Source organism: Camelus ferus, chromosome 5 (genome assembly GCF_009834535.1).
Source record: "Camelus ferus isolate YT-003-E chromosome 5, BCGSAC_Cfer_1.0, whole genome shotgun sequence".
Classification (NCBI taxonomy): Eukaryota; Metazoa; Chordata; class Mammalia; order Artiodactyla; family Camelidae; genus Camelus; species Camelus ferus.
In genome coordinates, this window is record NC_045700.1 from 90277207 (window position 1) to 90347607 (window position 70401).

A 70401-nucleotide genomic window follows, 5' to 3' on the forward strand; every position below is an offset into this window, starting at 1 on the left:
GTTCCTGACTATCACTTAAGAGAGGTCCCAGGGAGTCCAGTCTTTAGCTCAACTTCAAGCTCCAGCCAGAAGCTTGGCATCTGACCGTTCCCCTCAACCACGCCCCTTCCCCCGACGCCACCTCAAGGCCTCCTGGGAGCTCATTTCCGAGGTGTCACTGGGCACTCATAACTCTGCATAGACTCTTTTCACAAGCTCCTTTCACAAATCCCCCATTCATCTTGTATATAGTGGTTTCCTCCAGAGAGTAAGCCACAATAGTTTTTAATTTTTTCTTTTCCTGACTTAATCCTTTAGTTAAAAAAAAACTATAGTAAAATACACATAAAATTTACCATCTTAACTATGTAAGTGTACAATTCAGTATTGTTCAAGTATGCTTACCCTGTTTTGCAACCAATCTCCAGGACTTTTTCATCTTGGAAAACTGATCTGTACCCATTAAACAACTCTCCATTCCCCCTCCCCTCCTCCCCCAGCAAGGGTGGTTTTTAATTATTTTAAATTGTTTTGACTTTTGCTCATCTGTACTTTCCAATTTTTCTAAAATGAATATTTATTATTTTTACAATTGAATTGCAAAAACTCCAGAACATTACACGCAACCCTGTACAATTTCCTCCACTTTTCAGGCAGGGAACCTGAGACCTGAGCAGGGGAGAGTCTGCAGGGAGGACTCGGCCCGCAGGCCCCATAGCACCCTGGGTACCCCGCAGCTCCCCTCCAGGGAGGCCAGGGTTCCTTGTACTGCAGTCTCCTCTCGGGAGGAGGACGGCATCCAGGGACTGCAGCAAGACAAGTTCCGGCCATTAACTGAGTCCTGACTGAGCACCAAGTCGCCCACGGGGACTGGGGATGGGGCTTTGTTTCAGGACATACTTGTCCAGTCTCTCTTTTCACCTCACTGAGCCCCAAGCAGTCCTCACAGGGTCACTCTTTGCCCTTGGTTTGCCCATGTCTCTTGCCCCCAGAGAGTCTCTGGCCAGTCAGTCCCAATGCTCTGCTCACCTCAGACCCCCAAGCCAGCCTGTGAGGAGATGAGTCCAGAGGCAAGCAGGGACCTCTGCTCACATGCAGTCCCTCTGCCCTAGGACAAGTGGCTCTCGAGGGGGTGGGGTGGGGAGCATGCGGGTGTCAGGGAGGGAGTAAGGGTTGGGGGTTGATGAGGACCTAAAGATTTCCTAAAATTTCTACCTTGTTAATCTGAGGGTATCTCTTTTGTTACAAGCAGTGACTTCTGCACACACACACAGAAAACCACAGCTAAGGTGTCAAAGCAAGACACTGTAGAATGTCAGGGCCCCTTTCATTTTGCAAACAAGGGACCAAGGCTTATAAGGTGAGGTGACTTCCTTGATGCCACAGGGCACGGTGCTGGCAGCAGGGCTGAGATTGGAACCAGGTCCCCTGGATCCCTGCTATACCTGCCACCTAGTGCCTCTACCAGATGGAGATCCCAGAGCAGAACGAGCCGACTGGGAGCCAGGGAAGAGTCAGGGCAGAGGAGGGTCCCAGGTGCAGGCCAAGAGCTAGAGAGGCACTGAATGGGCCGGAACCTGCAGAAGCTTAGGGAGAAATGGCAAGGAAAGGTTGGGCCACGTGGAAACACTTCAGAAACTGTAGTGGGAGGGGAGTCCCCAGATGGAGTCACTGTGCCCAGTTAACCAACTCTGACGTCCCTACAGGGGTGGGCCTGTAACTGGGGGCCTGGGGATCTGGAGGGCAGACCCTTAAAGACCTTAAATTCCTTCTGATACATGGGTGGGGCAGGGGTCACTGAGGTGATGGCCCAAGTTTCTAGGCTGAAATGGGACAAGGTACAAAGGGGACAGGCCATGAAGACATCCCTGCAGAGGAGGCACATGTGGCCCCCAAAGCTGGGCATGGCGCTCCGGCACCCTGGGGTGAAGCTGCCTCGAGGTTCCTCTCAGAAGGGGTCAGTCTCTTGCTGCCCCCCCGGGCCACCATTCTCAGCCAGAGGGTGGGCTCTGTTGCCCAGGGAGCCCGTGTCACACAGGGTGCTGCCTGTGGTCACCCTGCTGAGGCTGTGGGAGCTGTGGCAGGGTCTGTGGCGGTGGTAGCAGGCCCCCAGGCGCAGGGCTTCCCAGAAGGTGTCGCGGAAGCGGCTGGACATGAGGCTGTAGAGCACGGGATTGGCGGCCGAGCCAAGGTAGAAGAAGATGCCGGAGACGACGTGCACATACTGGAAGGCCAGGTGCAGGCCCTCGGTCCAGCGGGACACGAAGCTCCACATGAGGCGGTCGATGTGGAACGGGGCCCAGCAGATCCCAAACACCACGACCAGCACAACTGCGGGCAGAGAAAGAGACTTGAATACCCACCAGAGCCCTCTCAGTGGCTTGCCCTGGGCTTCAATTTGGTCCGCCCAGTCTCACCTCCTCTCCTCTCCCACAGGCCACCCTTGCCCACCATCCATCTGGAAGTTTCTGGAAGTTTGCCTGCCCTGACCGCGCCCCTTTTAGAGAGACTACTCTCACCACTGTCACTGACTGGGCAGTGGGTGTGTGCCCTGGACCAGGCGTGGACACCCGAGCCCAGCTGGCCTGGTCTGATTCTGTCCCCGTGGAACTGGAACTGAGTGACTCAGCTGGGATGCTGAGCCCCAGCATGACACAGACTGCCGGGCTAAGCCCACTCTGGGTGACATCTCGGGGCCATGCTTGCTGATGTAAGCAGGAGAATGGGGCCCATGGCCAGATGGTAGTAGACAGGGAGCTTATGGGGCCAGAGAGAGCGAGGCAGACACACATACCCTACACTTGCCTGCTTTAGCCCTAGAAGCCTTCCCAGCCCCCAGCTCTCCCAGGCCCCGCTGAATATCCTGCCCTGCATTAACTCCCCCTTCCTTGACAACCCCCCACCCCAACCACCAGCAAAAAGCAGGACAGGCCAGCTGAGCCCTCACTCTTTCTCCCAAGCTTCCCTCCAGCTCTGGTCTTAACCACGCCCTTCCTTGGGTTTCTGCCTTCAGGTTTGCCTTGAGTTTTGTTTCTTGTTCCTCATGTTTGCTTCTCCAATTTACAATCTTTCCCCTGCAATGTCTTCCACCTCACACCCCGGCATGGTTTTCCTCACAACCCCAGATATCAATCGGGACGTTGGTTACAACATCCCCAGCACACAGCCTGTACACAGTAGTCCCTCGGGAAGCAAAGATGGAGGAAGGAGAGGAAAAGCCAGAGCCCCGGGCCAGCAAGCAAGGCAGCCTTAAGGAAACACCCCACCTTCACAGGACAAGAGCTGTCCCAGATGAGCAGACTCAGCCCCTGTGGTCGGGGGAGCAGGAGGCAGTGGAGACAGCCAAGGGGCAGGTGGTCTTGTGCAGGAGGCAGGCACAGAGTGTCAAGGTCACTCCCATCTTAGGGGACTGCACAAGTGACCCTGGCCTCCTGGGCACTGTCCTGGGGGGTGAGAGGAGTGGGTCTCTCTGGGAATGCGGCAGTCCCCAGTTAGCTGGCTATAATCCCATGGCTTTGATCAAGGTCTCACCAGCCCTGTCCTGCCCTGGCTCACCCCACCTACCTGATTCAGGTCCTGTGTGATAGGATGAGATAGGGAGGGAATCAATGATTGGCTGAGCATCAGTTTGGCTTCCCCAGGGCCCCTGTCATTGAAGAAGCACCAGGCTTAGGCCACAGAAAGATCCAGAGCCTCAAGGCAGCTGAGTGTTCCCCCGGCTGGCCCCCATCCACACTTCTGCCCTGATTCTCCTGGGCTCTGCACACCGACCCTCACAGACATGCCTCCTGATGACCTCTTTTAGATCATGGTCACTCCTGTGGTCCCCAGGGAACCACAGACATACTGTAGAGAAAATTCATCATCTTGCCTTTCCAGCACCCTGCTCCCCATCTTTTCAAACTTTACTTCCCCCAGATCCCACCATGTGAGTCTGTGGGGGCTGCTCACCTCAGCATCCTGCCACTCTGGCCAAATGGCAGGCCATGACCTAAGCCCATTAATCAGAATCCTTCCCTGGGATTTTCAGTAGCCACTAAGAGAAGAGAACAGTTCCTCAGGAAAGGGGAGCTCCATGCCCCCTACCCTGGCTGGTTAGGGAAGGACAGAGCCTAGAAATATATATTTAGGAGTAAAGGTGAGAGACCTGCCTGGAGGGCCCAGATCCCATGAACAGCCAAGCCACATGCCTCCGGACTGCCTGTGGTTGGTTCCATGAGTCAGGGCTGGCTGCATGGGTGCCACCTGTGCATTTGCACAGGGCCCGCACCTCAGAAGGGTCAAGAGAGCAGCTCTGCTATTGCTGTTTTGTCATTCTTACTGAGTTTTTTAAACAGGGGACCACAAATTTTCATTTTGCATTGGGTCCCACAAGTTATGTAGCTGATCTTGCCGTGAACCATTAGCATTTATCTTTGGTGTCGGTTTCTCACAAGGTAATCTAAAAAAGTATACACCTGCAGTGTGAGAGTGTGCCCATGCGCGCGCACACAGTGGGTGGGAGTGGTGTTACTCCATACCTCACATTCGGCCTCCATCATAAACCCAGACACTCAGCCCCTTCCCCAGGGCCCCTGGAAGCCCCAGCTTCATACCCAGTGCCTGGCTCAGCCCCTCTTGCCAGCAGCAAAACTTACACAGCATCTTGGTCACCTGTGTCCGACCCCTATTCGGCAGCCGCTGGAGCCTGCGGCTGTCCCTGGTTCTGGCTCTGCCCTTGGACTCCTGCCTGAGCAGCAGCAGCCTCTCACGCCGCAACCGCAGCCCGATGAGCAGGTAGAGCACGCTGATGGTGGCCATGGGCAGGCAGAAGAAGAGCAGCGCGGTGGTCTGCACGACCAGATTGTAGACGGCTCTTGGGCGGACCAAAGTGCACACGGCCGAGCCAGGCACTGTGCCCCGGCAGGGGATATTCAGCTGCTGGATGCCATGCAGGCTGGTGTTGGGCAGAGAGCAGAGCACCGCGAGGCTCCAGATGGTCCCGAGCACGCGGCGCACGTGGGAGTGCGTCACCACGGACCTGGCCTGCAGCGGGTGCACTACGGCCACGTAGCGCTCCACGCTCAGGGCAGTGACGTTGAGCACCGAGGCCAGGCAGACCGTCTCGAAGAGCAGCGTGCGGAAGTAGCAGCCGCCGGTTCCCAGCAGGAAGGGGTAGTTGCGCCACATCTCGTAGAGCTCCAGCGGCAGGCCCACGAGCAGCACCAGCAGGTCCGACACGGCCAGGCTGAAGAGGTAGTAGTTGGTGGGCGTGCGCATGGCCCTGTGGCGCAGGATGACAGTGCAGGTCAGCCCGTTGCCCACAGCACCCACCACGAAGATCAACAGGTATGTGACACAGATGGGTAGGAACAGCTCCATCTGCTGGGGCCCCAGGTACTTGAACTTGAGCTCCTCATCAGTCAGGTTTAAGTCCTCAGGGTCAAAGGACTCCAAGGCTCTGCTGCCATTGCAGGGCACCAGGCTCTTTGCACCCAGGGACCTGTTTCCAGGGAGGATGGAGCAGTTGAGGCAAAGAGGAGCCTGTGGAACAAAAAAAAGAGTGACACCAGAAAAAGCCACTCAGGGAACCTGGCTCTGTCATAATTTATCAAACGAAAAATGCCATCAATAGATACTAAGGAGGCCGTTATTTTATATAACACAGAGAAGGACAAACTCTGCCATACATTTTAAAATGGCATTACAATTTCAGAGATATAAATATATACATCTTAAAAATAGTAAAAAGCGGGACTTCAATTTTAAATTTCAAGATCTAGTAAAGCCTTTGAATAGTGATGCAGCCTGATCTCAAGCATGGGCTTTGTTATCAGCAGCCTCTCCTTGGTTCTCTCCCATTTCAAGCCATTGACTTTGGGAGAGACGCTCAGCTTGGACATCTGTAAAATGGGCACAATACATAGTATCATATGGTTTTAAGAGCAAGGGCTCTGGAAACAGCTGCCTTGATTCAAATCCAGCCTCTCAAATTCCGGGCTGTGGGGCCATTTTCATGGTAACCTCTCTGCAGTTGTTTCCATATTATAAAGATAAAGAAATTTAGCCCATGAAAGGCATTAACGCAGGGCCCTGCCTGACACACAGAAGGGCCTGATTACGTCACCTCACTGTGAGGACTGATTCACTGTGGGCATCAAGCAAAGGCATGAACAGTCCAAAAGCTATAATGCAGATCCGAAAGTTCGTTCTTGTTTCTGTTTTCTATCACCTGAACTGTTTGGAGTTGAAATATTTGCCAGACCTTGACACTGCCAGTTCTGAGGTTCCCTCTCCTCTCTCAGGCTCCTCTCTTTGCTAGTCCACCAGATATTGTAGTTAAGGACCCAAGCCATGAAGCTAATGGCCTGCAGTCAAATGCTAGCTCTGCCACCCTCTTCTGTGACAGGCCCTCACTGTGCCTTGGTCTCCTCATCTATAAAATGGGTAAGTCGATAGAGCCTTCCTCATAATTTCTTGGAAGATTAAATGAGAGAGTAAGTTCTCAGGAGTGTGCCTGACATTTTAGGTGCTCAACTTCAGTGCGTAGTAACATGATCCTTCCTTCCCACAGGCAAAGGAAGGACAATTCAGGGGACTGGGCCAGGGGCTGAATGGGATTCCACTGGGCATGTGGCTTGACTCAAAAAGCCAGGAGCTGTCTTACTGAGCCTGTTCCCCAAACCGCCACCACCACGTCCCCTCCCCTCTGAGCAACCACGGATTTTCAAGCTTGGTTCCTGGATCCTCTCTTAGGCTTCATTTCCTGTCCTCAGGTGGGGGCTTGGGAACTCCCGGTCCCCAAGTACCTGTACACCCACCGTTCAACTTTCTTTTTCAGGTCCTTCTTTTTCCAAGATCCCAAGGGTTCTTAATCCTGAGTATCTTCTTCTTCACCAAAGCCCCCACCCAGAAGCTTCCCCCAGCCTCCTTGCCTCTCCGACGCCTAATCCCGCATCTTGGAATCAAGGCTTATCTTCATCCATTCAAGTGGTCCTCTGGCCCCACCACACCCGCATTCCCTACCCAGGCTGCTGTGGGATCCGAGCGGAGACCGCGGAGATGAGTTGAGAGCTCGCAAGCGCCGACTCTGGTTCGAGGGAGACTCCGTCGCCCCCGGGAAAGGTCGTCGCACAGAGCCCCCCAGCCCCGCTGCACGCGTGGCGGGCAAAAAAGACAGAAATACCCCGGGAGGCTGCGAGTCCCCCTGGGAGGGGGGAGCCCCGACGGGCTCCCCGATTCCTACTGCCCTGGGGAGACCCTTCCCGCGCGCTCTCCCCGCCTGGCCGCTTGAGTTCCAGCCGCTGCGCCCTTGCCCGCGCCGGCATCCTGCTCACTTACCATGCCATCTGCAGCCAGCGAGATCCGGGGGCCAGGAGCCCACCCGCTGAGCGTAGGGCGGGCGTCCATGGACCGATCGATGTGCAGACGCGGCGCCAGGAGCGAGCCGACAGGCGGACTGACGGCGGCGGAGCCACAAGCAGCCCGCGGGGTCGCCCCGCCTGTCCGGGGCCCAGGGCGCCCGGGCCAGGACCGCCAATAGGCGGCAGTGGCGCCCCCGCAGGCCACCCGGCCGCTGAACCTAGACACATTCATTTGAGGCCCCTCATACCCACCCAGCCCGTAGCAATTGTGTTTTCAAGTATTTGATGGAGCGCTTCCAGAAGCACTGTTACCTCGTGGAACCCTCACAACAACCCATTTTACAGATAAGAAAACTGAGCATCAGAGAGGTGAAGTCCTAGTGAACTGGGATCTCACATGCTGAACCCATGCTCCAGCAGTCTGACTCTTAGCATAACCCTTATTATGGTGTCCCTCCAGATCCCACCCTCTCCTGCCCCATGTTTCAAACCTCCAAGGATGTCCCACCAACCTCTCCTAGTCAACAAGCCCCAAAGGATCTCATTCCCTCTCTTAGGTATGGAGATCCCCCATCTCTGTATCTCAGTCCGAGGACAGCAGTCTCCACCTTCTCATTTCCAGAGCCTTCCAGTCCCTGAGTCCAGGTCCTCATCCCTTCCCAGAACTGCTGCAGGAAACTCCATTCTCCCTCCAGTTTGACCTCCCACAGCACAGTCATCTTCTTGAACCCCCAACAATGACATTCCTCTACTTGAAAACCTACTGTAGAGTTGCCCACTCCCTTCTGAAGTCTACCCTGGTGTTGGACCTCCCCGTCTCCACTTGACTTTCTGGGCCTCTCCACTGCTATATTCTCCAGCCCCAGACACCCCCCAAATACCTCTCATCCATTCAAACATGCCCTCTGCCCCTCTCACCCTACTTTGGGGTGTCTGCAGGAGGGAGGGAACTGCACAGAGTGAAGAGCAGTGAATGCCAGGACCCCACCAAGCCTCCTTCCGCTCCTCCAAACCATGCAAGTGTAAACTCCGCAGGGAGCACCTTCCCTGCTCAGCTCACCCCTCCATCTAGCTCCTTAGCTGAAGTTATTTCATCAGGAACTTGCTAGGGAGCCTAGAAGCATGAATTGCACAGGCTGAAATGCTGGCTCCTGGGCCTCTTCCCAGAGTTTGATTTACTTAGTCTGGGCAAGATCCAGAAATCCTTGTTTTTGACACACATACACACCCTCTCCAGAGAGCCCCAGGCCCCAGAATCACACTTTGAGAAGGATGGGAATGGTTAAGTCCAAAGCCCCAGGCCCCAGAAAATCTGCTGGTGAGTTGTGTGGTGGGAAAGAGCCCCTCTGTGCCTCTGTTCCTCTTCCTGTAAAATGTGTCCCATCATTACTCCTATTCTAAGTGTGCTGTGATTCACTGAATGCCAAGATTTAGCACAAGGCTGGCACACAGCAAGCACTCAAGAATATCGCATGGGATTCTGGTGGGATTTGGGTTTGATTATATCCATGTAATGACAACTGGAAGCAAGACCTTCTTCCTTCAGACTTTCACTGCCCCTCCCTCCTCCTCATGAGTCAATGTGTGGCCTTGGAGACTAGAAGTTAAACATTCTGAGTCTCCACCAGGCTCCCTTCCCAGCAACTCCACATGTAAACACAGCCCCAGGCACAGGGAGGTTGCAGGCAGCACAGGGGCACATAGTCCCCATGTCCCTGGGGGAAAGGCTTCTAGGGTGCCTTTAGAGAGCTAACTAAGCCTCAGATGCTTAAGCCTGGCCGGAACCTTCAGATCGGGCTTGCCATCACATCAGATGAGCAGTGAGGGGCAGGCAGCATCACTGGAAACAGCCACTATGGGGTCACAGACAGCACTTAGCGTGTGATGAGCCTTGTCAACCTCACCCCCCCTCACTGGAACACTCAGACACTCACACACACCGCAATGACCATTTTGCACAGACTCTGAGCAGCCTGAAACCCACTGTGGACCCTTTGGAGGTGCTCAAAGCCCAGGAAAGGACGGAGAAGAACTTTATCTCTGCCTTACAGACGTAGAATGGCTCCTGCTTGTCAGGAATTCCTACAGCTGGCTGCCTCAGTGTCCCCAAGCCCAGCGCATCATCCTTGTCTGCCTCCTCCCCCAGAGCAGTAAAGCAGGTTGGGGATGGGAGTTTCTGGGCCTTCCAGGACTCAGCAGGATGAGGAGGGCTATGGGACTAGTCATGTACCTCAGGCCCAGGGAGCCTTGCAGCCTGGAAAACGGGGCGGTCCAGGACCTACCAGTAATCAGGCTCAGCAAACATGGAGAGCTGGGAACAGCAAACACCCGGCGGTGGGGAGAGTCACTGTGCTTACCTGGGCACCTCCCCAGGCCAGAGACTTTTCCACCTGGCTCTGCTTGGCTGGACTGAGCAAGTCATGCCAAGCCAGGAGAGAGGAGGAAGGTCTGAGTCCCTCAGGGTGGTGAGGGGCTGGGACGCACTTCAGTAAGCTGGGTGCATTATATGGCCATCTGTACTCCCCGAGTTCTCAGGCCTGGCTCCGCTCACAGAAACTGGCTCACCCCCAAGAAGAGAGATGGCAAAGAAAGGCAGGGGACAGTGAGGCCCAGGTGAGAATCCCCACTCTGCCAGCGAGCTGGCTGTGCCACCTCAGACAAGTCACTGTGCACTCCAGACCCCAGCTTCCTGGTCTGTAAGACAGCAAGGACAGCACCGATCTCTCAGGGTGCTGTCAGGATTAAGCAGGATAACACGGGTTAAAACACTTACGGCTGACACACTCGAGAAATGGTGGCCATAATGGTGGTTCAGAATTCTCTGGAAGATATTGGAAAAATGCCAGGAGTCAGGGCTGGGGTGGGAGCTGGAGGAGAGAAGAGCTTCCCTTAGCAGGTTGGAAGGGAAGGTCCCCAGCGAGCTGGGGCCAGAGAGCTGTGCCCCAGTGGGAAGGAGAACACGAAGCCGTGGGGAACCCGGCCACGGTGTAGGCAGGCCAGGCTCTGCGGGCGGACCTTGGAGACCTCCAGCGATTCTCACCTCTTCCTCTCCTGCTAGTGCAGAGGGCCACCTGGCACTGTCCAGCCCCTTGCCCCACCAGGGTCCTGCACCCTGGTTCTGAGCTACCCCAGTTTCTCAGGTCCCTAAGGGCCTGGGACTCAGAGTCAGCCACCTCCTACCCCAGCTGCTTGCTGGTGCCCCAGGCCCCAACCTCCACTTGTAGCCAAGGGGACGACACGGTCACACAGTGAGAGGGCCAGAAAAGGCCTGGTCCTGTCTTGTCCTGAGACTGTGTCCCTTATGCCACTTCAGGGTGGGGCCAGTCGTTACCAGGTACCCACGGAGCACTTCTGGCACCTGCTCATCCACACACCTTCCCAGCTACCAAACCACGTTCAGATGCATTATAGAGGCCCCTCTTAAGATCATCCCTTTTATGAACGCTCATGGTGAGCTCAGAACCAAATCCCCCGGACCACCCACCAGTGACTGACGTCAAAGGGCTTGGGAATTTGTTAGTCCACAGTGGTATTTTTGCTTTTCCTTTTAGCTTTTTATATTGGCACAATTTCAAACCTGCAGAAAAGTTGAAAAAATAGAACCAAGAATTCTTATACACCCTTCACTCTGATTACCCAAATGTTAAACTTTTATATTTCCTGAATCCTTTTCTGGAAATGTGTGTGAACATGCGCATAATTTTTCTGGACTGTTTGAGAGTCAGTTGCAAACATAATGCCCCTTTACCACTTAATACTTCAGTTCTGGTTTAGTTTCAAAGTCTTCCGTAAATATTTATTAATCCTGCCTTCCCATAGGCAGTGGTGTACCAAGGGGCGGGTGTAGAGGGAGCAGTCAGCCTGGCAGGAGTAACATCTTTCCACTCAGCGTGCTGTGATAATAGAAAGCAGACCACTTTGAGTTGGTCTGATTACCACCTTACGTTTCTTCCCAGTTATTGCCATTCCCAAGGCAGACTGCTTCCACAGCCAATAGATACAAAAGCAGACATTTTCAAAGTATTAGTAAAAAGAGGCTCAGGATTACAAAGGAAATTGGAGAAAATAAATTAAAGGATCTAAAAGTAGTGACAAGGTGACAGTTGTTGGTGCATGAGCAATGTCTTTCTAAGGTTATCACAAGGTAAGTAAAAAGTGCTGAGTGCGTCAACAAGCAACCATTCAGTTTGGGGGAGGGCACAGAACACAGGGACACTGAGAGTGGGTGGGGGGTGTTAGGCATTAAGGTGGGCACAGCTGGTCCAAAGTTAAAAGAGGGCCAGGAGTCTGAGCACTAGAAGGCACAGTGCCAGAAGATGCTGCTGCTGAAATTCTTGTTGCAAGTGACAGTGGGTTCTGGTGCCAGGTGACAATTCTGGTTTGAAAATAACAAAAATGGTAAATTGGTGCAGCCACCATGGAGAAGAGTATGGAGGTTCCTTAAAAAACTAAAAATAGAGTTACCATATGATCCAGCAATCCCATTTCTGGGCATATATCAGAATAAAACTATAACTTGAAAAGATGCATGCACCCCTATATTCATAGCAGCACTATTTACAACAGCCAACACATGGAAGCAACCTAAACAGCCATCGACAGATGACTGGATAAAGAAGATATGGTACATTTACATAATGGAATATTACTCACCCATAAAAAAGAATGAAATAATGCCATTTGCAGCAACATGGGTGGACCTAGAGATTATCATACTAAGTGAAGTAAGCCAGAAAGAGAAAGAAAAATACTATATGATATCACTTATATGCGGAATCTTAAAAAAATGATACAAATGAATTTATTTACAAACCAGAAATAGACTCATGGACATAGAAAACAAACTATGGTTACCAAAGGGGAAAGGGCAGGGGAGGTATAAATTAGGAGTTTGGGATTAACAGATACACATTACTATATATAAAATAGATGAACAACGAGGACCTACTATATAGCACAGGGAACTATAACCAGTATCTTGTAATGACCTGTAATGGAAAAGAATCTGAAAAAGAACATATATATGTATATAACTAAATCACTGTGCTGTATACCTGAAACCAACACAACATTGTAAATCAACTATACTTCAATGAGAAACAAACAAACAAAAACTGGCTCTGGCTAATTTAGGCAGGATTTCCTGAAGATCATCAGGTAGCTGAAGACCCCTTGCAGCTGAAAGGGCTGACAATGTGGCCCTTGGGTATGAGCCCCAGGCAGGAACCGTGTCCCTACTTCTTTGAGGCACTTGATGGACCCCCAGCCCTGGGTGAGACTTGAGATGCCACGGATCCTACCCCGTCTCCGGTTTGGTGAGCCCTCGGGTCTTCTGGAGTGGAGGAAGGCAGATTCCCCACGCAGTGGGGCATCCACAGCCCCTGGCAGACAGCCCAGGTGCCAAGCAGCTGAAACAAAGCACGCAACTCCCTGCCGCCCAGGGGTTCAAGGCCCCTTCAAACGCACCAGCATCAGAGGAGGAAGCTGGTGCACCTCATGTGGACACGGGGAACCTGGTGTTGGGGTGGGGGGTGCTTATCCCAACAGGCTCCCAAGTGTTGACAAAACTTTTTTGGAAAACAATGCCCAGGAGAACATGTGTCTGCAAAGAAGATAAAAGATTTCAGATTTTCAAAGTTGGAAGGACCAGCTCACACTCTTATTTGAGGGAACCACAGGGGGAACTGAAAGTTTAAACCCTTCTTGATCCATTTGGACTAAAAAAAAAAAAAAAAAAAAAAAATAGCAGACTTAAAAACAGCTTATTCTCAAGTAGAGAATGTTAATTCTCCCAGCTGCCTTGAGACAGAGATTATGACAAATTGGCTTTAAACACAAGGAAGCAGTAAGCCCGAGATGTTCAGTAACTTGCCCAAGGACCCATACCTAAATGCTGAAGCTAAGATTTGAAACTAAATTTATTTGAGTAAAAACTTTTACCTTTCACCTTACAGTTCTGACCTTAGTTCCCCCATTTCCGAAGAGGGTCAAATTTCAAGAGTTTAGACTTAAATTTAAAAAAAGAAAAAGAAAAATCCATGTGTATATTTAACCCCTCCGGGACTAGAATTTTGTAGACATGTCTGGCCTGGTTGCCTTTCTGAAGCCCACGCTGCCTTTCCTTCCCTGGGCTGTGAGTTTTCTCCCAGAGCTGCCCTGCCTGGGTGCTGTTGTTCTTCTTGGCCTTGAATGTCTTGGGGGTGGCACCTGCCTCGGGCTAGTCTGCTCTGGCCCACAAGCAGTTGCTCCGTGGGGACAAGCCAGGCCATTGAGTGCCTTTCCCTAGGGTGTTGGTGCCCAGTTCACTCTGGAACTTTGGTAAAAATTCAAGAGTTCCCAAGTTAGGGCTTGGTGCCTTCCAACGGGGTACAATGCATGGTCGCAGCTCAGAGACACTGTGAGATGCATTTCCAGGAACAGAAGTTGATTAATCTTCGTCCTTAGTCTGTTGGAGGGGCATGTTGCTTAGACTTTCCATGCCTAAGTTTCCTCATCTGTAAAATGGGGACAGCAACAGACCTACTTCATAAGGTTATTTTGGGGAGTAAATGAAATAAAGGTTGCAGAGTGCCCAGAAAGTGCTTAGCCAGCACATAAGAACTATTTTTCAAATAAATGAAAGGAAGTGCATGTCTTAGATGCTTGGTACATTTCTGAACCCAGGGGAAGAGATTTTTAATATTTTCCTTCCAAGACAGCAAGAGAAAATAATATAGATGTTTCTCTCTTTATCCTCTGGGAAGAGGAGCTCGTGGAGAGTGAACCGGAAGGACACACAGTCGTCTGCCATGCTGGGGCAGCCCTCCTCCTCCCGCAGGTGCTCTCTCTGGGATCCTGCCTTCCCATGAAGGCTCTCAAGTTCCCAGAAAGCTCTCAAGTTCCCAGAAAAGCCTCAAGTGTTTGCGTGGAGGCGCTGTAAACAAGGACAGGAAGAGTGGGGTGCAACCAGCAGGACTTTATTAGGGCAGAACCACTTCAGTCGGGCTGAGCCCCTGCCGCAGCAAAGGCGCCCAACCTCACAGGGCCCCAGGAGGACCACAGCCCCCACCTTGCCCCAGGCCCTGAACAGGGAGGGGACAGGGCCTCCTCTGGAGCGAGGGAGGGTGGCTGCAGCGAGAGCAAGGACAGGGACAGGGACAAGTCGTGTGACCTTGGGCAAGTCCCTTCCGTCCTGCAGCCTCAGTTTCCCAGTCTGTAGAATGGAGGCATGTACCCCTTGGGGAGTGGAGCTGGGCGGGCTCATCCCAGGCACCCAGCAGCCCTGCAGGAGGGGCGGCCATGTCTCTTGGGGCCCTCAATTCTGAAGTTAACAGGCTTATCTCTGGGGAGTAGATTAGGGTAAGAGGAGGGGAATTAATTCTTTTTGTTTTCAGTTTAAAAGATTTTTCTCAACAGTCAACATTTGTTCTTCCTATAATAACTATATACTTCTATTTTTCTTTTTTTTTTCATTTTAAAAGGCAGTTCCTCATTGAATCCTAGTGGCTTATCTCTGGCCAAGCCCTTTGTTCAAACCATCATTCGGGTCAGGCCTAGTCTGGTCACAAGCCTTCCAAGGACAGCTTGGGAAAACTTGGACACAGAGATGCACTCCAGCCGGTCACAAACTCTGGCGCACCAGAGGCCCCCTCCATACTACTGCCATTTTGTCACCCCAACTGTCACATCCTCTACTGTGTCACCCCTATCATGCACCCAGGATCCCCAGGCCCTGTGTGAGGAGCCAGAGGCCACCTTAGCCTCCTCCCCTCTCCACTCCTCACACCCCAAGTGTGGGGCTTTCTGCCCTATGGTCCCCTTCCTGGTCCTGGTGCAGATGCTGGGATAGAAGAGCAATCTCGGCCCAGGCCCAGAACGGACATTTCCTGACCACCAAGGGCACACAGGAGCCTCTGGCCAGGAGCCTGAATCCAGGTCCTGTTCCTAAAAATAGTAATTTTATTCCCCCGATTACGGTGGTACCTGCCAGGTTTCTCCTCTGGAAAGCTACTAGTTTTCCTTTTGGAATTAATTTGTATTTCGTGGAAGGTATTTTGAGATTATGCAAATATCCCATTTCTCCCCAAACTCTTACCCACTAATTTTAGCATTCATTTATGATTCTTAGATGAATTAATTACTGGTTGCCAAATGGTGATTCTAATATTATCATCCCTTCATTAATTAGCTGGCATTTTACTGTGAGAAAAATTTTTTGCCTCTCATTATTTATTTATATCCATGTGGACTCAGGATTTCCTATTTTATTCAATGAATCGTTATCCATTGTCATTATTTATGATGTTTAAATTGTCCCAGATTTGGCCAGTGGGAACCCCTTCAAGCTGCCTTCTATATCCTTTTCATATAGCATCATAAATATTTCTGTATTTTCTGGCACAAAAAACATATTCCTGGCTCATCATGTGTTTCCCTGGGCCGGCATGGAATCAGCCATTTTCCCAGGAGCTCTCGTTCCTTTTAAACTAGAGTTTAGAAACCAAACTCTGGGTGCCGTGTGTGCTCATTATTACTGGAGTGTTGTCCCCAGGCCCTCTCAGCGACCTGAACTAGGGAATATACGTATAAGCATAAATGCACGTGTATATAAACACACACACATATGCACACATCAAGATTTACTTTTATATCTATCTGTAAATATTGAAAAACATGAACTGACATCAGTACCTCTAATTCCAACCCAACACCATAGCATTCATCTTTTTCTACCCCACCTTGAGAGTGAAAAAGTGCCTTCTGTTATTTTCAACATGTTTACTTATTGCGTAGACTCCCTCCAGTATGTAATCAATCTTAAAGACCCCTCCTCACCCACTCAAGCCTAGCTCTGAGCTGTCCCCTCCCCCTCCCCACCTCTATCTAAGAGGCATGCAGGACACCCTCCTCCCTGCACCCAGCCTCCAGATAGAGGGAAACAGGCTCCCTCACCATGGATAGGAATTACAACATTTCTGGAAGACAAATTTCACAATAACTACCAAACTATTGAGGTTTATCCTTTTAGTTTTGTAATTTTGCCTTGAAGACAATCTAAATTTTCTTTGTCTTAGCTCCTGAAAGCAGAGTTCTCTGGGTACCTCCTGAGCCATCTGCCTGAAGGACCAGACAACTCGTTGCTAGTTGACTCCCTCCAGGGCTCTTAGCTCCGTGGCACTTCCTGACTATGTTTGCACAAGAGTCCAGAGGGCTCCTTTGTGTCAGAGAAAGTTCTGGAGCAGAAATCAGAAGATGCAGGGCATGGACCCAAGTAGGGACCCTCCCTCCCCAGCTGCAGCTGAAATCAGAGTCAGGCCAAGAGAAGGAGACAGGGGACTCCAAAGACACCTGCTATTAAGGAAGCAGCAAAATAAATGGTGAGATGTGCATATTAAGTAGCGCTGTGCATGCATGTGAAGATGAAGGCTGACAACACTTGTTGTCCTAGAAAGGCACCCAGGCAAGATATGTTGCCAAGATAAACCTGTAAGGAACATAGCAGCAGGCACGTAAATTACTGGGTGGGTTTTTATGCCTCGGAAATTGTTGAAGAATATACGTCAATCAAGCAACAGTGGCCATATCTGGAGAGTGGATTGCAAGGGACTTCCACTTTCTAAGTTAGATGTTTTTTGGTCTTTTAATTTTCATCAGTGTGTATTGCTTGTGTAATCATAAAACAAACAAAAAATCAGTTAAGTAAGTAGTTACAGAAGTCTGAGGAATCTGCTGAAATAGCTGTTGACCGAATAAGGGAGGAGCAGATAAGAGCTGGAACAAAGTTCCACCACAGGATGGGAAACACACCAAGGGGTGGGCACACTCAGGCAGGGAAGGGGAGGGATGTTGGCATCAGGACAAATGCTGGGTGGCAGTGGGCCTCTCAGCAAGGAAGCGGGACACAGGAGACCTGATACAGGCAGGTGTGACCACTGTAGCAGGTGAAGTCAGTGCCCTCCCCTTGTCTCCTGTAGACATCTGCAAATACAGCTCATACAAACTGACAGCTTCCTGAATCTTTCGCTCTCTCTGCCTGAGACTGTTCTTTAGCATTATAGTGTCTCCAGGGTGTTCTAGCTTAGGCCAGAAGCATCAGGGACTTAACACCCCAGGGACCACCCTCCCATGGAGGGATGGAAATGGACCGATAAATGTCTTATGTGGTTGGCAGCTTCCAAGATGGCCCCCAATGAGCCCTGCTTCCCAGTATTCACACCCCGGGTAGATCCCTCCCACACTGATAGGGTTGAACTATGCAATAGGATATTGCAGAAATGACAGTGTGTCAAACGCCAAACCATAAAAGCCTTGCAGCCTCTGCCTTACTCTTTTTTGCTTCACTTGCTCTTTGTGGAAGCCATCTGCTTTGTTATAAGTATGTGTGTGTGTGGTGAGGTAACGAAGGACTCCTGCCAAGAACCAGCATTAACTTGCCAGGCAAGTGAAAGAGCCCCTTTGGAAGGAGATCCTCCAGCCCTAGGCAGATCTTCAGATGATTCCCGCTTCATGAGAGACCCTGAGCCAGAACCAGCCAACTCAGCTACTCCTGGATTCTTGACCCTCAAAAACGGCGTTATATAATAAATGTTTATTGTTTTAAGCTGCTAAGTTTTAGAGTAATTTGTTACGCAGCAATAGCTAATACTCTCATACACTCCTGGCAGGAAGGTAAAATAGGGTAGCCACTTTGGAAAACAGTTTGGGGGTCCCTCAAATGATTAAATATAGCCTTACCATATGACCCAGCAATTCCACTCCTAGAACACCCAAGAGAAATGAAAACATGTTTACACAAAAACTTGTGCACAAATGTTCATGGCAGCATTATTTATGATAGTCAAAAGATGGAAATAACCCAAATGTCTATTAGTGAACAAATGGAGAAACCAAATGTGGTATATTCATACAATGGAATATTATTTGGCCATAAAAAGGAAGTGCAGATACACGCTATAGCTTGACTGAATGATGAAAAGTAAAATAAGCCAGTCACAAAAATCCACATATTAATGATTCTATTCATATGAAATGGCCAGGATAGTCAAATCTATAGTTACAGAAAGTGCAGTGGTTTCTTAGGCTGAGGTGGGTGGTGGTGGAGACTGGTAATAGCTAAAGGGGTGGGATTTCTTTTTGAAGTTATAAAAATCTTCTGAATTGACTATGGTGATGGTTGCACATATCTGTAAACATATGGAAAACCACTGGATTGTAACTTTTAATGGGTGAATTGTATCGTATGACAATTATATCCTATTAAAACTGTTTTAAAAAATAGATAATGAATGTACCACAGCGTTCTTGCCCCCTGGTGGGACAACTGTGAGGTATGTTCCACAGAGTCTCTCAGAGGGTTCCCCAGTAGGACTCAACCCCACTTTCCCAAGGCCAGAACTTGCCCGTTAATACACACCTGATTTTCTTTCCTCTCATCTTTGTCTCATTCCTCAACCCCATACTCTTCGAGATCACATCAGATACATGACTTCGCCCAATTCTTGTCTCAAGTTTTGCTTTTGAGGGAACTCAAGATAAATCAATCATGTTCTTCGTGCTGGGGGTCAAGGTCCCCGGGGGTGGGGCTGATTCTGAAGCAGGGGAAACTGCCCCCTCGCTGACTGTCCAGGGCAAAGGCTTGAATCAAAGTCCAGAATAGTTACAGAGCTGGCCGCCTTCCCCCCAGCACACCGGGCATGAGCCTGGTATGATCTGCCTACACGCTGACACAAACATACCCTTTCAGGCGGGACTGTTAACCAGGGCCTTTCCTTGCCCTTTACCCCAGAGTTGGGATGTGGGGGACGTGTTCATTTCCCCTTGGGCTTATTTTGCCTGTCTCTGCGGCTGGGCGTCATCTGACCACACAAACCACCAAGACAGAGAAGCAGGAGGTTATGAAGGGCTGTAGGGGCAGAGTTCAGTGGACTCTGTGGGAAGGATCAGACCCTTCGAATTTGATCTTGAGGTATCCGATTAAGGGAAAGCAAAGATCGCACAGCCAGACTTGAAATTAGGGAAACTGCCCCCCGCCCCGCCCCGAGCAAAGGGACCAGTGTAGTGAGGCATCTCCTGCCTAGCGGGGCCCAAGTAACTTTGGCCGGGAACCTCATCGGTGGTCACTGAACTCAGGCTGAGAGTCAAACAGCTGAGGGGAGAGGTTTGGGCTCGACCTGCTTCTCACACCAGGCTCCAGGCCCAGGCTGGGAAACAGGTGCCCAGAATTTTATTCTTTCCCCAACTCAGGCCTGCTCAGCCTCAGCCTAATGCCCTCAACTTCAAGCAAAAGATAGTTGGTGGATGTTAATGTTCCTAACACACACACACACACACACACACACACACACACACACACACACACACACACACACACACACAGAGTTGCCCAGAGCAACAGAGCAGGTCAAAAGTTTTGTTACCAATTTATGTATCTATCATCTATCTCCTATTGGTTCTGTTTCCCTAGGGAGCCCTGACTGATGCATCTGCTCACAGAGGAAGGCAGGCCTGGAGGGTGCTGAGTGGCAGGATGTCAGGGACGAATGGTCCACCATTCAGCGAGCATGAGGACCTATTCTGGGGGAGACAACCCCAAGGTCATAAAGAAGCAGGTGGAGGTTTTGAGACTTGCCTTGCTGTTCTGCACGCATAACATGCATTCTGTTGTTGATTTAACCAAGTTGGCCAGAAAACCAAAAATAGCCCTCATTAAGACTTTCCCAACACAACACTACAAACGGAAAATTACAAAAACCACTCAAAATACTCATGAAGTTCAGGTCCCATAGCCAGATCTCACATAAATCAGACCAAATACCACGACTGTCCTGCTGAAAATCCTCCTAAGGCTCTTAGAATAAACCCAAGCTTAACTCAGCCTACTGCTGAGCTTTGCCTACCTCAGCTCACATTCTCCTTCCCTGTGCTTGGCCAGACCACTCTCTGCCACCTCAGGGCCTTTGCATGTGCTGTTTGCTCTGGTAAGACTCCCTTTCTCTGGCTCTTTGCCTGGCACCATCTCATCCTTCAGAGCTCTGAGATGGCTTCCCGGACCACACATTCTGGCATGCCCCTCTCCACCCCCAAACCTTCTATTACATCCCCTGTTTATGCCCTACATGGAACTTACTGCAGTCCAGAACGATTTTATTTACTTGTTTTCTTGTTTATTGCCTATCTCCCCGCTCTAGTCTGGAAATTCCAGGAGAACAACTCATTCTCTAGTGTCTTCCAAATACCAGGTCATAGGAGGCAGCGCCTGATACATATTGAATAAATGAATGATTCCTCAGCTTCTAAGCTCATCCACGTACGGTCAGGGCCCCTCCCCGCCTTCCCACAGTGCTCTGGGCTGGCCCCATCCTGTCCCTTGGTGACTGACAGTGGAGCCATGGCATTCAGCTACTCAGGGGTTTGGGCCCCTGACTAGAAGGTGGAGGACCTGAATACCTTATACAGGGTTGGGCCTTCTTTCCATCTATTTCCTAGATGGAAAGTGCAAAGATCCCAGCTAGCTGGTTCCAGACCAGACATCAGGCAACTCTGGGCCCATGTCACAGCTGGAAAGACCTCCCAGAGCAACCAGCCAGGGCCCCAGGCCACACATGCACACATTCGCCTCTCAAAGGGGAAAGAGAGGAGATCTGTGGCTGTGGCTGCAGTCTGGTTGGAGGTGGACATGGGGGGCATGTTGGGGGTGAGGGAGGGCCAGTGGGGAGGACCATGGAAGGGCAGGGGCTCATAAGTCTGGCTCCAAAGGGAAGTTTTTAATAGCCTCAAATCACTGAAGTGGTGGGGGAAAGGGGAGGGGAGGGGGAAGGGTTGGGGGAGGGAAAGGAAAGGGGAGGGGTAGAGTAGGGGAGGGGAGGTAACAGGGCACAGGTACCTTCCTGGCTCTCAGGAGGAGGGAGCAAGGCTGGTGGAACCCAGTTGTCAATCTTTTGTGTCCATCAGAGTCACCTAACTGCTGATTGTAACCCCAGAGTTTCTGAGCCAGCATGGCTGGTTGGGGCCCAGGAAACATGCATTTCTAACAAGGTTCCAGATGAGGCTGATGCTGCTGGTGAGGACCACAGGGTGAGAGACGCTGCCAGGGATGTTCCACTCCCAGTTTCTGGCGTTGGGTAACCCAGTTTCTAATCGCAAAGATGTCCCCTGCTGGCACATGGCCCCTTATACCAAAGAAATGGCTTCTTCAGCCTAAATTTCTTCTCTATTAGAGAGAGTAATAATATAAACTTTACCTCCTGAGCTGGTTGTAAGGATCAGGTTGAGATAATCTGAGTAAATTATGTAGCATAGTTCCTGGCACATAGTAAGACTGGGGAAAGTTCTTCTTCAGTTGGTTGAGGTGTGGGAATTTGTTTGGAAGGAAGCTGCTATTTGGGGGATTTTGTTTTTTTTATAAGCCATAAAGAATTATTTGACTTTTAAAAACATGTACCTGTGCAACCTTGGTTAAAATGAAAATTTAATTTTTTTAATTGCATAAGATTTAATATCATTAAAAAAGAGAGCTCAAAAGCAATTTAATAGTTTAAACACAAAACATCTGTAGACAGTTGTATTATTGTTCCCAATTATCCACTCTTGCTTCCTGCAAGAGGATTATACAGCCCCACCCACTGCCAAGTGACCTGTGGTGCCGCCTTGGGAAAGACTATTAATCCAGCCCCACTGACTTTGGCCTTGACCCCATGACTGCCTTTGCCAATGGCCTGTGTGCCGACAGGACCTGTGGCACATCATAGCAGCGACTTTAAGAGCCATTGCTTATTTCCACCTGTTCACTTGCTCTTGTCCTCTGCCCAAGACTGACATGTCCCTGGTGGGGGCTGTTTTTTCGGCTTGAACAAAGGAGAATCACAGCCACAGCTGACCCATAGCCAAAAGGAGTCAAGCCATATCCAAGCTGTGGAGGAAATGTAAGAAGGGCAAGGAATATGCCCAGATGGTCGCGAGCTACTGAGATGTTGGGATACGCTGTTCCTGCAGCTATTGCTAGTGAAAACCGACTAAAAAACGTCCTGCAGTAGGTGCCTGGCTGCAGAAGACCAAAATAGACATTTCTCCAATGAAGACATAGAGATGGCCAAAAGGCACATGAAAAGATGCTCAACATCACTAGTCATCAGAGAAATACAAATCAAAACTACAATGAGGTGTCACCTCACACGGATCAGAATGGCCATCATTAAAAAGTTCACAAACAATAAATGCTGGAGACGGTGTGGAGAAAAGGGGACCCTCATACGCTGTTGGTGGGAATGTAATTTGGTGCAGCCACTGTGGAAAACAGTATGGAGGTTCCTTAACAAACTAAACATAGAGTTACCATATGACCCAGCAATCCTATTTCTGGGTATATACCCAGGAAAAAAAAAAAAAAACTCTAATTCAAAAAGATTCATACATCCCAATGCTCACAGCAGCACTATTTACAGTAGCCAAGACATGGAAGCAACCTGAATGTCCATTGACAGATGATTGGATAAGGAAGATATGGTGTATATATATATACAACGGAATACTTCTCAGCCACAAAAAAAGAATGAAATAATGCCGTTTGCAGTAACATGGATGGATCTAGAGATTGGGGGAGAGATAAATTAGGAGTTTAGGATTAACAGATATAAAATAGATAAACAACAAAGTCCTACTATATAGTACAGGCAACTATATTCAGTATCTTGTAATAACCTATAATGAAAAAGAATATAAAAAGGAATATATATTTGTATAACTGAATCACTGTGCCATACACCAGAAACTAACATTGTAAATCACCTACATGTCAATTTAAAAAAAAAAAGATGCCTAGCTAAATAAAGTATAATGTGTCTAAATGATGAGCGTGCAACTGTTACACTTGAAGTTATATTTTCAATTAAAATTTATATTTGAATGTATTCAGCTATTAAAATCATAGTTAAGGATATAGGAAATTGCTCCAAGGAGCATTTTTAATAAGTGGACAAAGGCAAAGTTTCAAACTGAAAGTACCGTGCGATCCCAGTTTTGTAAGTAAAAATATATCATGTACGTGTTGCTTGAGGTAAGTTGGATGGTAATTTTGCCTAGAAATAAAAGGATTGCGGGAAAAAAGATACCTAGATGTTAACAGTGGTGATCTCAAGGTGGTGGAATTAGAAAGGGTAGTTATTCCCCTTTATGCTCATCTGCACTTTCCAACTTGTCTATAATGGCCATGTCATACTTTTATAATTTAGGTAAACAGTTATGCTGTACAGGTATGTTTAAAAGAATCCATTGCTGATGGTAGTGCAGAGGGCAGGGAGCCCTGGGAAGGCAGCCCAGGGTCCCAATAGTTCCTGGTAGGGCTCAGAGGTGGGAGTGGACGGAGGTTTCTCATGGTCTCCTTATACCCAGATACCCCAGGCACAGGGCTACATCTAGTAGACTTAATGTCCTATGAGAATATGTATAACTTTAAAAAAAAGATTCATTGGTTCCAAATATAAAAATAAAAGTGTAATTTTTAGATTAGTAAATGTTAATAATAAAAGTTAATGTTTAAATGTCTAAAATTTGTGACCACACATTAAAAAGTTAAATGCGGTGACTGCTTAATGGGTACAAGTTGCCATTTGAGGTGATGAAAAAGTTCTGGAACTACATAGTGGTGATGGTCATATTATGTTGTGAATGTGCCTAATACTACTGAATTGCACACTTCTAAATGGTTTAAATGGTATAGTTTATATTATGTGTATTTGACCAGGAAAAAACCCCCTCAACTTCAACGCAAGTCAACGCTTATATAATTATATGGAACTCACATTTAATGTGGAATTTGAGTGATCTTCTGTGTACCTAATATGATGTGAGTGGGACCCCAAAATAAAATCAGCCCAGAAGAGGCAGTGGTTGCTAATGATCTCTGTTCTCCTGTCACTAGACACTTTTAGAGTGACAGTGAATGTGTAGCTTTCAAGGTAGGGATGGGAGTGAGTATGGAACACAAACCTGTTTCTCATCTTGTCACATGGGGTCTGGAACTCAGAGGCAGACCCTCAGAGAGATCTGCCTCCTACAGAGCCAGGAGCCTAAATCAGGGATTGGCACCCTCCTGTGATGCCACAGAACCAGCACTGGGGGGCAGCAGAGAGCCAGATCAGGCTGGGAGGGCACCTGGAAGCTGTCCCCATATCCACTGTTCTCTCCCCCATTTCCCTGCCCCTGACTCTCCGAAGCTAACCAAGACTAAACAAGACAGTCATTTCAGCTTGATTTTTTCAGAGAATGGTACCATTTCTCAAAAGGAAATTGCTTTGCAAGTAAACCTAAGTGTTTCACCAGCTCCTTCCAGTGGGATATTCAAGAATATTCAAGATTGGTCAGTTTTTACATATTAAAGACATACTATCATTTAAAACATGTTTTCAGTTTTGCTATAGCCAATATATTATGGCAATTTCAGGGATCGACCTGATAAAACTCACATCCTATTTTTTGTGGGGTATCAATTTAAGATTTTTCACCTGATATTCATCATGCTAATATCTTTAAGAGATTAGAAAACTTTAATACAAGATTGGCAGCAAAGATATTTTTCCACAGCACTAAGAAGTTAACTTGGTTCAGACAGCGGCACCCTGAGAAGACTATTCTGTATAAAGCAGTCACAGGTCTCTTCTAAGATGACTTTACTACTATGTAAGAAAATGCCTCAAAACTGAGTAGTTCAGAGTAAATACTGTTGTTGTTGTTGTTGTTGTTGTTATTGTTATTTGGGCTAGGCTTAGCTGGGTGGTTCTTCTGCTGGTCTCACCTGCGTTCACTATGGGGCCAAAATTCGCAGGCAAGTGGTTTGGGGGCTGAATGGTCTGTGTCACTGTTGACCCCTCTCACATGTCTGGCATTTGGCTGGGGTGATGAGGGCAACCGGGCCACAAGAATCTCATTATCAAGCTGGCCAAACTTCTTTGCTTGGCAGCTGGGCTCCAAAAAGAGTAAGAGAAGCCAAGCCCCAAAGCACAAACACTTTTTAAGCCTCTGCTTGTGTCATGTTTTCTACTGTCCCCTTGACAAAGGCAAGTCACGTGGCTAACCCTGATTCAGGAGACAGAGAAAAGACAGGAGGAGCCGCAAAATATTGTGACCTTTAAAAAATCTACCGCAAGCTCTTTCTCCTCTCCTGCCATATCAAGGATATTGTTATACAGGCAGGGATGGATGACAGCCACTTGCCAACAAAGTGCCCCCTCCCACCCCCATGTCCCTGGAATCAAGTTCAAGGCAGTTAAATCTGCATTTCCCCAGATGCCTCTGGGAGAAAACCAGTCCCATGAAGTAAGGTGTTCCCCTGCAAATTCATATGTTGAAGCTCTAACCCCCCAGGGTGACTGTATTTAGAGATGTCTTTAAGGAAGTAATCAAGGTTAAATGACATCAAAAGCAAAGGACCCCAATCCAACAGAACTTACGTCCTTATAAGAAGAGGAAGAGACACCAGAGTGCAGTTTCTGTGTGTGTGTACACGTGTGTGCGTGTGCTTGTGTGCGCACAGATAAGAGGCCATGTGAGGACACGGTGAGAAGGCAGCCATTTGCAGGCCAGAAGAGACCTCACCAGAGCCAGCCTTGCCAACACCTTGATCTTGGACTTGAAGCTACAGACTGTGGAAAACAAATGTCTGTTGTTTAAGCCGCTCAGTCTGTGGTATCCTGTTATGGCAGCCCGAGCTGACACAAGTGTTCCTTGGTTAAACAACTTTGGGAGATGTGTGTTCAATACTGGCTCCCCACCCCCCACCCCCTACCCTGCTGGGAAATTCACAGAGCTCATAGCCTACTAAAGGCTCTGAGAAATTCCTCAGCAAAGAAACCTATAGTTAAACCCAGTGTTTCCCAAATTTATTTAAGCATGAGGTCCTTTCCCAACACGTATGATCACCTTAGAAATCCAGGTGTCAATAGGGTTGGTTTCTCCTAGAGGCCCTGAGGTAGAATCTGTTCCATGCCTTTCCCTCACCTCCGCTTGCTGCCAGCAACCCTTAGAGCTCCTTGGCTTGGAGATGCATCATTCACTCCCATCTCCACCTCCATCTTCACATCTCAGCAGCTCCATCTCAGCAGCTACCCTTTCTCTTATAAGGACCCAGTCATTAGATGCAGGGCCCACCCTAAATCCAGGATGACCTCATCTGGAGATCTTTAACTTATTATATCTGCAAAGACTCTTATTCCAAATGAGGTCCCATTCTGAGGTCGCAGGTAGACATGTCTTTTGGGGGCCACAATTCAATCCACTACAGAAGCCAGGGGACACTCAAAGTGGCTGGCTGAGTGTGGACATGGTGTGCGGGTGAGTGGGACCCCTCTAGGTGTCTGCAAACTGAAGGTCCATCCCCTCCTGGGGTTATGTTACAGAGAACACCCCTTCTCCCCTTGACAATGCTGGTTCCCCAAATCCTCATTTCTTAAACTCTTTGCTGACCAACCCCCATGAATACATTCCTGTTTGGGGCAGATCAAGACTTGTTGTTCTATTTACTCAAAACCTGATTGAGGGGGCAGGGGTTGGGAAGGGATAGACTGGGAATTCAAAATTTGTCGACACTGACAGGCACATGCAGAATAGATAAACAAGATTATACTGTACAGCACAGGGAAATATACACAAGATCTTGTGGTAGCTCACAATGAAACAGTATGTGACAATGAATATATGTATGTTCATGTATAACTGAAAAATTGTGCTCTACACTGGAATTTGACACAACATTGTGAAATGACTATAACTCAATAAAAAAAATGTTAAAAAAAAAAAAAAGGAAGAAACAAGGAAACAAACAAAAAAAACAAACAAAACCTGATTGGGCTTCCTGACCCTGCTCTTCTGCTTCGTTCTGGAAGACAGTGCCTGTCTTTCTAGGGAACGTTTGCAAAATGCAGTTCTCATTTGTGCTGCAATGTGGCAGGCAGGCTCTTACAAGGCTGTGCTTCTTAGAGGCTTCCTCCCCAAACCTTCCCAAAGCCGTACTTACTCTGTGCCTCTCTCCTGCCCAGAACCCTCCACCACTCTCTCAGCCTCAGAAGAAAGTGAGACCTTCTGCCTCCAGGGACAGCTTTCCGGGATCAGCCAGTGTGTTCCCACTGCCTCCCCACACAGGGCCGCCTCTGGCTGCCTTGGTGCCTTCCACCTGGATTGCATCCCTGACCACCATCCCTGCCACCTGTGCACAACTCTGGGCCTACAAGCCTCTTGGCAGGTGAATTTCAAGGGTCTGCTGGTCCCTGGAATGCAAATAACCAGACACAGGTAGATCTTAGAGGTGGGGCAGCTGTGCATGTGCATTTTTCTGGAGAGGGGCCCATATCTTTCATCCCTTCTCCGAATTGTTCCTTCCAGACTAAGGAGGCTAAAACCCACTAGTTTAGAGCAAAGGCTCAGTGAGCAACTCTTTGTTAGAGTGATAACTCTGGGGAAACCCGCCCTCTCCCCACTCCTTCCAGGTTGAGAAGCCCCTGGTGGGAGGAGAGAAGGGGAAGCAGTGAGTCCCGGGCCTGAGAGGCACAGAGCATCCACAGGACACCCTAGGAATGGAGTGAAGCTGGCTCGGTGCAGAGAGTCCCAGCCTGGAGCAGGAGGTGGCTCTGCCCCACCCCCACCCCATCTCCTCATCCCCTCCACCCTCCTCACCCCACCCTCTGTGACTATCAGATCTCTGGAGCTGAGAGACAGTTGGGGACCCTGAGGGCAAAACCCTGTGACACCCCCCAATCTACCCCATGGTTTGGCCTCTAGCAGCCTTCTTAAGTCTTTCCAGCAGCCTAGATCTTGGGAACCCGCACACTTCAGGGAATGTGCATTTGGCCCACTAGGCCATGTTGTGACAACAGATTGATGACTTGTCTCTCAAATTACACTTTTTGCAAGCAGATACCTATCTTTACCCTCTTTGGGATTCTACTCGAGGGCCTAATCCTGTGCTCAAGAGCACTGTATCCGTCTGCTCAGGCTGCCACACAAAGTGCCACAGACAGTGGCGCTTAAATGACAGAAACGCGTTTCCTCAGTTCTGAAGGCAGAAGGCAGAAATCAAGGTGTCGGCCCTGTTTACTCCTGAGGGCAGTGAAGGAAGGAGATGTTCCCAGCTCCTCTCCTTGGTTTATGGATGGCCGTCTTCATGTTCACGGGGCATTCTCTGTGTGTGTGTGTGTCTGGGTCCACATTTCTTCTTCTTAAAAGGACACCAGTCATATTGAGTTAAGACCCACCCTAGTGACCCTATTCTAATTTAATTACCTCTCTAAAGGCCCAGTCTCCTAATATAGTCACACTCTGAAGGGCAGACACCCAGGAGTAAGGATGAGTGGAGGCACACGTGAGCAGAAGAATAATTCACCGCTTGGCAGGTGAATTTCAGGGGTCTGCTGGTCCAGCTTCTCAAGGCTGATCTGCACCGGAGTCCCCTCAGGGCCCCCCTCCGGCCACTGCACAGCCCCCAACCAGGCTTCTGAGGGGCCTGAGTCCTCTCACAGCAGCTGGCAGGCCAAACCTGAGGGTGGGGAGAGATCAAGGTGGACCCTGGAGATGGGGGCCGGACTAGAAAAGGCATCCTAAGGGCTGCGGCAGCCCAAGGGGGTGTGTATGTGGTGGGTAGAGGACTGAAGCACTGCTTTGTTTTAGAGATGGGGGTGGGAGGGGTGGTCTCTCAGTTCAACTGCCTTCCCACTCAGAGTGGGTGTTTGGGTTGAATCCTGTTTGCATACAGGGCCCAGGCTTCTGGAAGTTTAGGGAGAAGGAATTTATTTTAACTTGCAAATTTGTTCTAATACTTCAAGTAATATTTACTCATTGTTGAAAGGGCAAATGAATTGTATAAATTTCAAAATGCACAAAAGCTTGAAAGAAAAAACTTGCCTACGGTCCACCACAACTGGAAGTCTCTGATGCTGGCTACTCATTTGTTATTTGACCCAACCGTGTTTTTAACTCTTAGGATCTTGATGCAAGTAATACATGTTACTAGAGAAACATTAGAAAATTCATTTCACACACACACACACACACACACACACACACACACACACACACACACAATTTAAGTCACTTATAATCCCATTACCTAAAGATACCTTGTTTTTCTTAAATTGTACTGCTCTTAATACCTTTGAACATTGTCCCATGGTTATTCGTTATTTAGATTTCTTTGGTAAATGATCTGTGCTCATCTTTTGCACACTGTGGTGTTTGGTATATAATGGTGTCTTATTGATCTGTTTGGGATCTTCATATAGCGTAGGTATTAATCCTATGTTATATTTGTAGCAAGTATTTTTTCCCAGTTCATGGTTTGTTCTTAAATTTTTTAGATTGCTTTTTGACCTATGTCTATTTTTCCTCCTTGGAATTTCTTTTATGTTTAGAAAGTACGTCTCCCCAAAACCAAATATTTTTAGTTTACTTAGGACCTCTCTCTCTTTTTCTTTCTTTGTACTTACTTCTTTAAGTGAAAGTGAGAAACTAACCCAATGTTTTTCCAGATACTTAACCAACTGTGCCAGCACCATTTTGTAACTCAGCCCTCTACTGTCCCTGCTCCACGTCCCCAGGGCAGTTTGCTCCTGCCAACCTCAGGGAGAAACTAGTCCCCTGGGTCTGCAGCTCCCTGGCCACCAGCGCTCACACAAAAGCACTAGCAAACAAGGTGTGATTTTTGATGTTGTGGAGAGATGGTGACGGGTGTACCTTGGAGAGCTCAACACAAACAATTTAAAAATTCCCTCTAGACATTTCTGTTCTCCCCAAGCCTCACCTGCTCTGCTCCCAGAAAGGCCTGACCTTTTCTCCCCTTCTCAGTGCAACCGAAGAACTTCAAAACCCTCACCCCATCTCTCCGGCAGAGCATCTGGGCTGGAGGGCTCCTGGCCCAAACCCAGCTCTTTCCAAACGAAGTCTCTCTTCTCGGGGTAACAGCATCCATCTCCTTAGAAAGCAGAGTAGCATCACCTTTTGTCGTTTGAGAATGCCTTCGGGGTCTCAGCCCCCACCCCATGGGGCTTATTTACCTATTCCTTCCAAACAAACCCAATGTGTTCTAAGTGGAGTTCCCATACCACCTGCTAATGGAGCCCAGGTTGCTCAACTCCTTAAAGGTCTTGAAAACACAGGAAGCAGGAGCTTTGGGAAGAGGCAGAATCTGGAGCACCCCCTTAGAGCGCTGATATTCAGAAGGGCTGCGGGGGGGGGGGGGGAAGGGGGAGCGGAGAACTGGGACAGAGGGAGGGAGGAGCTGCCACCAGAGACTAGGGCCCCCAGGTGGTCTCACTGGCAGGTAGGGGCCGTGTGCACCACCCTTATCGTGGACAGGGCCACGGGCGTGCGGGTCGGGGGAGGAGTGTGGGCAGGGCTGCAGAGCTCCAGAAGGCTCCAGGCCCATTTACTGTAAACCACTAATTTACTGGGAAAAACAAAGCCCATTATGTAGTTACAATTGATTAAATCATTGGTCATTGGTGATTGGTTAACTCCACCTCCGGCCCCTCCCCCTCCCCAGAGTTGTGGGGGTGGGGCTGAAAGTTCCAATCCTCTAACCACAAGATTGGTTCCTCTGGCAACCAGTCCCCCTCCAGAATCTTACTAGTCCCCTCGTTAACATAAACTCGGGCATGGTCAACAATTATGAATAACACAAGACACTCTTATTAGGAAATTCCAAAGGTTTTAGGAGCTCTGTGCCAGGACAAAAAGCAAATATATATTACTTTTCATTATACCACAGGTAGGACTATTATTAGCCCCACTTAAAAGTCGGAAGAACCGAGGTACAGATGTGAAGTAACTTGCTTTGGGTCACACAGCTGGTTACAGCAGCGGCAGGATTTGAACCCTGGCAGCTCAGTCCCAGAGGCCACTTGGGAGCACCAGCTGCCTTGCTGTGTGGGACGCTGGGGGATCATGGGGCGAGGCCATCCTCAAAAGGGAGCCCTGAGGGTTATCCCTTTGGAGGGCAGGGCAAACAGCCCCCTGCCAGGGAAAGAGAGTGTACTCAGACTCAGCGGTGTGCTGGTGAACCACCGATTTACTGGGGAAAACAAAGCCCTGATTCTTAGTCGTTTTCCATGGGGGAAACAATCCCCCCAAGCTGATATTAAGCTAGTAAGCTGACACCGGGAAGAGAGGAGTCTATCAGCCGATGCACTCCGATGGACAGCTCTACAGGTTTGGGGCCTATAGGGGGTTCCCAGCAAGTCTGAGGTCCTGGGGCGGCAGCTGCTCCCACGGCTTCACCCAATTCCAACAGCAACAGCACAGTCAGGTGGAAGCGTCCTCCTACGGTGTGACGTCAACCCCCGCTCAGAGCTGGGCTGAGCCTTGATTCTCTCTGGCTTGTGGGCAGAGCTCTGGGGGAGCCCTCCTCACTGACAGGGAGGCCCGCCCAGGGCCACAGCGGGGCTGTCCTGAGAAGGACATTAGAAAATCCCCAGCGCCTGACCTCAGCCGACACCCAGCCCAGTCCCCACTTCCATCCCTTCTGGAGCCTGCGCCCTCCCATGTTTTGCAGCTTAGCTATACACTTAACCTGTTGTGGGCTGTGTTGCTACCCCGCATCTCTGCGTCTGAAAGATGCCAGTGTGTGTCAGCGTGTGAGTGTGTCAGTGTGAGAGTAAGTGTGAGTACGCTGGGGTAGCAGGTTCCCACACACTCAGTCCACCATGTTGCTTAGGGGGATTTTTGTCTTTATTATTACTTATTTTTGCTTATGTATATTTTGTGATTTTGTTACAATAATCAGAATCTATTGTGGGCATTTTGCTTTCTGCCAGGCTTTTCCTACTAGACTTTCTTTAAATGTCTGTAATCACCATACAGCAGATCTCGTCTGTGTTTCCAGCTCAGAGTCCATTTTGCCCTCTTTTGGTAACAGCACCCCAGTTTCCTTTGGGACCAACTCCACTACTATTTGCAGGCCTTATGTTTCAATGAGACTGACCCCATGTCCCCATTCCATGCCTGACCAACCAGGATTTTGTCCCCAGGTTGATTTTTTCAGAGGAAAACACAGGAACCCATGAAACTCAGGGCCTGAGGTTTGCTGTAACTACTGAGGACCAGGGTGTCTACACTGACCTGAAGCTGCTAGCAACCTGGATACAGAGGACTATTCCTAAAAATCTGTCCATCAGTGAGAAAAGGGAACCGAGAGAGGGAGAAAGAGAAGACTGAATCTTGACAGCATTACTGAACTCTCTGCAGAAACATCCCTTTAGACTTTATACATTTCTGTGAACCAATAAATCCCTTTATTTGTATTACTTTGGGGGATGTATGTATATATGTTTTTATTTATTTATCTATTTTTAACAGAGGTACTGGAGACTGAATCCAGGACCTTGTGCATGCTAAGCAGGCACTCTACCACTGAGCTACACCCTCCCTGCTCCACTTTTATTTTTATTACTTTTGCTTACCCAGTTTGAATTGGGCTTTCATTACCTCCAGCTGAGTGTATTGGCAAATATACATAATGTACATAAAATATTGTATCCTGCTTTTTAGGGTGATAGTATATGGCAAGCATTTTCCCATGTGTATATGTAGGCTTTATACAGCTGCATAATATTCCATAAACTGAATTTACCCTAAAATAAGAATATTTAATAGGAGAGTCATTGTCTCTACAAGACAGGGGCTGAAAGGAATCAAAGGCAAAATTTTTCAGACTAATTTCCTCTTCTGAACACTACTTAATAAAGGCAGGAAACTTTTGAACTAAATTAAGAAAAAAATGTTTAGATATATTTTCTTTTGTATATGTGTATGTGTATATATATATGTGTGTGTATATATATATATTCCATGTAACAATAGAATAAATACACATTGTGTTCTATACCAATATCTAATATTTATTTATAAATAAACAATATTTTTTTACCCCAATTTTAATAATCTTCTCTGCTCTTTGACATCTTGGCACAGATTCTTAAGGCATGTGAAACTTAACAAGGGTAAGTGTGAAGTGCAATACGTTGAATTAAAACTCGAATTCCAAATGGAAGGACAAGGAGTTTGGCTTCGGTGCCTAAGAAGAGTGTCTAATGGTTGTAGTGGGTCACAGTCTGCCCATGAGGTGACATTAAGAACTTTCTAACTAGAAGCAGCGGGCTGTAGGGGTATGGAGGGCTTTGGAGTCAAGCATTTAACTTGCTGTGTATTTAGTTTCTCTAAGTCTCAGTTTCCTTATCTGAATAGTGGGGGAATAACACCTGTACAGTGCCAGGCACTTAATGCAATGTGCTGACCTTGATTTTTAAGACAGGAAACTATTTGAACAAACACTGAACAACCACCTACCTGACAGGGATGTCAGAACTGTCAGAACTGGATAAGGATTAAGTTTAGCTGCATGTAACAGAAAACCCAAAATAACAATGGTTTGAGCATATATGTAATTATTTTCCCTCACACAAAGGAATTCTGGAGGATAGCAACAGTCTGGTCTGATCTGGTGGCTGGTGTGGTAGCTCCAACCATGGGACCCAGATTCCTTCTATGTGTTCCACAAATTGTGTGGCATTTAGTGTGTGCCTTCCAACCTCAAGGTCACCTCATGTATCAAAATGGCTGCTGGTGCTCCAGCCTTCACATTCTTGATAACAGGATGGCATAAAGGAGAAGGAGCAAAAAGGTGTTCTGCTCTTTGAAGAATTCTTTCTGAAGTTCCACTCAATACTTTCTGCTTACATTTCATTGGCCAGAAGATCTTACCTAACTGCAAGGGAGGCTGGGAAATATATTTTTTTGTCTGAGCACATAGCCACCCTAAATAAAATTGGACTTCTGATCTTGAGGAAGAACGGCTACTAAGATGAGCAACTAGCAGTCTTTTCCGTGATTCCTTTACAAAGTACAAGGTCATCCCACACTGACAAACTTGGGTTTGCCCTGTGACTTCTGAGATGGCCAGAGTATTCATGGGGAGAAGAAATACTCATTAAGCATTGAGCCTGGTGCTCGGAGAAGTGACAGCAACTGTTATATACTGATGCGGTGAGATTATGGTAAGCCTTTCTCTGCATTAGCCAATATCCTTCCTATGACAATCATTCAATATTTTAATATCCCTTCTGGATATAAGGTAGTGCTGGAGAGCCTGAGCTCTGAAATCCCAGATTCAGCGCTTATTAATAGAGTGCCTTTAAAGAAGTCACTTATTCCCTCTGAGGCTCGGCTTCCCGATAATGGATCCGTACCTACCTAGAGATGATGGGGTTGTTGGAGGTTAGATGTGTAGCTTCTTTTCCTGCCCATGATAAACAGTCTCTAAACGTTAGGTGATAACCGCAGGGGAGCACAGGCACAGCAGACTGGAACTCTCCCTCTAACCACCGTCTTAATCACAAGCACAAGCACATTTATCTGGGTCTACGCTTCTCCAAAGAACACTCAGGGCTTTACAGATATTTTGTTACTCTCTGCCCTCCCAACCTAGTTAAGCAGGGAGAAGATGGAGACTGTTTATCCTGCCTCACAGGGCTAACCCCTGTCTTAGTCCATTCAGGCTGCAGATTCAGTGTCGGGTGAGTACTTGCTTCCTCGTTCATAGATAGCCATCTTCTGGCTGCAGTTCACATGGAGGAGGGGGCCAGGGAACTTGGTGTGGTCCACTTGATCAGGGCACCAAGCCCATTCATGAGGGCCCCACCCTCATGACTTAATCACTTCCCCAAGGCCCCAACTCCAAATACTATTACACTGGAGATTAGCTTTCAACATATAAATTTCAGGATGGGACACACACCTTCCGCCTATAGCTCCCACAACCAAAGACAATCAGGGCCAGTTGCTGCCCAGGCCCTTAGCCTTCACTTGTTCCTACTCACCACTGCTGCAAAAGTCACTCTCTGCAGAAAGACTTGGCCAAATCAGTCAACAGTGTGGACAGAGAGGTGCTGGGAGTGGTCCCTTACGACATTATTATAAATCAACATCTGTATCCCATTCTCTTTCATCAGAGTCATGGCCATCATGATTCCTTGTGGGCAACTGCACCTGTGTACAACTTCCATGTTTTTCCACATTTGCCTTGCTCTCCTTAGACATTAGCAAACTTGGCCATGAACAGTCCCAGAGACTCAGTGCCCTAGGGCAGCCACTCTGGAAGCTCACGACCCTTGCTCTGCAGGTGCCTGTGACATCACCAGCTTCAACAGCCCCCTGTGATGTCACCACCTGAACAACTCAGCCCAGCAAGGCAGTGGTCACTCCCTCAACCAGCACAAGTGACAGAAGGCCTAGATGACCACCGTGCCCTCAGGAGAGGCCAGAGCCACCAGCACCCCTACACATGGTGACAGCAAGTCTACAGACATCCCAACCGTGGGGTCCCAAAGTCCGGTGCCCCTCCTTGCAGATGTCCCAGCAGCTCTCAGCACTGCAGCTTTGGCTGAACAGCAGGATGTAGACCAGGCCTCCATCAAGCCAGCCACCTTGGAGGACAAGTCAGGGTCTGGAGACAAGGACAAGCATGAAGCTGCTGCAGGGCATGGCCAGGAGCCCAAGGAGGCCACCACCCTGCTTGATCACCCGGCCCCAGACGCACTGCAAACATCCATGGGCCTCCAGGACTCAGTGCAGAATGGACCGGGGCAAGATTCAAGGATGACTCAGGGTCCTCAGGTTTTCCAACAAGACTCCCTGATTAAGGAAGAGACACCACAAACAGCGGGGGTCCCAGGTAGGGGGCAGGAACTAGCTCCATCTACCCCAAGTGCTCAGGTACAGTCCCCCCAAAATGTGGAGGCTCAGCCCGTTCTGAGCACTGCGGATGCCAACAGCCAGCCTGACACTCGGGCCTCTGACACCGCTGAAGCTGTTGAGAAACCTGAGGATCTGGAAGCCTTGAACCCTGACACTTACGCTTTGCCATCAGCCCCCACTTTGCCTGGGCCCCGAAGGGTGGCTCTGGGGAGGAGGCCCACAGACTACGAGGCCAGCGAGAACAATTATATGCGCTCCATGACCAGCCTGTTGGGCGGGGGCGAGGGGTCCTTCAGCTCGCTGGCAGACATCCTGGTGTGGTCTGAGACCACCATGAGCATGGCCACAGGCATCCTGGCCTCTGGCCGCGGCTCCATGACAGACCTGCTGCACACCACGGGGCCCGGCCTGCACTCTGTCTCCAGCATCCTAGGGAGCGCCAGCTCCGCCTTCTCCTCTGGGCTGGCAGAAGGGACCATCTCAGCCCTGCGCACCGTCACCCACATCCTGGAATCAGTGGAGCGGAGGACCATGGAGGGCATCCGCTCAGCCGTGCGCTACCTGACCAGCCACCTCACCCCAAGCCAGGCCCAGGCCAGCCCCAACCTCAACTAGATCCTGCACTCCACGACCTTCCAAGACCCCAGGGACACTCATGTCCTGCTATCTTGCCCACCCTGCCCTGGACGGCTCTCCCCAAACTGGGCAATAAATCACCAGTCAGCGTTTATTTTCCAAGCGCCAGACTCATCCCTTGTTTGTGCAGTGGGCACAGGATGGAGGGAGAGGAGGGGGCGGGGGGTGTTCTGGAAACAGAAAAGTGTCTCCTGAGGGCTTCTTGGGTTGTCCCTTTCAGGGGTTAGGGGCCAAAGTACAGAAAGACAAGAGCCTGGGCAGGTCTGAGAGGCCAGGCGTGGAGGGTTCAGACCTGCAAAAATTGATCCTGGGTGGACCTCCAACCAGGCAAGTGCATTTCTGGGGAGCTGAAACCTGACCCTTCCCCGGGGCGTCACGCTCAGGCCACCCTGCTGCGCCCTCTGGGAGTGGGGTTGAGCACAGAGCAAGACCAATGTAGGCTCAAATCCCAGCAAGGCTACTGGCCGTGGACCAATCACTTCACTCTCTGCAACACCAACTCTCATCTATAGAACAGGTAACAAATCCACACCATGAAGATGTTATGAGACGTGAGGGAAACAATGCAGCTCCTAACACATGATGTCTGGTACTTAATAAGCTCACATATTTCAGCTGCCATGATGACTGTCCACCAGTGGGCTGGGGACATGGTGGGAAGAGGGATAGGATCTAGCCAGGGTGACGAACCGTCCCAGCTGGCCTGGGACTAAGAGGGTTCTTGGGATGTGGGACTTTGAGATTCAAAACCAGGCAAACCAGGACAAGTTGGTCACCCTAGACCCAGGTCTCTACATGCTTTTTACTCTTTTTTGTGATTTTTGTCCATTTTGGAAAGGGAGCTTTGGAAAGCCGCCAGCCTACCCTCTGGCTGGACACAGTGCATCTGGCAGCCTGATGTGGTGAGTGACGCTCCAGCACCAGCCCTGACTCCTTCCCTCAGCTGACGCCTTACATAGGTCACACCCCACACACCTTCATGCTGCAACCCTGGCTGTGAATTTGTTCATTCATGCATTCCTCATTCCCCGCAGAATTTCCAAATTCTTGGCTGAAACCATAATACTGATGGATTTATTTGCCCCACATAGTGTTTCTTAAGTTGTGAATTAGTTACCAACATTTCAAAGCCAGGAGATTTTAAATAAAAATACGAATTTCTGCTTCTCTTGAAAACCTAAGAACCTTATTTCTTCAGGGCAACTGGCAGCGGAGCTGACCCCTTAGAAGGAGCTACATGGTCTACATCAGTACTGAGGTCACCTGCCTGACCACAGAGGCATGCGTTTACCTCCCTTCCTGGGCCAGCAAATGGCTCATGTGAGGAAGTCTGATGCCCAGGGATCCCAAGGGGATGAAAAGACAACCCAGTGTGTCCACCCCCTTCCCTCAAGGAGCTGCCACTTTCTGTAAGTGAGTCGTGAACTGTCCCCATGTAGTGAAAGCAAAGAATTCAGAGGAGTGAGACTGACAGTTCATATCCCAGTATCAGGGCCTCCTTGAGTCAAACCTAAAAGGAGAGGAGAGATGGTGTCCCCAACAGAGGTGTCGACAACGAAAGCCGAGGCAGGCGTGATGGGTGCTTGGTTGGGGAGGGAGGCCAAGCAGCTGAACTTGGCCGGAGCCCAGAGCAGAGAACAGGTGATAGAGTTGCCAGGGTGAACCCCAAACACTTTCAACCAATATTTGTTTAGCCAGGTAAGTGCCACTATGCTCCAGGCAATGCTAGATACTGCGACTGCAAAGTGAATGAAAGTTGGAAATAACAGAAACAAATTCAGAAAGAGAAAGAAAAATACCATATGATATCTCTCATATGTGGAATTGCAAAAAAAAAAAAAAAAGGACAAATGAATTTACAAAACAGAAACAGACTCACAGACATAGAAAACAAACTTATGGTTACTGAGGGGGAGGGGGTGGGAAGGGATAAATTGAGAGTTCTAGATTTGCAGATACTGACTGGTATATATAAAATAGATAAACAAGTTTATACTGTATAGCACAGGGAACTATATTCAATATCTTGTAGCTTATGGTGAAAAAGAATATGAAAACGAATATATGTATATTAATGCATGACCGAAGAGGCACTGTGCTGTACACCAGAAACTGACACAACATTGTAAACTGACTATACTTCAATTAAAAAAAAAAAAGACAAAAAAAAAAAAAAGAAAGAAACCAAGCTTAACCCAGATTAGCGGAAGGATTAGCCAGCTACCACAATTGCCAACTGCGGGCGTGGCTGGACCCAGGGCTCAGCCTTGTCCTCAGGGCTCTGTCTTTCCAGCTTGGCCCTCCTGTGTGGGGTCCATTTTCTGGCATTCAGCCACCCTCCTGGAAAGAGAGAGGCCCTTGTTTCCACTGGCTCTGGCAGGACAGTCCCAGGCCTGGCTTGGCTCCTGTGCTCTCTGCTGAACCAATCACCGAGGCCACAGGATTGAAATCCCTTGTTACCTGCCCTGGGCTTCACATCCAATTCTGGGGCCAGGGTCAGCCCAGAATTGGGGGTTCTCCACAGGAAGGGCTGCTGGACCAACACTATTTTGTGTGTTGAAGCCAGCAGAGTTGTAAGGAGCATAGCCTTGGGGTCCAGGTTACCTTCAACCTGGCTTTATCTCCTACTAGCTGTGTTACTTTCATCTCCCTGTGCTTCAGTTTTATCATCTGGGGATTTAACCATTATCATTTAACCATTGTGGGATTAAATGAGTCAAATGCTTAGAACAGTGCCGGGCCTGTGGCTGAGTGCTATGTGAGTGTTAGCGATCACTGTGATTATTAGGACAGAAGGGTTCTGCGGAGCTATGTGCCAACGACAGACTTTCCCCGCTTGCTCCCAGCCTTCCTCTTTGCTGTTGGCAAATATGCCTGGCAACACATCTCTGCAGGTGGGACCCCAGACATCCAAGTGCTACTGCATCTGGGCGGAAGGTCAGGGCTGTGCGCTCAGGGCTGAGAAGTCCAACGTGGAGAGAAGTAGGTACACTCCAGTTCTGGCCAGAGTGAGGAAGGAAAGACCCAGAGACAGGCGCTGGGGGAAATGCCCTGTTTTACAGGCAAGAGGAAGCAATTCATGACACAGAGCCATGAGCAAGTGGGAGTGACCCGGCCCCACAGGGGCACATGGGCCACCATGTTGAATGGATAAAAATTGAACAACTATTGAATTATGGGGAGAGGTAGTTAGTTAGTAGGGACAGAAGGTGGTCTGTAAGAGGAAAAAGAATGTGCAGTCTTCAGGGTAACAGGGTGGCTGTATGCGGAGTACTTGCTGGTGTTGAGAATTGAGGCCCAACAAAATTATGAATTCACTCCAACAAAGCTGGCGCCTCCTCACCCCTTCTTGTTTATATGTTAGGGTTAACATCAACCATCAGTGTTTCTCTGTGATTACCAACCATCTTTTGGGGTGTGTGTCCTGCCACTGAGAGACTGGCCAGTAAGCAGAGGTTCTGCTTAAAGAAACATTTAGACTGGTCTAAGAGCCATGGGGTGGATGTAACATCCTAACACCTGAGCCCGGCAGGAGCATGGCTAAGGAAAGGCCAGTGACAAGTCCTGGCAGATGGCAGAGGAACACTGTGCCTTCCACCCACTGTGATGGGCCGCCCAATCCCCTACCAATGAAGGACGTGTTCCATTAGCTCAGTGCTGTCAGTGGACAACCTTCAGCACCAGCCCCTTTAGAGAGCTGCCTTGCCCAAGGTCATGCCTCCCAAGTGGCCCAGTTCAGTAACTGGTCTACACAGGAGTCTAAGGCCCCAATGTCCTAGGCCAGTGTGGGACAACTCTAGGACCAGAGTGCTGCCCATGGGGCTGACCAGAGTGATATGGGGTCCGCATCACAGGCTCCATTCCCCATCCACCCACTCTGGCTTCACTCTCCTGGCTCAGCACCTGCATCCCAGAGAACCCAACCTGTGGCCAGAGGCTGTTGTTTTTTCCCATCTGAGATGTGTGTGTGTTTGTGGGAAAGGAGGGGACTCCAAGTTCAAAGACTGGAAAAAGTTAAACAACTTTTAAAAAGTATCTTTGTTGTAAGAAAAGTTAGAAATGGGAGGCCACTTAGAGAACGGTAAAAAGAAAAAGTTAAATCTCTGTCACTGTTTTTATTTGTTTTGTGAGGACAATATTGTTGTTTAGACTATGGCCACTTGGCTAATTAGTTAAAAGTCAGCATGTACTGCAGTCAAGTTTATAGGGTTGTCTGGGTGAGGCAGATTCTTTCCAGAAACTAGTGTCTCCAGAAGAAAGAGATCATGGGTAAGAGCAGTCCCCTCAGCCAGGTGCGATAAAATGTGGAAGTAAACTGAGCTCTTAAGTATATATTTAAATATTTAAATGAAAAACTGGACCCTCTGGTCCTGGATCTTGAGCTTCCAGTCCCTAAGAATGGGAAGGCGCCCTCTGCTGGCAGGAGGGCACACTGCCCGCACCAGGAAGGCCCCAGACCGCATCTCAGCCGTGAGGACGCACACTTGAGGATCTGAGAAAACAGTTTCTCTATTCACAACACTTCTGACACCAAATGTATGGGTTTTCCACACCAAGCAATGCTCCAGTCTTCGCGAACACCACCTGGATCTCCTACTATTCAATTCTGACACTAGCTACCTGGAGTCAGCACAAACCCCACAGGTTAAGGGCTCACTCCCACAAGACTGTCCAAATTTCAAGCAGTGGGTCCCCAGGTTACCCACACTTCTGTCCGACTTGGCTACAAATCAGGGGTTCCCATGACTCCCTCCTCAAGTTGGATAATTTGTTATAACAGCTCACAGAACTCAGGGCAATAAACTCACAGTTGCCAGTTTATTATAAAGGATACAGATGAAGAGGTACAATGGTGAGGTCCAGAAAGAGCTGGAGCACAGGACCTTCTGTCTCTGCAGAGCTGGGATAGAACGCCCTCCTGGCACATGGGTGCATTCACCAACCCACAAGCAAACTGCACCCCATTGTTTAGGGGGTTTATAAAAGTTTCATTATGTAGGCATGACTGATGAAATAAATCATAGGCCACTGGTGATTAACGCCATCTCCAGGCCCTCTCCTTGCCCCAGAGGTGGGAGTGGGGCTTAAGTTCCAACCCTCTAATCCCATGGTGGTTCCTCTGGTGACTTCCTCCAAGAGTCCCTTCCTAGTACAACTCAGGTATGGTTGAAAAGGGCTTATTATGAATAACAAAAGAGGCTTCTCTCACCCCTACCATTCAGGAAATTCCAAGGGTTTTAGAAACTCTGTGCCAGGAACCAGGGGCAGAAATCAATATATATTTCTTATTATGTCACAGGGGTTCAGAACATAACCCGAGATACCACCAGCTGAGCTGACTCAGGCTGGAAACGTCCCTAGGAAGCTTTTAGGAACAAGGGCAGGAGGGCAGAAGGGCAAACACCTTCCAACTGGAGTAGCTGCTGGAGCCTAACATCATGGCAATATTTGCATAACAGCGCTCCAAGACTCAGCTCCAGAAGGCCCAGAGTCCTCTAAGAAGGACCTGGCCATGGCAAAGGCCTTCAAGGGTAGGGCTTAGCCATGGAGTCTCTGGATGGGATGTATCCATTGAACCTGTACTATGGTCCTAGGTGAGGGCCAAATCTCCATTTCTTCATCTATAAAATACCTCCCAGGGATGCTAGGGTCAAGAATGCATGAAAGAAAGAGAGAGGAAGGAAGGAAACAAGTAAGCATTTAACAGTAGGTGTGTAACAAATGTCAGTTTTCTTCCTTCCTGAGGGTTTTCTGCATTGTCTATTATTGGTCAGAAGTCTCTTAACTGGAAATGACAAAACCCCACAGATTGATGGACTGGGCAGAAAAGGGCTGGGAAGGAACTGGCTTTGGAGACGCCTGGTGTCAGGGACTCAAAGCTGTCAGGATACCTCCATCGCTGTGTCCTCTACCTCCCATGGCAACTCTGCCTCTCTTCCAGGCTTCTGCTCCTTGTGGGGAATGTGGCTCCTGGAGGCTCAGGCCCACAGGCTTGCACTTCTAAGACCAAGAGGAAAGGTCTGTTTCCCTGCTCCAATCTGATAAATCCCAAGGGGAGGGACTCCGCTTGGCCTGGCCTAGATCACATGTTGGAAAGGCCTCCCTCGTCCAGTGTGCCTGGTACCTCTCCGAGCAGGCAGCTCTGAGCACCCTGAGCCACGCCCCTCTCAGAGAGGGTAAGGAGGGAGCCAGGCAACTTGTCCTCTCCTGGCTCCCCTGGGTCTCCCACTGTACATGGCATAGCCCTGTATCTGAAGGCTCCCCAGTAGACAGAAGGTCATCTTTCAAACAAAACCAGGCCAAGACTCCAGATAAGGTTGGATGTTTGCACAAGGCCACACAGAGCCCAATCCTAGGGCTCTAAGCCCTGGGGAGTGTCCACCACCACATGCATAAGCTTGTCTGTGAATATTCTGCCTACAGTCAGAACTTTCCCTTAACAATGTGCCTTGGAAAGATCTGAGGCATTCTGAAGTGTTCTCCCTTCAATTCCACAGACTGAAAATTATTCCTTTGGATCTCTGAATTTTAAACATTGATCAATGAGAAAATAGGATTCACCTAAACACCTGGTTATGTTTCTGATCACCTGTATTGTATTAGTGCTTGTCAAAAGCAGTTTTTGATGAGGAGAAACACCTCCTACAGACGGCCTCCACCACCCTGAACGTGAATAAAGACAACTGAGGTCCTCTAGCTAGAAGTAGTAGTTACGATTACCCTTGGCCAAAGATGGGTGGGGAAGGGCCTGGTGGCAGGTGGCTGCGGGCCCCTGAATGATTCTGGGTGTTGGGATGCAGCTATGGTGTAAAACAGAGATGGGCAGGGAGATGCAGCAGCCTCAGAACACCCATGCCAGAAACTCTGCTAAGTGGTCAGGTAGGCCCCTCCCTCCCCAAGCCCACCACCCAGGGGTGGCTTTGCCAAACCACACCCGGCACGACATGCATAGAGGTGAATGTCACAGCACAGACGCCAGGGGAAGGCGCAGGAGTGGAGGAGGAACCAGGGATCGGAGCAGAGTGGCGTGAGCAGGGCCCACTGTCTCCTCCCCCAAGGCAGGTGGCCAAGCAGGGCTGAGATGTCCTGGGCGACTGGAAGGGAGGGGAGTGGAAACGCCCCATGCTGCCACCTGCTCCTTGTAACCAGAGCAGGAGCCCAGGTTGGGGCCTGGTGAGAAACGAGACTGGAACTGAAAAGGGACAGTCAGATGGGTGACGGTGAACAAAGGCCTCTCTCTGGGAGAGAAATCCTGGCTGGCTGCGGGGCGCGCTTAGGCCACCCCGGGGCCCTCGCCAACCAGTCCGAGGCCAGGCAGCGCCGTTTCCTCCGCCGAGGCTGGTCCCCTTCCGTCGCCGGGAGGAGCTGTTCCGGGATCGGGGCCGCCGCTCCGGGGCGGAACAGAGGGCGCGGCCTGGCGGGAGAGGGGCGACGGGGACGGCGTGGCCGGGCGGGGGCATCCTCCGCCCTGCCCAGTCCGGCAGTCTCCTCGGCGACGGCGACCTCACCGCGGAGGCGGGGAGAGCTGGAGGGAGAGTCTCTGCCGGTTGCTACGCAACGGCCCGGTGACGTCAGGCGATTGAGTTTGGTTCCCAAGGTAACTGGCCGGGCAGCTGGGCCGGGAACTATTTGTGTCTGTCCCCAGAGGGTCTGCGGAGCCTCCGGGGTCTGGCGCAGCTGAGGAAATGCGCTCTTGGCCCGGGGGCAGGCGGGGGACGGAACACAGAGGCCCTTTCAGCCCTCGGAGGCCCGTGACCCAGGCGGGGCGGGGTCTGCGCCCAAAGCAGGACGCCCCTCCTCCTCTCCCTGCCGCCCCGGTTTTCTCCCCACTCCTGCTGGGGAGGCCCCTGGACCTCCAGGCTTTGTCCTACTTGTAAACGGTCTCCTGGGTAAGCTCCTGGAAGAAAAGCGCTTCTGTTTGTAGCAGGCCGGCCCGCACAGTCACCCTCACTAGCACACAGTAGGCTCTCATGGGACTCTCAGCACGGCCTTCCCATGGGACTGTGGACATTTGCTGCCCTTTCGGAGCTGCGAGACGCCTCCAGCACTCAGAACCCCTTGTCAGGTTCTCATCTCCAGAGCCTACGTACCTGTCCTCCCTGCCTGGTGAGCAGATCGGCTTTATAATTTGGAGGCCACAATGCAAAAATAAGATGAGAGGCCCCTTGCTCAGAAATGACTGCAGGACAAGGTAGGGAACAGGCCTCAGTCCTGCCCACTGAGAGTAAACTGCAAGAGACCAAAAGTGACAAGTACTTGTGTAAACAAACTGAGGCAGGTGGCATCAGTCACAGAGGAGAGAGGATAATGTTCGAACCAGGAGTGGAATAAGGTGAGGGACAAGACACAACAGGAGCAGGAAGAACATCAGGTGTGCAAAGACACAGCAATGACCTAAATTTGGGCCTGAGTGCTGGCCCCGGCCCGCCTGGGGAACCGCTCAGGACTCGGCACTGTAACTGGGTCTCAGGACTTAAGGGAGGCGGTCTATCCAGGCCTCTCAGGCTACTCCTTCCTAATGGCACCTGTCACAACAGGGTTACATCCATGCCTCTCACAATCTGGCTCCCTGGAGCCTTCCCTTGCCCAATGGCTGGACTGGGGACACAGATATCTGAACCCAGGCCACAGAGAATGGGCCCAGCATTGACATCCCAGACCAGCTGTTGGCCCAGGAGCCACGGCGTGCTTCTGCTCTGCCTGTCCTACCCAACCAAGGCATCTGCCCCATCCCTGTGAACCTTCATGTCTCCTGTCAACAGTCTGACAGCTGACCAGGGGCTCGGAGGGCAGGAGGCATCTGGCATCTCACGAAGAGCAGCCCAGGAGCTGGCTTTCCCAGGCAGTGACTCTCCACAGTCTGGTCTCAGTTGAGAAAAGTCGCCAGCCCTCATCTTCTCCTCCCCTCTGGGTGAAGCAGGCGCCATGATCCCAGTCTCACATATAGGACCTGTTTAAATTCATCCAGGCCCATCTCCTCCCTGCTGCCCTCCCCCCGATTCCTTAGTGTCTCCCATATGATCCCTCGGGAACAGGCCCTGGGCCTTGGAACCAGAGCTGGTGAACAGAACCAGCAACATAATTTATGGGGCCCAGGGCAGAATGAAAATGGAAGCCTCCTTGTTAGAAAAGTACTAAGACTGTCCAGTGACCACAAAGCACTAAACCAAGCATGGGGCCCTGTGGGACAGCAGAGGTTGCAGGCTCATGAAGCCAGCCCAGCTGGTGCGTCCTCGACACCAAGCAAGCCTCCTTCCTCAGCACAGCCCACCTGTTCCCTCTCTCAGGGTCTATCTGCTGACCTCTCCCCATGGTGCTGCTAGCTGCTTTCTGGACCACTGTCCTACACATCCATTCAGCACAATCCGGGTATCCAAGGAGGCCCACCAAATATCACATGGTGGGGGGCAGGGGGGGGACGTGCCCAGTGTTTTTTAATCAAAGAACCAGAACCACAGAACACTTCCAGAAATGATCATTTCTGCAAACACTGGATGTTTGGGTCTCTATTTTCAGCCAAAGAACATTTGTTCTTGAAAAAGTATCTGAGGGTCAGCTACATAAGATGATGAACCATGAAGTATAGCGGCTGATTGATGAGAGACTTTGGCAATGACCAACACTAAAACAATATATAAGAACAAAAACCAAGGACATGTCTGTGGCCTCCTAAGGTCTACATCACAACCATGATTCATCCCTCTCTGTCCTCAGGGAACCAGGAGAGAGAACTGCCTCAGCCCATCTGGTTCATCTCCAACCGGGGATCAGGCCCTGCAAACCCGTCTGTTGGGCTCCCTCCACCAGCCTATTTGAACCCTACCCTCCTGGCAAAGCGAGCCCCCCACCACTGTGTGGGCACTGTGCTGCCCCATCCAGGCCCCTTGCAGGGGGGTACCCCAGTGCTGGGGATGCTGGCTGCAGACACCAGGACCCTCAGCTGTCAGCCCTCTCTAGAGATAACCTCAATTGAAGGAAATAAAACACCTTGGCCAAAGTGAAGATCTTTACCTGTTTAAAGCATCACTTTGGCTGCCGGGAAGAAAAGGATTCACTGCATGCACCTCCTGTTCGGCACACGTTAGCCCTTTGGCCTGATTGTTAGTTTTAACCTGCGTTTGTGTGATAACCTGTCTGTTGCTTGAGGTTGGAACCCAGCCCTTGGCCCATTTGGGTCCTTACACAGCCTTGCACTGAGCAGGTGCTCAACAGACATTTACAGATCGATCAGCTGATACTTCTGTTTCTGCGATGATCTATGGGAGTCTTGCTTCTTAGACCAACATCAGCACCACCTGGGAGCTCATAGGAAATACAGACTCCCAGGCCCAACGCAGACCTCCTCAATTAGAATCTGCAATTTAACAAGGCCTCCCAGGAATTCAGATATGTGGTCAGGTTTGAGAAGCACTTCTAGAGAGCAGAATACCTCGAGGGCTAGACAAAGAGGTGTGGGAAGTAGGAGGTGAGCCAGGAGGCCAGCCCAGGTGCATATTGTGGGCTCATCTGGGGAGTCTCCCCTAAGAGTGCCAGTCACCCTGAGTCACTGAGTCTGAGAAGGGATGGATTAGTAATAAAGTTAACTCTTCCTGGGTGCTTTCTGTGTGCAGAAAATGGTTTCTCAACCTTTTACATGCAATAACTAATTTAGTCTTCACAACAGCCCTATAAAATGGTACTATTAGGGTCACTGTGTCCATATTGCAGATAGAGAAACCAAGGCCTGGTGAGGTTGAGATTATTCCAGAATCTTCAGCAGGAACACACATTTGGCTGTACCTGGTGTTTAGGGCAGGGTCTGCTCTGATTGGTCGCTGCCAGTCTTACCGGTTATTCAATGTTTTGAACGTCGCCCTGGTTACACAGCTGGATGGAGGAGGCAGGATCCAAATCAGCCCACTGTGCCCCAGCCACGCTCCAAACCACGATCCTTTATCCATCTAGCACCGTCACCATCCAGAAACAGCACACCTTAGGGACAAGTAACATGTGTCAAAGTGCTTGTAAGCTGTTAAGTACAGTATAAATGCCAAATGGATTCCTGCAGGACAGAAGTGAGGGAAACAAACCTGTTAAAAACGGAGAAGCTGGGTTATCAGAGGGCAGAAAAAGGCTGCTGTGGAAAAGCAGAATTCTCTCTGCTTGCTTAAGGTGGTAACTGAAGCAAGGAAGGAAAGCCTCCCTGCGTGGAGCCCCAAGATCAGCCCACGGAGGCCCTAACTTGCCAAACGCCATCAGGCACCAAGCAGGTTAGCCCGGGCGTGTCCTCACGGACTGACCGAGCCCTCCCGATATCACCACCAGGGGGCGCTGCTCCCCAGCCTTCGTCCCACTGGACCCCACCTGCTCTTGGGAAACTAGGACTTGTTAGGAGTCCTAGTGAGCAACCACCAGAGACTTTGAGGAGTGGAAAAAGGAGGGAAGGCAGGATGGGAGACTTATACCCCTTTCAATCCCCAAAATAGCCCTATAGAGGAGTTTTTGTCCCCATTTTACAGACAAAGAATTTGAGGCCCAAAGATGTTGGATAAGATCCTCCAAATCAAGAAGTAAGGGAGAGGCAGCAGGGTTGGGTCATTTGATTCCAACCTCAGTTCACAAAGGGACCACGAGGAGATGCCCTTTCACTTGGCCCTGGCCTGTCGCTGGCGTACTTGCTTCTGTTGACCCTATATTGTGAATAGCGGCTAGAACCCCCACCACAACTCTCTTCCCACAACAATTCCAACAGCCAGGCCTCATAAAGTCAGCCCTCTTCTTGAACAAGAACCCCCACCTGCCACCCCAACCCAGCAGACTCCTCATTCGGGCAGAATCCGGGGTCTCCTCTGCTCCAGAATCTGGCTCTGGGCCCCCAGAACTATGTCCTACTCTACATCCCCTCCCCACAGCAGGGACCCCAGGGGTTCAGGTTTTGTCCCAAGGCACCCCACAGCAGGCAGCAGCACAAATAAACAAGGGGACATTTGAGCCTGTGGCTGAGGCCAAACCAGGCACCAATGTTTTTTTTCTCAGTCCCACCAACTCCTTTTATGGCCTCTGGGTCCAGTTTCTTCTTCATAATAAGTCATAACTGGAAAAAGCCTCAGGAGTCACAGAGTCCAACTCGCGCCAACATTTTCCTTTTCTAAAGAAAAAAAAATAGTCCTTACGCCGGGTCTTAGGCAGGTTTGTAAAACAAGGACAGGACGGGCAGTCCTGCACAGGAGGGAAACGCCAGCCCTGGGACGAACCCTGCGCACGCACCTGTAAAGTGAAGGATAGAGGGGCCCTAACCTAGCATTTTCTAAGGACCCCCCCCCCCAGCTCCTGAGGGTCTGTCACTAGCCCCGGGGGCTGCCTAACGAGTAACTAATTCGCCCCCCCCCTCCGGGGTCGGACGCTTCCCTTCTGTCCTGGGAGCTGGGGGCAGCTAGCGTGTCTGGACGCACGTGCGTCTAAGTGATCATGTGTGTGCAGGAGCCTGTGAGCCGCCGCACACGCGTCCGCGCCATTGCCGGGGTCTGTGCGCGCCCCCTATGGGCCGGCCACCACCCGCTGCAGCAGCTGCCAAGTGGCCGTGTGCAGCGTCGCGTGTACCCGACGTGCGGCAGCCCGGCCACCCTCCCCTCCTGGTGGAGAGCACGGGGCGTGCACCGCGGGCGGGCGGGCAGGCTGGCGCTCAGTACCGGGAGCCAGGGGGTTTCTGGTTCTCGGCCCTCAGGCCTCTCCTCCCCGACCGGCATTTTCTGTTTTCGCGAGCCTCCCCTCCGCCCGCGAGGAGCGCTCCGGGGCGGGGTCCGGCAGCAGCCCCGTCCGGGCTGGCGGGCGAGGGTGGCAAGGCTGCTGGCGCGCGCCGCCCCTCCCCTGCCGCCCCTCCCCTGCCACCCCCGCCGCGGCGCCCCGATGGGTTTTTCCATGACTGCATCCGGCCGCGGGCCGTCTTTGTTCCCGCCGTTCCCGGCCGTGCCTGCAACCTGGCCCGCCTCTCCCCCGCGCGCCGGGGTTTTTCCAGGGCTCAACAGGAGCCTGGCGGAGCCCCCTCCCCGCCTCTGGCTCCTGCGTTCTCCGCGGGACCCCGAGATCCCCTGCGGAGAGCCGAGCTCTCTCCATTCGCACCGCTCCGTCCGTCCTGTCCCCGCCGCGGAGGCCTGCGGCCCCGCGAGCCCTATATTTGTGCGCAAAGTCGACCGTCACCCAGCCCGAGCGCCTCCGCGCTTCCTGAGGCGCTTTTGGCGCCCAGACTCCTTCCCGGGACTGCACGTTGCGGGGCGGGGGTCAGGCGGGTGCAGAGTCTGCAGAGCCCGGCCGCCTCTGCCTCCTGCTTGTGTTCGGGCCTCACGTTTCTCCCGACGGGCAAGCGGCGCAGTCGCGGTTGGAGACCCGGTCGTCCCCACCGCGGAGGGGCACCCAGGCGCGCGCACTCCGCCCGGCACAACCTGAGATCGTCGTGTGTCCCCTCCGCGCACGGGCAGCTGCCAGGCAGAACGCACCCGCCCCCACGGGAAAGTGAGCACATTCTCGGGCAGTAAGCACCAGAGCGCGGGGGGCTCCTCTGTGCTTCTGGAATCCCCTCCCCGCCGTCAGGAAGGAAGGGGAGAGAGGCAGGCAAAAAGGGGGAGGTGGGAGATACGGGGACGGTGTTCGAGAGAGTGAGGACAGGCACGGGATCCCCATGTGCCCCGTGGGGACTGTCTGCAGCTGGATCCTGTCCGCGCTAAGCTGCATTCATTTTGTACATGTCTGCGCACCAGCGGAGACTCCCAGCTATTACCCGGTCATGTTGGTGGGAAAAGTGTAAGAAACACTGCTTCCGAGTGAGACTTACTAAGCCCTCCTAGAGAAGCCAGACTCCTAGGGTGGCCTCCAGACTGGTCCAGGGGTGAGTGGGGCGTCTGGGCAGAGGAGGGGGTCCTGGATTAAAGGGATGTCTGGTTCTGTGGGGGATTTAAAAGCCCTGGCGGGTCCCCTCCCAACAGCCGCACTGGAGGCAGCCTCAAATGGCTAAAGATCCGTTGGTGAGAGTGGAAGAAGGATGAAGGGTAAGGCGGAGATAGACGGAGGCCCAGAGCCCTCTCCCGGAGGGGAGTGGGAGGGAAAGACCCTAGATCCTTTTGAGTGCCACCGTCTTTAGCCCCTGCCTGGCGCATTAGCTTGTGTCCTAAGCAGGAACGGGGGAGCCCAGCTGTTGTGAAAGGGCGCTTTCTCCAAGTGCATCTTTGTCAGCTGTGCCTGCTTTTTCTGTATTCTGACCCCTTCCCCTCTTCTCTGCTCTCAGAGGTTGAACTTTGTCCATCCCCACCCCCCAAGTCATCCCAGTGCCTGGAAGTCTTGGTCCCTGAGCTCCCTCCTGCTGACAGGCTAACTCAGATGCCCCTGTCCTTGTGGAGTTGATGGAAGGTTCCAGGAGCTAAGACAGAGCCCCTTGCCCTGCCCCAGCCCCTCACATAAGGGGGACTTTCACTGAGATACCAGTTGTCCTCCAACACCAGTCCCCACCTTGCCATGGCCACAGACCTTCAGTGTGTACAGCACCTCACCCAGTACCGCCACCTAATAGGGACAGTCAGACAGGCAGGGCCTCCCAGACCCACCTAAAAATACTGAAGTGAGGGTAGCTGTAAGCAGGATGCAATTCAGTTTCCAAAATGATGGCTTCTCCTTTCTTCTCCCCACACCCTGCACAGGGGTGCAAGTCATGTTTAAGCTCTTAGTCAGTACTAGTGATTCAAATGGTAAACCACCCGGTTTCTACTTGTCCTGCTTGGCCAGGGTCAGCAGTGAGAACAGCAGGTTAGAAAGAGAATCTCCTGGTGTGTCCTGTTTGCTTTTCCTCTGTCAGTTGTCTTATCACCACTTACCTTCAATCTCCATGTTCTTGCTCACATTGAGAATCTTAAGCCCTGGCCTTAACCATCATCCCTCAGTTTTCTCATCTATAAAATGGGGTTAATAGTGGTGCCTACCTCCCAGGGTGGTTATATGGGTTAAATGAATTTATATGAGTTTAATATACGCAAAGAGGCTGGTTTATAGCAGATACTAAACAAGCATTTGCTATCTTTATTGGAAGTTAAGCGACTTATCCAAGGTCACACAATCAGTGGCTTGAGCTTGATGTCAACCCAGGTCACCTGACCCCGAAGCCCAGGCTGTCATACTGTGCTAATGAAATTTTGTACTAACAGAATCTGGAAGCGGTGACAATGTACACAGCTCATCTGTAAAGTAGGGGGAAACAATAGGTGCTGGGGGTTAGGAAACATTCTCCAGGGAAGGGCCACCGTCGTAAAAGTGATGTCTGACTGAGGTCCCACTTTATAGCTGTTAAATTTGTTTTATGGCTTTTTAAGAATTATATATGTCAGTTGAGAAATTTATGGCAAGCATATAATCACCCTGATGGTAGAAAACACCAGGTCTTTCTGGCAGTAATGTGAATCCTATAACGTTTCTTCATGTCATATTTATCAACTTGTCTGTGCCCAACATTGTAGTGATGCTGTGGGGGCAACGAGAGCATTCTTGGTAGGGAGAGAGCTCACTTCACTGTCTTCTTGGGGAAACAATATGAATGTCTATGTGACATGATATCCTTAATTGCCAAAAGGAGTGGTTCAAGTAACTAACAGTTACTATCCATCCAATGAGGACTTGTGGACAGATCTGAGGTGGCTCCATGATCCTTCCTCCTGGTCCTCATGCCCTGAGTATGGGTAGGAGGGAGGAGGGCTTGTTCTAACCAATAGAACAGGGCAAAGGTGATGAGATGTGTGATTGCGTGCCTGTGATTATGTTACACAAGATCAGAACAACCGTCTTGCTCAGATACCTCCTCCCTTGTTGGCTTTGAAGAAGCAGGCTGCCATGCTGGGGATTGCCTATAGAGAGGGTAAGATACTGAGATACCAGCTGACACCAAGCAAGAAACAAGCCTCTGCTTGACACCTGTAAGGAACTGAGTTCTGCCAAAACCACATGAGCTTGCCAGCAGATTCTTCCCCTGTAAGCTTCAGATAGACTGCCAGCCCCCAGGACACCTTGATTGAAGCCCTACTGAGGACCCAGTCAAGCCTTGCTCAGACTCCTGTGAGACACTGTGAATAATAGATGTGTATTGTTTTAAGATGCAGAGGGAGGCTATAGCTCAGTGGTAGAGTGCATGCTTAGCTTGCACGACGTCCTGGGTTCAATTCCCAGTACCTCCATTAACAAATAAATAAATAAAAATAAACCTAATTGCCTCCCTCCACAAAAAAAAAAAAAATTATGATGCTGTATTTGTTGTTATGTGGTTATGCAGCAACAGAGAACTAATACAGGATCTACTAGGTGAAAAGTCCTGTGTGGGACTATTAGGGGTCACAAAGAAGTATAAGGAACCTAGCATTTCAGGAGCTCCCAGGCAGTCAAGGTGAGAAAGGGAACACAGCATGGTTTCACCCTTTGACAAAAGGAAATATTTCTAAAGAGGCAGCTTGGCTCCTGATTCTAAGGAGAACGTGTCACATGGACCAGAGTAGAGTCTGGAGGGCCTGGGTCTGCCTACCTTCCTCATCTTGCCTTCCTTCCTGCCTGACCTCTTGGCACATCATGCCCTCACATTCACTGGCCTCTTCCTGGACTGCCTTTCTCTCTCTTCTGCCCTTTGACTCCTACATTCAGGGACCAGCTTTGTCCTGTGACCTCTTCTGTGAAGGCTTCTTCAGTTCCCTAACAGAATTAACCACTTCCTCCTGATCTTCCTCCCAAATCTTTACTATCAAAAGCATCATGTCATATTATTCATTTCTAATTTTTTGTTGAGCACCTACTAAGTGCTAGGCCTCCTGTTAGGTGCAAGAGATACAGTCACAAATACAGCACAGGGCTGTCCTTGGGGCTTACAGCCTGCTAGTTGGATGGCTGTCATGGGCCCATCCTCTCCTCCACTTAGGGCTAGGCCTCCTCTGCATCCTTGCACGACACACAGGAGCCATATGTTTCAGTGTTGGTTAATGAGTGACTGAGGCTGGGCAGGCTTTCCTCTGATTATGTCCTGATGGGTTGCTGGCCTCTTGACAGGCTTTGGGGCATGTGTTAGCTGTAAAATATGCCCCAAATAGCTGAATCTGTTGGAACTTATGATTTACTGATGTCTGTGTGAACTCAGCATTCAACATGTTGACAGTGAATGTCAGCAGAAACTGACTTAGTTTCCCTGTAGTTGATGTGGGGCTGACTGTAGTTAATCAATAGATGCAGCAGCATTTTAAGGTTGCTCAATTCTCAGCAGTATGGAAGGAGACAGGGGACATCCTGTGCCAGTGATAGGAGATTTATGCATTTAATTTATCTAAAAAATGAAGGATTTTAGCAGCAACTTAAAAAGAAAGGGGGCCTAATAGTTCTTGTTGTCATCACCACCCCTAGGTGTTTATAAAATGGGATATTCAAGTCCCTGGTAACTAGTGGCAGCCCTATTCGACAAGACTTCAAAGGGCACTGCCTGCACTGTCAGTGGAGTTTGGAGATGTCTGAGGGCCATGGAGGGCACACACTGTGGCATTTGGCTATTGCTCTGGGGAGGAGCCTGCTCCAACCTCCCACTGCCCCTCCCCTGACGTTCTGGCCATCCTAGGCAATGTATGGTCCCTTTGTGCTCAGTTTTCTGGACAGTCTCCTTTCCCAAGTATCTGCCCCTCAGGGAGCGATGCCAAGCCGCCCCAAGCTCCACAATCAGTGGGGTCCTGCCAGCCTTTTCTAGGGCTGCCCACCTGAATCTGCATCTTGGATGGATTTTCCTGGCTATGGTCCACCCTTGTACATGGGGCCTCCATGATCTCTGCTCAGAATTTCCAAACTACTGCAAAATCTTCCAGTGGGACCCCCTACCCCAGCCCCGACACTGACCAAGGTCTCTTTTGCGGGAGGCTGAGGTTCCTGGAATCCGCCTGGAGCTCTGGTTCATTCCCTGGAACTTGTTTATCGCTGCCTCCCCCAGAGGGTTGTGAGGAGCCTTTTCCCCAGTGCTGAGGAACCTGTCTCTACCTGTTTCCTCACTGCCCTAGTTTGCCCTCCTTCCCTCCTGGGCAGAGTTGATGTCCCCTTTTAATTTAAGCTGTAGGGGAAATGGCCTAAAGAAAAAGTTGCCCCTCAGCCCCATAATCTAAAAGCTCCTCCTGTGAACCTTGTATTCTTTTTTAGCAAGTCTCGGCCTCCCCTCTCCTCCCTGGAGCTGCACCATTTTGGGTGTCCTGTCTTCACACCCATTTTTCTGATCCTTGGGATTTGGTAACCCAAACTTTGGCCTGACATCTTGGCTAGAGGTCTGGCATTACTTTGGGTCCCCTCTCGGACTTGGCGTGAGGTTCTAGAAGGACTGCCTGCCCTGTGCTCTGTCCGTCCTCAGGCCCTGCCTCTGCCCAGCCCCCACTTCCATCCCCAGGATGGATGTTGCTCCACTGAGGCCACTGTGATGACTGTCTCCAGGCTCTGATCTCTTCCTCAACCAGACAGCTCAGCCCTAGGCAGTTTCTAGCTGATGATGTGGGATTAATAAAACTGTAGGAAGCCTTTGTTCTTAAAAAAAGAAAGTTCTCTTTTTAAAAAATAGTTATTCACATGATAAAAAATTCAAAAGGCGAAAAAAGAAAGTCTCTCCCATATTGTTGCTCTCCAGTTCCACTCCACACAGGTAACTATTTTGTGTTTCTTGTTTCTTCCAAACATTTTCTAAGCGCCATTTTCTCCACCCCGCCCCTGCCACCCAACAAAAAGCCCTGATTTGTAGTGTTTGCCAGTTTTCCTGGTGTAAATACTAGCATGGCTGATGTCAAGCTACCAATGTGATGTCAGAGAATACAGAGTTGGGAAGAAATGCACAGGACCGGCAAGGGAGGAGAGCCAGCTCAGCTTGCCAGTGCAAAGGTACGTGCACGTCATCGAGGGACGCGCAGAGGCAACCACGTGACACCTTGCTTCTTACGTTGTACCTAATCAACTTCTCAGTAAGATGAAGCCAAGTATAGCAAGCACCACAGTGGAGTGGATGTATAGACCCAACTGTTGCTCTTATAAGACTATAGATTGGGAGGGTCTGTGCTACAGGCACTGAGAAGCGTTTGTGTGGCAGAAAACTGTGAAGGGTTGTCAGGTAAACTATGGCGTAAGTGATTTTAAGAAACTAATTAGTGCAGTGTCTTTTTTTTTTCTGCAGGGGAGGTCATTAGGTGTATTTTTTTTTAAGGGAAGTACTGGGGATTGAACCCAGGACCTCGTACATGCTAAGCATGTTCTCTACCACTTGAGCTATACCCTCACCCCCTGGAATGTCATTTCTGAAGACTAAAAACTTTGGTTTGAAGAAACCGTAGCTTAATTTCTAACTAAGTAATTAGGAGTTAAGCAAATCCTTGATTCAGGACAGGATTTAAACTGTTCTGTCAGGAAAAAAATATCTTCACCTACCTCCTTTTAAAACTTCAGATGACTGATCAGATTTCCCAGCCAGAGAGAATTCAGGAATCTACAAAATCTGGAGAGTGAGGCCTAATGAGAGCTGTCACAGGCAGGCGTGGGAGCATGAGCTTCCTGGGTCCTCCTCAGAAGCCATGGACAGCCCAGTGTGGCATGGTCAAATGATCTGCCTTAGTGGCTGCCCAGGACTTCCTCTGAGCTCCATTACGAAACATTTGTTTTTTCGGGTCTTTTTGTTTTTTTCAAACAAGAACTTGAGAAGAGGATTTCAGCTCCCTGGGTTTCTGGGTGATTTCCTCTGTGGTTGGCTTATCACTCTGTCTCCTGGCATTTCAAGCTTCCAACAGTCTTTGTCAGGAGGATAATGTCCACCTGGGCTCTGTTGGTCTGGACTATTCTCTGAAAAGCTGCTTCTCCTGGACAGTTGAGATGGAATTTTGTGTGCCGTTCAGAGGACAGAAGGTGACCCAGGGGACCCATGCCATGCTGGCCACTGTTAACCCTCCTCTCCCATCTCAGGCCCAGGAAGGGACCTCCAAGGTGGCACACGGTTGAGCATTAGAAGCACAAACCATTAGTTTATGGGAAAGGGATAGCTTTTCATGCCATCTTATGCCTAGAACTGAGCAACAGTCTCATTCCAAATGCTAAAATGTGCAGGGTAGGGGTCCCGAGACACATCCCACAGCCATTGTTCTGCAGCAGGAGGTTATGGATGACTGAAGACAGCACTTGGGGTTCCCCTTGAAGTAGCTGACAGCCTCTATGGGAAGCAGTCCTCGAGGCCCCATCTTTTTCAGGGATACATTTTGGGCAAAGCTATCACTAATGGGCATAGGGGAATACTCAAAATGGGTACACACAGCTAATAGGTAAACACAAAGTTCAAAAGACTGTAAGGTCGGAACCAGATCTCTGAGAAATCTCTTCAGCTTGAGATAGATACAGGGCCAATCCCTCTGTTTGGGGAGTAGCGGGAGGAGGAAGGATTATTTTGAGGGCCAGGTAATCAGAGATGACCCCCTTGTGCCTGAGAACTCTCAAGACAGAGTTCACCACTTTAACTGGATCATAAAAGGTGGGTGGTGGTTGAAAATCTAAAACGGAAGGAGATTTGGAATCTAAAACTGATAAAAGCTGATAAAGAAATGAGGCTTGGGAACTATACTTAATATCTTGTAATAATCTTTAATGAAAAAATATGAAAATGAATAAATGTATGTATATGTAAGACTGGGACATTGTGCTGTACACCAGAAATTGACATGTTGTAATTGACTGCACTTAAATTTAAAAAAAGAAAAAGAAAGAAATGAGGCTTGTCCTAGGAAGAAAGTTCAGTCTTTGGATTTATTCCTCGATCCTGCCATGTTCCAAGATGTGGTTTTCATTCATTGCCAGGTATATGTTTCAGAATATCCTTGGGGACAGGAAAAACGCAACCATTTATTTTTTTGGCGTTCAGGACTGATTTACTCGCATCGTCAGAGTTAGATACGCCTCATTCATTTAGGCTGAAGGGGAGTAATGCAGAAGCCCTCACTCCTCCCAGCGGGAGCCTCACTACAGCAGAGCTTCACAACCATAGAGGGGAAAGCTCTTCCAGCGCTGGCACAGATGAAACTCCACAGAGGGGAAATCTGGGGGTGGGTGGCCAGCAGAGCACAGAAAAGCCTTGGTGGATTGTCCTTCAGGGTCAAGATGGAGGAAAGATTCCAGCTGCATAACATTCAAGAAAAGATTGGGAGCAGAAGAGACTGGAAAATATGGAAGGAGAATCACTTTTTTAAAATAGTAAACTTCTGTATGTATGTATATGCATGACTGGGACATTGTGCTGTACACCAGAAATTGACACATTGTAATTGTATTTCATTTTTTTTTTTAATTTAAAGTTTAAAAAATAAATTTAAAAAAATAGTAAACTTGAAAATACCAGATGCTGCTGAGGAAAGGGGAGGAATGGGTCCTCTTAAACACTGTTGCTGGGAGGGGTTGCTCTCCTACTAAATTGATGGCTTGCATATTCTAGACCCAGCCGTGTACTCTCTCCCAGGTGTCTCCCACCGAGGTCTTCAGCATAGGTGCTCCAGAAATCAAGTACAGAGATACTTACTGAAACACTGTTTGGAATAGCAAAACAAGTGAAAACAATCGGTCTCTCAGCAAAAGGAAGGACACAATGAACTCTAACTTGTTCATGGGAGGTATTTGATGCTACAGTTAGAATAAATGAACTAGATCTTCATATATAACCTCAAAACCATATTGAGTGGAAAAAGCAGGTTGCAGAGTGGTACACACAGTGATTCCTTTTACATAAAGCATCAAAACACACCAAAAAAAAATGTACCTTTCTGTTTGGAAATGCATTTATAATATGCAGCAAAGAACAGAATCATACATGTGAGTTACTTTCACTAACCTCAGGGTAGTGGTTACCTCTGAGGAGAGAGGGAGTGGAAAGGCAACATAGGGCTTTGGCTATTTCTCTGAAGCTTTATTTCTTAAAAAACAAACAAACAAAAATAATGAAAATAAGGCAAAATATTAGCATCTGTTTAATCTTGGTGGTGGACACAGATGTTTATCCGTATTACATTTTGTACTTGTGGTAGGCTGAGTAATGGCCCCCAAAGATGTCCATCCATGTCCTAATCCCGAGAACCTATGAATATGTTACCTTACGTGGTTAAAGGGACTTCATATGTGTGATGAAGTTAAGGCTCTTGAAATAAGGAGATTATCCTGAATGACCCCAGTGGGCCCAATGTAACACAAGGATCCTTATGAAAGTGAGGCAGGAGAGTCAGTGTCATCAAGAGGAGACATGACAGACGAGGTAGAGGCGGGGGGGATGTGCTTTGAAGATGGAAGAAGGAGCCCAGAGCTGAGGAATGCAAAAGGGCCCAAGAAGCTGGAAAAGGCAAGAAAACAGATTCTCCCCTGAAGGCTCCAGAAGGAACACAGTGCTGCTAACACCTGATTTTAGGCTTCTGACCTCCAGAGCTGTAAGGGAACAAATCAGTGTTGTTTTAAGTCACTAAATTCATGGTAACTTGGTATAGCAGCAATAGGAAACTACTCCAGTACTTTTGGGGGAATGTTTCATAATTCAAAATTTTGCTTTCATTTTATGATATTATGTTAGAACGGTGGTGAGGCCTAAGCCCTGTCTTCCTGCTCCTCCTCCCTCAAAGGAGGTAGAGCTATTCAGGAGCCCTTCTCAGACGGCCTCTGTTTTTAAGAGGCTGAGCTGCATGCCCATCTCAGGTGGGCCCTGGGTTCCTGGAAGCCCCAGTGCTGCACCCCAGAAGAACCTCTGGAGCTGGTCCCTCCCTCCCTGGTGGGGAAAGCTGCCAGAAGCTCACAGAAGTCTGAGGGTGACTGCATATATGAACTTGGGGGCTGCAATAAGAAGCTCCTAAGACATTCCCAGCCCCTTCACCCACCTCCTGAAGAGGCCAAACCGACTGCTTGGGGGCTGGCCCATGTCAAGGGGCTTCACTTGGGAGGGAAGACCTCAGATATTAGATGGCCAGGCCCGGCTCCAAGGCCAAAGCACTTCTGTCATTTGGGGGTGGGGGGTGGACAGCACTGTGCTAACGGGAGCCTCTACCCCTCGACCTGGGTCAGCGCCCTCCCAGGGAGGACGCAGCAAGAGTGAGGCAGCCTGGGGTCAGCCTGTGCGGGTGTGACACACAGCATGGCATTCGGGAAGGAGGCCCACTGGGTTGGGCTCAACAGGGAGGAGACTGAAAGGAGAGGGGATAAGAGGCATGTAAGGAACCAGAAAGAGATCATTTTCAAGAACAGTAACACCTGTGTTTATTTGTGTGCGCGTGCACACACAGCCGCCCTGGCTGAGGGGGCTGTCAGCTGGGAGAAGCTGGAAAGAGATGGGGGTGGTGGAGGCCACAGCCTGTGAGGCAGGCTGCAGGGCCCAGATCACAGCACAGGCAGAAGAGTGGTCTAGGGCGGGAGGAAAGATGGTTATTCTCTTTCCAGATCTGGAAACTAGGTAGGAAATCCATGGACAGGGGTCTGGAAGGACACCCCACCTTGCCCCAGCGTCACCCCGGTGTGGGCCTGGGGGACCGGGAGGATCACAAAGCTTCACTCCGTCTGGATTACCTGAATTGTTTGACAATGAAGATGTGTTCCTACATTACTTGTGAAATTAAAAATAAACTTAAATATATTAAACCCTCTTAGCAGCTGGGACAGTAGGTGCTAGTTGTTTGGAGAAGGGTCAGGCAGGTATAGGATTACTGAAGGAGTGGGCTGGGTGGGATTTGACCAGGTGAATGGACATCCCAGGGAAGAGCAGAGGAGTGAAAGGAAGTGTGGCAGGTCGTGAAGGCGGCAAGACCCCCATGGCCTGAGAGAGGCCCCTACAGGAGAGGAAATGGCCACTGAGGAGATGCCACCCAGCTGTTTCAGAGACTCTGGGAGGCTTGTTTAAAACCACAGACCCCCACCTCACCCCCCCCCCCAACACACACACACACGAAGCCTGGCAGGGGCTCCGGAATTCCTCTTTGTTTAAAGTTTCTCAGATGATTCTGATGGGTAACCAAGTAATGGGCCTACCTCTGTAAGGATTCTGCTGGGGTTGGAGGAGGGGTCCAAGCCTCACTCCCTCCTCAACCAGGGCAACTTAGTATTTATGCTTTGCATGGGGGCAGCCAAAACTTGGATCTATTGCTAAAAATGAAGTGTGAACACCTCTAGGCTAGAACAAGAGACTGAAAGTGGTTGTGTCCCTTTGAAGTAAACTGGATTGTACTCAGCATGACCACATTTCTGAGCAGCCAAGCAACCCTTGAAGTAGTGTGGGCCCTAGGGAAGGAGGGCCAGGATGAGGAAGATGCGTGGAAGACAAATGGCCAGGCCAAGAGACATTTTAGGAGAAGAATCAGAGGAAGTGACTGACTCTATAGGGGATGGACAAAGGATGATGAAAAAGATGGCCCCTCAGCCCGAGCCTCAGAGCTGGGCTTTGTCACATGGACCTGTCCATATGGAGGCCACCATATGTGGCAGAAGTTTCCAAATTAGGGGATGATGAGAAAGGGCAGTTCAAACCCTAGGCCGGGGTAAATCTGCTTTCACAGCCACCTTGAGGATGCAGCTGTCCTGCTGGGGCGAGGTCCCTGGAGAGCCCTGGGCCGTCAGGGAGCTCAAGAAGGACAGTGGGAGGAGGGGACTTAGTGAACTCACAGAGGAAAGTTCAGATGATGTGGCAGCTTTCCCATAAAAGAGTTTTCTCTCTGTGTCCCCTTTCTTTCCCAGGAGACCTTCACCATGGGAAGTCCTGGGACAGCCCAGCGCCATGGTGACAGCAGGGTGGGTGTTGGGGGAGGCATAGGCTGAGACCCTAATACAGTGTACTGACCCCATCCCCTCCTGTAAAGGACTTCTCACCCCAGACAGATGGCTCAGCATCTCAGCTCCAGTTACCTGTAATCCAACCTCCAAGCTACTTCCCAAGAGCCTCCCTCCTGCTCTTCTGCCAGCTTCTCTCCACACAACATCCCCGCCCATCTCAAAGGCCTCATTCAACCCAAGGTCCCACCCTTAGAGCAGGAAACTGAAGGGGAAGACCCTTTCCACAGGTGACAAAGTCAGGGAGGGGCCCTCAGATTCACCCCGGCTCGCAATGTTATCAACTGCATTTTTTTTCTTAAGGTACTAAAATACAAAATAATGTTCTGGCACAGCATTTTCAGAGTTAACAGTAACATAAGACAGGCCCAGGAGCACTGGATATACAATCAAGAAAGAGAGGGAAAAATTATAAATGCACCTTTTTGTTTTAACAACAGTACTGCAATGAGCATTGTTTGGCCATGCATTTTGGACACCGTGAATATTCCTTCCAGATAACTTTTAGAGGTAGAATTGACAGGTAAAAAAACACCAGTAATTTTAAGTTTCAATTTTCCTTCAGAAAAGGCTCTTCCAATTACTGGGCATTCCTAGAAGTAATTAATGAGAAAAACTCTGCCCAGCAGTGGGGATTCATTTGTTAGTCTGATACACAATAAGGGAAAATGTTATCTCAAATGGTTTTATTTAGCCTTGCTTTACATATTGAGGGTGAAAATTTTCTGCTCTTACTAACCGTTTCATTCTTTTGATCAATCTGCCTGTTCGCATCCCCCATCTTTCTCTTTGGTGCTCTATACTTTATAAAAGCCCTTTGTATATTAATGATATCTGCCTCCGTTGCCATATTAATCCGGAAAATATATTTTTCAAGTTTGTCTTTTGCCTTTTCAATTTGCTTTGTTTGTGTTTTTGACATATAGAAATTTTTCATTAAAAATTGAACCTAATAGGGTTTTTTTGGCTTTATTTTTGTCTTGGGTAAGGCACTGATTAATATCTCAAGCACTGAGGTATAAACAGTAAGAATAGACGGGAATTTTAAGGGAGAGGGTGACAATCTCTGGGAGAGGCTGAGTGGGGCAAGACCGCAGCTCACTAAAGGGAGCTGTTCCAGGCTCACGCAGGCACTCCTGTCAGAGGTTAGGGAAGCTGGTAGAGGGAAGACAGAGGAAAGGATTCCCACGGCAGGGGAGGGCCTGGTCAGACCCAGTGCATAGATCCGAAGCTGTCTCTAGGTTGGGACTGGAGAGAAGCCTGCCGGCGCAGGAGAGAGCAGCTTATCTCAACCAAAAACCAATGCAGCGTCTGAAACGTCCTGAGAACGGGACAGAATCTACCCAAGGGAGCTGTCCCGTAAGCAGTCCAAGCACCATGCTGGAAGTTCTGCCTAATTACAAATGAGGCCAGGGTGTGAAAACCAGGTGGAAGTCAAGTCCTCAGTTTACCCATTCCTAATTAGCAAGGGGTGCTGCCCGAAGGAGACTTTTCCTGTTGCTCAAGCTACACTTGCAAAGACTCCCAAGTTGTTGCTGTTTTCCTGTTTACCAGGGTGGAATTTTAAGAATCATTGAAAAGTTGGTAAATTTGCCTTTCACCTACATCCAAAAGCTGAAAAATCTCAAACACACTTTGTGAATTTTAAATTTTAAAAACTATCCTCTAAGTTTTCACACTGTGTGCTTAGCATTTGCATAGCTGAATTTGAAAACGAAGGTTGGGGCATTCTTTGTAACTTACTATGGACATTTCAAAAGAACAATCTTTGGCTAATGCTAAGAAGTTACAGAAATAGACCATTTGGTCACTGGCTGATTAAAATGGAAAAGCCAAAGGCTTTCTGAGGGGAAACAAAAGGAGCTGAGGCTTCTAGACTCTGGCCACTCAGAAGAGTGTGTGTGTCTCTGAGGTGTGACTGGAAGTTTTAGGGGGTTTGTCTCAGCACAGGCTAAATCTGGGTAAGCGTTTTGCAGGGTAGGTGAGCAGGCTCTTTAGTTACACAGCCATTTCTGGCTGGAAGGCTTTACCCCTAGGGGGCATATTTGTGTGGCAACAGGGTGTGCGTGCAGCAGCCTGCTTCATGCATTCTGCCCGCGTAGAAACAATATGTGTCACCCTAGTGCTGGTGTGTCCCTGGGCCTGGCATTCCGTGTTGCCAGGCAACCGAGTGTGTCTGGGTGTGTCCCCTTAGCGTGCTCTCCCTACTCTGCTCTATGGGTACAGACTGCCTGTGGGCATCTGGGCTGTGACTGTCCCCAGGTGATCAGGTCTGTGACAGCCCCTGTCCTCTGGTCTCAGTGAATAAATGCCCCAAAGCACATACAATGCATGGCTTGGGTCCTCCCAAGCTGCTGCCTCCGGAGGTTGGGCCGAAACTGGAAGTTTCCATTTGGCCCTGCGAAAGTAGACCCCCAGCGTCTGAATGGCGGACTGTTTAAGGCCCCAGCAGGACCCTGCTTGTGGCTGAGGGTTTGGAGAGTGGATTAGCTGCTCCAGACACTTCTCACCATCCTCCCAGGAATCTTTTGAATTCAATATTTGGAACCAGCCCAAGGTCTCTCAGTACTACGGGCAGTGATCCCTCTTAGGCTAAAATGAAATGTCTGGAAATGTAAGAAAGCAGACTTGTGAGTGTTTAAGACTGGCTCTAAAGGAAATTGGGGGGGAAAGCCTTCAAAAATATTGTGCGCAATGAAAGCAACATCTTTGAAGGAAAGAACTTTCTAGGGTGATCCCTTTGGAGTTCTGTTCTATTTTGATTTTCAAGAGATCTATTTTAATACTGCCAAGGTGAAAAAAATGACTTCAGGAAAGGAGCTGATTCGCTCGGGCCACACAGGGAGGTGGAGACTGAGCTGGAACTAGACCCGGGCTCCTGAGGGTCCCCGAGGGTTTTCCCAGAGTGTTTCTGTTTCTGTTTACATCTGTGTGTCTCTGGGCGTGGCCCCCTCCGGGCTGTGCACAAGCAGGCTCTAGGTGTGTCCCATCTCAGAGCCGCTCTGCCAGCTTCTCCACTGCAGGGAAATTCCAGGGGGGCAGATCCTGCCTCAGCTGCGGTGAGACATTATTTCCTTGGGAGGAAACCAGCTCTCAGCCACCAGAAACGAAACAGTTTCCACCCTGGGAGGGGGGAGGGAGGAGGGAAGAAGGGGGAGGGAGGAGGGAGGAGGGAGGAGGGAGGAGGGCATTGCTGCAGGAGGCCCAAACTGTCCTCCTGGAGGCCGGCCTGGAAGGGAGCCGCCCCAAGGCCCATAGGCCCCTGGCTCCCTGAAGCCTCCAGATACAGTTTAAATTTAGCCCTTCTATTCTGGTCCTTGTAGCTCCAACCTCACCCTGGAACCATAGAACCGGCCAGTTTCCCTAAGGACAACTGCTCCTCTCAGGCTGAGTGGGTAGTAAGCTCTTCTCCCAGAGGAGTGTCCAGATAATTGTTCTGTGGCGCTGTGGAACTGTGAGGCAGAGAGGAATGGAAGAAAGGTCAAAGGGAGGAAAATCCACCACCCTAAGTCATATTTCCAAACCTGGGGCCCCTACGTCCACATCTCAGTCCCTGTTCACCATCAGGTAAGAACAGGACTGAGTGCAGCACGTGGGAACGTTCAGGAGGGGCATCAACATAATGTAACCACGGTTCCCATGGTTACCACTACATCGGTCTCTGCGGAGATGTCCCCTTCCTGGCCATCCAAATAAACGCACCTCTCCCCCTCTGTCCCTCACTTTCTTCCTTTTTTCCTAGTGCACACCACCATCTGGCAATGGCCTGTGTTCTTTGTCTAACAGGTTCCTCTCCAGAATGGAAGATCCAGGAGAGCAGGGACGTGGTTTTGCTCACTGCTGTATCCCCAGCACTCAGAGAAGTTAGCTATATTAACTGAACACTTGCTATGTGCCCGACACTGTATTAGGTACCTTAAATGCGTCATCTAATCTTATTCTCAGGTCAATCCTGTGAGGGTTTTTACCCAAGAAGGCGAATGAAACCCAGAGAAGTTGAGAATCTTGCCCAAGAACACACAGTTTGACTCTGGCAGCCTGTGCTCCAGCACATACCCTTAACCACTACATGAACTTGTTCTCCATGTTCTCCAGGACTTGCACATCCTCTGCTGGGGAGATCATCCCTCTCACTCAGCCTTTGCTGCCTGAGCTCCCAGTGCCAGCCTCAGCAATGCTGAGCCAAACCCCTAGCTCCCGCCAGCTCACCCTAACCAGCGTGGCCTTTGGAGGGGAACAAGAGGTGCATTCACGTGGAGGGAGCCAGAATACGCCCCTGTGAAGAGGGCTTTTGGGGGTTTTGTTTGACTTGGTTTGGTTTTTTGCTTTTTTTCCCCCGAACTTTCCTTGTATTGTTTGTTTTATGAGGGGCAGGTAATAAGGTTTATTCATTTGGGTACTAGGGATTGAACCCAGGACCTCTTGCATGCTAAGCGTGCGCTCTGCCACTGAGCTATACCCCTGCATCCTCTGAACTTTCCTTATCTAAAAGCAGAGCCTCCTTAAAGCACTCAACTGTCATAAATCCCCTCCCCAGAAATTTTGCAACCAGGGAAGATTGACTCTTATCACTGGAGACAAGTCTACCCTGGGATAAGATATCACAAGAACAGATACTGTCACAAAACTATCACATCCCTCAACTATTCTCCTAAGGGCTCTTTCTTAAAAGCCATGTATTTTCTTATAAGTGACTTTCTTCCCCTCTCCTTCCCCTACTAAGACAATATATAAGCCCTCAATTCTAACCACCTCTTTGAGTCACGTTTTTCTTTGAACTCCCATGCATGTATGTGAATTTAAAAATCTGTCTTTTCTTGTGCTAATCTGTATTTTGCCAATTTTCAATTTTGCATGTTTCCAAATACTGAACCTGAGAGGGTAAATTATAACATTTTCCTCCCAGATAATGCTCGTTAGATCTGGAGAGAGAAACACTGGTGGTACCCTCCTCCAGATGGGAAGGGGCCTGCTGACCCGTGACTGGTTGTTGGTTGTCAGGGTGGATTTGTGCTAATTTTTCTTCTGCCTGGTTACTGTGCATCAGAGGACACTATAACCTCTGCAACTGAGTTTCTTTCACAGAAAGTTAATATATACTGGAACCTGCTCCCTCAGCCTCATTAACATGCTTCTAGCTGAAAGAAAGGCACCACTGGGAAGGGCCACTGCCCCAAGCAGCAGGCCGGCTGCCCTCAGAGGACAAGTGGGCACTTACTGGAAGGTGAGTTTGTGTGGTGCAGCCCCTAGCTCTGTGGCCAGAGGGGATACCTTTTGGCAGGACTGACTCACACTAACCAAATTCACCAGGTACTGATGTAAAAATCAGAATGTTATCTTCCTATTTCACCTAGCCGAAAAGATGCTCACATGGGCAGGTCTGGACAGTCTCTCCTAGTGTGTGAGTCTGGCAGGAAACTACACTACAGCAAGAACGTTGCTGGATGGGCCTGGGATCTGGAAGGAATGAGAAGCTGGTAAAGTTTGCAGCTGAGGGGTAGGGAGAAAAACTTACCACATTCTCTTTTCAACTTTTGACTGTTGTCTCATGTCCCTGTGTATCAATTCAAGGAACAATTTGTATTTACATTTTCATTTGGCCTGATACAAACCGCAGAGGCTCCTGCCTCTAGTTCTAAGACCCAGTTCTGTGCACCTGCTCCTGGGTCCTCATCGTGGGTCAGGCAGCACCAAACGTCCATGGCATGGGGACTTAGGGACCCTGGCAAGGGAGTAGGTGTGCAGGAGCAGCACCCGGGGTCCTCCAGCAAGTTTGGGGTATGAATCTTCATGTATACCTCACAAGGCCCAGAAGGAATAGGAGGAGGACCACAAGCATCTCACCAAAGCCACCAGGCCGCCGTGCAGGCCAACCCCAGCAGATGACAGCATGTGGCCAGCCCACCAAGGAAGGGTGCCTCACACAGCACACAGCAGTGGGGACTAGACATCTGGAGAGGGGGCTGGCAGCGTGACTGTGAGGGCCGGTGGTGCTGTGCAAATGAGGCAGGCTTCCTCATCTTCTCTGTGCCACAGGACCCTCTGGAGTCTGGTGAGGTCTCTGGACCCTTCTCAGAGTGAGGTTTTTAAATGCATAAAGTAAAATACTCAGGATTTAACAAAATACAAAGGAAGCAAGTTATATTGAAATACAACTGCCACGTGTGATTGGTAATTCTTCATTAGTGTGTTAAATCATGACCAGATCTGGTGATGGATCTGATACCTACCATGCTTCTGAAGTCACGATAAATGTAGATGATATTCAAACTACCTGCAATGACTGTGGTGTGATATGAAAATAGCTGTGACTTCTAATGTGACAAGGTCCAAGAACCACCTATACTACTTTGGTGAGATGCCTGCAGGCACAACAGAAGGAAATGCTTGATTTTTATTAAAGATTATTGAAATTAGACTTGTAAATGTTTCCCGTCCAAATTCAATAACTCCTAGAACCTTAACCGCAGGCTAAGAATCTGAGTAAAGGTTTGAAGGGGCACCAAGTTGGGAAGAAAGGATGGATTTCTTGACCATCTCCCCAAACCAGTGTTTATTTTTGCCATTCAAATTGAGTGTCAGAGACTGGAAGGCATAGGAGGGGCTGGGAGATGGAGGAGGCCTGGGGGCTGGTCTAGCTGCTGCCACTTTGTTTCGGCTAAAAGCAGCTGTAGACGTTGCATGGATGGATGCTCTGCCTCCAGGCCCTCCTGTGACAAAAGGAATCAGGGCCCTCGTCCTTCTCATTCCTCTATCTCCCCTCCAAGGCCACCCCAGTTCACTTCACTTCAGGGGAGACCATGCCTAAATACTGAAGCCAAAAAAGCCCACAGAGCCCCTCTTCCTCCCTCGGAAAGTGGTTCACTTCCCATCAATGATGGGCCAAAAACAAGGAAGTGGGAGGAGTCCTTCCCCTCTGCTTCACTTCTGCCTTAAACTAAACAGGTGCTGAGTCTGAACCTACGAACTGGGATCCATGGGCTTGGCTTTTTTTTTTTTTTTCTTTCAGTTTGTTTATTTGGTTTGCTTTTCCACTTTGTGTTTCAAAAAATTTTAAACATATACTAAAGCACATAAAATGGATTCTCATATTCTACAATTATCAGCGTTTTTGCAACACTGGCTTTACTTGTCTCTTTCCAACATAATAATTATCATGCCCAAAAATCCTAGTTTGGACAACTGAATGCAATATCTGATCCTGGACTGGATCCTGGATGGAGGGGGAAAATGCTATTAAGAACAACTTTGGATCAATTGAGAAAATTGGGACATAAACAGTAGAGCTGATAGAAATATTATGTCAAAGTTATATTTACTGAGGTTGATTTTAAAAACTGTGGGTATTCCTTATTCTTAGAAAATAAATAGGAGTAAGGAGCCATGATGTATGCAACCAACTTTCGAATATTTCAGAAAAACGTATGTATACATATGTACATGTAAACATATGTATGTATATTGTATATACATACCTGTGTATATATATGTGTGTGTGTATATAGATATAAAGACAGATTGAAAATAAACAGGGAAAATGTTAAAATAGGTGAATCTGAGTAAAAGATATGTGGGTGTTCTTGCACTATTTGTATTCTTGCAGCTTTTTTGTAGGTTTGGAATTATTTTCAGAAAAACTTACCAAAAAGCATACTGGTAAACCAATGAGGAGCACTTGTACAGACAATTATATAGCCATCTTACCTAGGATTTTAGACCTTAGAGTCTAAAATGGCCAGTGTGGGCGTGACAGGGAGGTGGGTCCTAGGAGTCGGGGTTTAAGGAGTTCCAGTTTCACAACTCTGTGTTTATTCTCTGCCTCCCACACATTTGCATCTATATGAGAGGCTGCAGAGAATACCCATAAAACCAGCACTGTTACTGAGCAAGGACTATGTGCAGGGCCCAGGGCCAGGCGCAGCAGGGGACCAAGGCTGGATGTGGTCTGTGGGCAAGTGTGCAGCGTTGGGAGCCATCTTGTTGGGATAGAGCTCTTTGGTCCCAGGGCCAGCCCTATAGGCCCTCCAGTGCTGGAATTCCACAGGCCTCCCCACACACCCCCTACCCCCACCACTCATCCTACACCCCTCACCTCTGTTACGGAGGCCAGGATACAAGGCCCCAGCCTACAGCAATGTCCTGCCAGGGAGCATCTCTGCACATCACTGACAGGTCGCTGTTGCCCACTGGAACAAACCAGAACAACAGCCGACTGTCCACACCCTCACCCAGCCCCTTGGCTTTTCATAGGGGGTACTAGGGTCCGTGAGAATTTCAACGTCCAAGAAAAGCTGTCCTGGGCAGAATGTTTCTGCTCCATCACACATTTTTCCTTATCCAGCTCTGGGCTGGAATTTAACAAAGGAACTCTCATCGCCCAGACTCCACTCCCCCGCATTCTTCTCCCATCCTGGAAACTATATGCGTAACAAAATCAAAAGCTACTGATACTTTGCATTTGACCATTTAGTCTTCCCAAGGAGGTAAGTACTGTTATCCCATTCCTCACAGTTAGTAAACATTAACTAAGTTCACAAAGCTAGAAAGTTATGGAGCTGATCTTCCAGCAGGACTGGAAGGGGTAGGGCAGGCAGAAGAGGTCCCGCTTCAAGACCTAGGAGCCCAGAGGTTGAAAAGTCCACTCTGGAAAGGACACACAGTGAGGCATGATCCAAGATTTACAAATCTTCATGAATATAGTTGAGTAACCTGAGCACAGACTTGGCAACTGGCTGCTTGGGTTCAAGTCCCAGTTTAGCTGATCACTAGCTGGGTGACTTTGGGCGAGCGTCTTAACCTTTCTGTACCTCAGTCTTCTCCTTTGTAAAATGGAGATAATAATAGTACCTCATGGGGCAGTTGTGAGGATTAACGAATTACACACATAGAAATTTTAGCACAGAATGTTTTT

The 70401-nt window shown here is 49.4% G+C and overlaps 3 protein-coding genes across 8 annotated transcripts; 2 read left to right on the forward strand and 1 right to left on the reverse strand.

Moving 5' to 3' along the window:
* Positions 1-528: 528 nt before the first annotated feature.
* On the reverse strand, positions 529-56216 carry NMUR1 (neuromedin U receptor 1). 5 transcript variants are annotated; one of them, XM_032480476.1, is made up of 4 exons: positions 56094-56216; positions 47493-47636; positions 4617-5242; positions 529-2310 (listed from the first exon to the last, which is right to left on the reverse strand). In XM_032480476.1, exons 2-4 carry the CDS (start codon positions 47603-47605, stop codon positions 1928-1930), a joined length of 1122 nt encoding a protein of 373 aa, XP_032336367.1. In that variant the 5' UTR covers positions 47606-47636; positions 56094-56216; the 3' UTR covers positions 529-1927. The 5 variants fall into 5 exon arrangements, 4 of the variants coding, with proteins under 4 accessions (XP_032336367.1, XP_032336368.1, XP_032336366.1 ...); XM_032480477.1 differs by lacking the exon at positions 56094-56216 and adding an exon at positions 48818-48898; XM_032480475.1 differs by lacking the exon at positions 56094-56216 and adding an exon at positions 47735-48868.
* Positions 35568-36644, forward strand: TEX44 (testis expressed 44). The gene has a single exon (XM_006183300.1). The coding sequence runs from the start codon at positions 35568-35570 to the stop codon at positions 36642-36644; it is 1077 nt and encodes a 358-aa protein (XP_006183362.1).
* Positions 49157-58399, forward strand: LOC116663795 (translation initiation factor IF-2-like). 2 transcript variants are annotated; one of them, XR_004320147.1, is made up of 2 exons: positions 49157-50526; positions 57504-58399. XR_004320147.1 is itself a non-coding variant. In XM_032480478.1 (2 exons), the coding sequence occupies exons 1-2, from the start codon at positions 49184-49186 to the stop codon at positions 55407-55409; spliced, it is 1047 nt and encodes a 348-aa protein (XP_032336369.1). In that variant the 5' UTR covers positions 49157-49183; the 3' UTR covers positions 55410-58381. The 2 variants fall into 2 exon arrangements, 1 of the variants encoding a protein (XP_032336369.1); XM_032480478.1 differs by having other exon boundaries at positions 49157-50172; positions 55352-58381.
* Positions 58400-70401: the final 12002 nt, after the last annotated feature.

Bases quoted from the DNA above. Each gene is read 5' to 3' on its own strand.
- NMUR1 (XM_032480473.1), bottom strand. From the start codon at position 7,550: ATGTGTCTAGGTTCAGCGGCCGGGTGGCCTGCGGGGGCGCCACTGCCG. The intron at 5,243-7,299 runs GTAAGTGAGCAG...CCTGCGCCACAG, and splicing joins CGCTGGCTGCAGATGGCATG to GGCCATGCGCACGCCCACCA. The intron at 2,311-4,616 runs GTAAGTTTTGCT...CTCTGCCCGCAG, and splicing joins ACAGGTGACCAAGATGCTGT to TTGTGCTGGTCGTGGTGTTT.
- TEX44 (XM_006183300.1), top strand. From the start codon at position 35,568: ATGACCACCGTGCCCTCAGGAGAGGCCAGAGCCACCAGCACCCCTACA.
- LOC116663795 (XM_032480478.1), top strand. From the start codon at position 49,184: ATGGGCCGGCCACCACCCGCTGCAGCAGCTGCCAAGTGGCCGTGTGCA. The intron at 50,173-55,351 runs GTAAGCACCAGA...TGTTTCTTCCAA, and splicing joins AGTGAGCACATTCTCGGGCA to ACATTTTCTAAGCGCCATTT.